Below are 72,089 nucleotides of genomic sequence, written 5' to 3' on the forward strand. Positions count from 1 at the left end.
ACATATCATAATGCACTTAAGGTCCATCCGTGTTGCTGCAAAAGGCAAGATTTCCTTCTTTCTCATGACTGAATAATATTTCATTGTCAAAGTTAATAGATTTTTTATTTATTTTAATTGGAGGCTAATTACTTGACAATATTGTAGTGGTTTTTGCCATACATTGACATGAATCAGCCATGGGTGGTACATGAGTTCCCCATCCTAAACCCTCCTCCCACCTCCCTTCCCATCCCATCCCTCAGGGTCATCCCAGTGCACCAGCCCTGAGCACTCTGTCTCATGCATCGAACCTGGACTAGTGATCTATTTCACATATGGTAATATACATGTTTCAAAGCTATTCTCTCAAATCATCCCACTCTCGCTTTCTCCCAGAGTCCAACAGTACATTCTTTACATCTGTGTCTCTTTTGCTGTCTCGCATATAGGGTCATCATTACCATCTTTCTAAATTCCATATATTTGCATTAATATATTGTATTGGTGTTTTTCTTTCTGGCTTACTTCACTCTATAATAGGCTCCAGTTTTATCCACCTCATAAGAACTGATTCAAATGTATTCTTTTTAATAGCTGAGTAATATTTCATTGTGTATATGTACCACAGCTTTCTTTTCCATTCATCTGCCAATGGACGTCTAGGTTGCTTCCATGTCCTGGCTATTATAAACAGTGCTGCGATGAACATTGGGGTACACGTGTCTCTTTCAATTCTGGTTTTCTCAGTGTGTATGCCCAGCGGTGGGATTGCTGGGTTGTATGGCAGTTCTATTTCCAGTTTTTAAAGGAATCTCCACACTGTTCTCCATAGTAGCTGTACTAGTTTGCATTCCCACCAACAGTGTAAGAGGGTTCCCTTTTCACCACACCCTCTCCAGCATTTATTGTTTGTAGATTTTTTTGACAGCAGCCATTCTGACTGGCGTGAAATGGTACCTCATAGTGGTTTTGATTTGCATTTCTCTGATAATGAGTGACGTTGAGCATCTTTTCACGTGTTTGTTAGCCATCTGTATGTCTTCTTTGGAGAAATGTCTATTTAGGTCTTTGGCCCATTTTTTGACTGAGTCATTTATTTTTCTGGAATTGAGCTGCAGGAACTGCTTGTATATTTTTGAGATTAATTCTTTGTCAGTTGCTTCATTTGCTATTATTTTCTCTCATTCTGAAGGCTGCCTTTTCACCTTGCTTATAGTTTCCTTTGTTGTGGAAAAGCTTTTAAGTTTAATTAGGTCCCATTTGTTTGTTTTTGCCTTTATTTCCATCACTCTGGGAGGTGGGTCATAGAGGATCCTGCTATGATTTATGTCAGAGAGTGTTTTGCCTATGTTTTCCTCTAGGAGTTTTATAGTTTCTGTTGTTACATTTAGATCTTTAATCCATTTTGAGTTTATTTTTGTTATGGTGTTAGAAAGTGTTCTAGTTTCATTTTTTTACAAGTGGTTGACCAGTTTTCCGAGCACCACTTGTCAAAGAGATTTGTCTTTTCTATATTGCATATTATTGCCTCCCATTGTCAAAATTAATAGATTGACAATACAGTTCTTCATGGAAACTGAGACTTATGCTAATGCTATAAGCATATAGACATGCCAGTTTTGGAAAAAGTTGTCAGAAATGGTAACAATCAATTCTTAAGAAATATGATTTAATTGCAGATCATCCCTCTTATGTTAGAATTCTTAATAAGTTACAGTATTTCTCAAAAACAAACATAAATGTATAAAGTGGATCCAAATATTAAATATTAATACAAGCAAATAATCTAAGTTTATTTGAGTTTTATGGAAGTTTTAAAGGGAGATAATTTAAGAGAATCATTTATCAGCCTTATTGAATAGTCAAAGCTTAAGTTTTTGCATTAATATTAAGCTAGCTTTCCGCTAGATCCTTAAGGGGACAAATGTCAAAGGAAAGAATAAATTTCTTATTAAATCTAACATTTATTAGAAAACATCTCTCTTAACAAGAATGGATTGCTATTTATAGAACAATTAGTGCCTATACGTGCATCTATAGTGTTCAACTGTTTGTTGTAAATTGGCAAGAATCTCAGTCCAGTGTCTTCAGTTATATTCATCTTAATAGTTCTAACACAGACTTTTAGGTTTTCTTGGTTGAAAACAAAGATTGCTGTACAAGGTTTTAAATGCCTTCCTATTGAGTTTTTAAATATAACCATGTTGGAGAAGTAAATCTGGGCCACAAATGACCTTATTATTATTCTATATGTAGATAAAGGTGGATTTCTGGAAAATTTATTCATATATTTTAAGCTCTGATATTACAATTTCTGAAGACTGGGTTTCACTTGTGAGGATACATTGAAAATACATTTAAAAAAAATCCTCTCCTAAAGTAGTCAGAGGAGTTGTTGTCAGTGTAATTGAAAGTATTCTTCACAGCACATGTCAATATTTTGGTTGGGAAATCTCCTTCATTAAGAACAGGTACAACAATGGCAGAGTTAGTAATAGAGAAATAAAATATAATTATTTTATATTATTTTATTTTAATTGGTCTGATGGGTCTTAAGTGGCAGAGTCAGATGATGGATACTATTGGTCTCCCTCAGTGAAGGATAGCAGTCATGTTTTCTGAATCCCATAAGACATCAGGGAACAAATGGGGATTCAATACTATAATTCACTCCAGCTAGATGATTAGAATCTTGCAGAGACTTTTTAAATAAGTAATGTTTCTATGTTTTCATTTCAATACTTTAAATGTCAAAACTTTAAAAGTTAATATTATGCTTGTGAGTAAATACTGAGCAGAAAGAACTAAAAATAATGTTTTATTGCTAAGGTTATCAGATGCCCAATATCATTAAATAACTCAGACTTGATCCCATAAAACTTCTCTGATTCACTGGTATTGTTGATATTTTGCAAAACTTATGATTTCCAACATAATTTTGGTTAAGTCAGCAAAGCTACTATAATGTTAAGTTAAAGACATGGAAATACCTTAGAAGGTAACTCTAAAAGGAGAGAGAGAAAGCAAGATTATTAAGAGTTCAAGAGTCCACTTACAGGTGAAATAGTTGGACTGGTAAAGAAGAAAAGAAAAGACTTAGAAATAAAACAGATGGAGAGAGATGGTATTTGTAGAAATGTGTTGAGAGATAGCTGCTGGTAATTTTAAAAATATTGACTGAAAAAGAGAAACTGCTCAAAGCAGATAAATTCCAAAAAAAATTAGAATATTAAAACAGCATGCCAACTCTCTTATTTCCAGGAAAGAGCTGGAGAGACAAGCCTAACAACTTCTGGAATGCCAGAAATTAAAAAAGGCAGAGAGTAAACGGACAAAATTTATTATCAGTTCTCTGAGAAGAGGGAAGACAGGGTTAATACAGAGTTTTTTTCCCAGCTAAGGGGCACCAGGCTAGTAACCCTGATTTTACTACCAAATAGATCTAGCGTAGGAGTGATAGAACAGGTTTCAACCCTAGAGACCTACTCTAGGAGTGGCATGATAGCTCTCCAGAGTTAAGGGAATAGTTGATGGGATGCAAATTATGATGGCTTTTTTTGCATGATATAAAAACTATACTGGGACCACTAAACGGGATTTAAATTGAGCTAATGCTGCTTAGAGTTGTTATTTTAATTTTTTTTATAAAGCACTATGAGGTATAAGTTAGAAATCTTCCCTTTGATGTAACAGGAAAAATATATAAAAACATGTAACAGTGAAAATGTTAAAAAATACATAAAACATATAGAATTTTCTAGCCTATGTGTCACATTTACAAAATTGCTGTTAATCATTAAAGTGCTGTGGCCAAGTTATCTAGTATAAGCCTTTTCTCCCTCCCATTTAGGAGCTTTGTTACTAATCAGGAATATTCAGGTACGCTGAATTTGGCTTTTGCAACTTTTTTCTCATGTTAATAAATGCATTCCCTGTAGCTCTTTTTATTCCTTTCTAAATAAGATGCTTGTTTACATTAATACTGACTAAATTACAGCTTGCTTCTTTTGCTTAACTCTGTCACCATACAATAAGAAGCTTGTCAATTCCGTTAATGTGTAAAGCATTGTCTTATTATTTTTTATCTGTAAAGATTTCTAGAATTTGAGTTGGAAGCATTAGTAACAAAATGGTAGGAAGAACTGAGAAAGATGCTCTTACATAATATGACAGTCTTTTAAAAAGTTATGATGTGAAATTCAAGTTGATTATTTGGCAAAAAAGAATACAAAAACAATGATAACAATTTTTACTGCATTCTGGAGAAGACATGAAACTATTCAATATCTTGTATTCTTAGGTATCAAATGACTATTTTGTAAAAGGCTCATTTAAGAAGATAAGTCTGAATTAGAACCAAGCTCTATTTTTTTTTATCATATCTGAAAGAGTTCAATTCTATAGTCAAAATCTATTTGTATAAGATTAGTGTATTAGTGGTTGTAGAGTAAAGTGAATATTTGGCTAATAGCGAATAAATTTAACTTTGTAACTGAAACTGTAAAGTTATTTAGACACTATATAGTCAATGACAAGTATGTGCAATGAAATAGTAACTATAACATTATTAATGGCCTACTATATCACTTTCTATTTGTGCTCCACAAGGCTTCCATAGCACCATGAACTGAGTCACTGAGCAAACAATTTTTTGATGATGAAAATTAATATGTGCCTATTTGGCTTTTTGCTTATTTTGTTTATGACGAAATGGATCATTGCATTAGATGTTTCTTCTTCTAGGAACACATTAATACATCCTCAGATATTTATATGATTGATTCTTTTGCATCATTTCAGTCTCAGTTTAAAAGTTGATATATATAAAAAATAGACAAGTGGGACCTAATCAAACTTATAAGCTTTTGCATAGCAAGGCAAATTATTAAAAACAAACAAACAAAAAACCTCAAAAAGACAACATAAAGAATAAGAGAAAATACTCGGAAATGATGCAACTGATCAGTGCTTAATTTCTAAAATATACACACAGGTCATACAACCCAATATCAAAGAAACAAACAACAATCAAAAAATGGGCAGAAGACCTAAAGAGACATTTCTCCAAAGAGGGCATACAAATGGCCAACACACACATGTAAAGATGCTCAAAATCGCCAGTTATCAGAGAAATGCAAATCAAAACTACAATGAGGTATTACCTCACACTGGTCAGAATAGTCATCATCAAACAGTCTCAAATAGTAAATGCAAGAGAGGGTGTGGAGAAAAAAGGAACTTCCTACACTGTTGGCAGAAATGTAAACTGGTGTCGTAGTATGGAAGAGTATGAAGGTTCCTTAAAAAACTAAAAATAGAGTTACCATATGATCCAACAATCCTACTCCTGGGTATATATACTGAAAAGATGAAATCTCTAATTTGAAAAGATACATGTACCCCAACATCCATAGCAGCCTTAATGACAGTAGCCAAGACATAGAAGCAACCTAAATGCCTGTCAACTGATGAATGGATAAAGAAGGTACACATACACACACACAAAATGGAATATTAGTCATAAAAAGATAATAAAATAATGACATTTTAGTAGAGTGGATGAACCTAGAGACGATCATACTAAGTGAAGCAAGTCAAAGACAAATATTATTTGATATCTGTAATATGTGAAATCTAAAAACTAATAAAAGAAAATAAAAAAATAATATGAATTTATGAAATAGAAACAGACATAGAAAATAAACTTATGGTTACCAAAGGGGAAAGGTGGAAGAGGTATAAATTAGGAGGGATTAACAGATATACACTCCTGCATGTGACACAGATGAACAACAAGGACTTACTGTGCAGCACAAGAAACTATATTCCATATCTTATAAAAACTTATAATGGAAGAGAATCTGGAAAAGAATGTATGAATACCTATCTCTATATATGAATCATACTATACGGCTGAACTTGACATAATACTGTGAATCAACTATAACTCAAAAAAAGTTTCTTTCTTTGACCACCAATGTAAATATTCTCCCAGTTACTATTTTATTTTCATTTTAGCACATGTATTAGTTTGCTGGGGTTGCCATAATAAACACAACAGATCAGGTGGCTTAAGTAACAGAAATTTATTTTCTTACAGTTCTGGAGGCCGCAAGTCCAAACATGGTTGGTTTTCTCCAGGGCCTCTGTCTTTGACTTGCAGATGGCCACCCTCTCGCTGCCTCCTCACATAGTCACCCTTCACGCACACGCAGGAGCATGCTGTTGCTCTGCACGTCCTCATCGCCTCTTCTTATGAGGATACCAGTCAGACTGGATTATGGTCCACTCTAAGGGCCTCATTTTAATGTAACTACCTCTTTAAAGGCTCAGTCTCCAAATACAATCACATTCTGAGGTACTGCAGTTAGCGATTCAACACGTGAATTTTGGGGGGATAGAATTCAGCTCATAAGATCACTTAAAATATATGAAATTATAATGTTTATATATATATATTTACTTGTTTATTATCTTTTTTCTCTTATTAGAATGTATTCACCATAACATACCTCAACTGTATTGCTAATTTTTATGTTCTCAGCACTTAGAACACAGTCTGGTACTTTCGGTATGTATTTGTAGAATGAAAAAACAGATAAATGAATGACTAAATGACTTAATTATCATCTTTCATATTTATACTACCATTACAATTTTAATAATTTGATTTAGGAGTCATGAAAAGGGAGCATTTAGTTTTTTTTAATCTTAAGAATTCTATGTAAATATTATGTTTCACACATACCCAAGACTCAATTTATAATTAAAAGATATCTTATGTTTACTGATTATATCTCAGAATCAGAAAGCAGTGAGATTCTATGCCCTACCTTCAAAACAGATAAGGTGGCAAAGATTTCAATCTGCTCAAAAGGAATGAGTATCTTGGGAAGGTTAAGGCAGAAAAAAAGCATTCTTTTTCTCTATGTATAGTGATTGCCACCTCTATGAGCTAAGAAAGTAAAATCATGACTGTGACGGACACCATGTTTTAGGTGAGTACGTTGGTCAGTCATCTAAGTGACTACATTTATTAGCTTCATTTGCTGCTACATGTATAGTCCTTTGATTTAGTTCTGGTAGAGATATATGGGCTTCCCTGGTGGCTTAGTGGTAAAGAATCTGCCTGCCAATGCCGGAGATATAGGTTAGATCCCTGGGTTGGGAAGATACCCTGGAGGAGGATATGGCAAACTACTTTAGTATTCTTGCCTGGGAAATCCCATGGACAAAGGAGCCTGGACATGTGAAAGTGAAAGTCACTCAGTCATGTCCGACTCTTTGTGACCCCATGGACTATACAGTCCATAGAATCCTCCAGTGCCGGGGTCCAGCCCCGGTGGATCCAGGGAATTCGAAGCGGGGATGGCGTCGGCGAGGAAATGATTAAAAACAGGTAAAAAAAGTGAGTATATATTTCTCCATAAAGATATACAAACTCCCAAGAGGTACATTAAAAAATGCTTATCATCACTGTCATCAGGACAAGGTAAACCAAAACCGTAATGAGATATCTCACATCTATGAGGATGGCTATCATCAAAAATCAAAAGATAGATGCTGGTAACAATGTGAAGAAAGGAAACCCTGCAACCATACTGGAAAACATAATGGAATGTTGCCCAAAATTTAAAAATGGAACTATCATACGACCCAGCAATACTATTTCTGGGTGGTGGTGGTTTAGTTGCTAAGTCGTATCTGACTCTTTACAACACTATGGACTGTGTAGACCACCAAGCTCCTCTGTCCATGGGATTCTCCAGGCAAGAACACTGGAGTGGGTTGCCATTTCCTTCTCCATATAAGGATATAAAGAGTAATAGAATAAGGATAGCTCAGTGAGGAAATTCAGTGGAGAAAAGAGGCTGAATAATTCAGCCAGAAGATCAGAGAAAGAACGACATGGTGAGACCAAGTTTCAGTGAACAAGGCCCACACTTTATTTTCCAAAGTAGTTTTTATACCTTAAGTTATGCATAGAGGATAATGGGGGAAGGGGTAGAGTCATGCAGTAAGCCAGGCTTTCTTCCTGCAAACTTATCATATGCAAAAATTTAGGTGATTTGCATCATCTTCTGGCCCAGAGGCCTGTTAACATTTTAAGAAACTTATTTTTCTCTAAAGGTGATTATTCTAAAGTCAGGCACCAGCCTCCAAAAAGCATTAGATAAAGTTGCATTCCTACAGAGCAAAGGTGTGGTGGGCTATAACAAGAAAAAGAATTAACTCAAGGGTCCCAGGTTACAAACATTAAAGCTACTACTTACACCAATTATATTAATCAATACACTGCCAGGGACACAGCAGGTAAGGGATATGGAAACTTAGCAGCAAACATTGGCCCAACAAGTGAAAATCCCTTCATCAACACAATTTCTAATTAATCTTTTAACTACTCAAAAGAATCTGTGTTTAGACAGTTTAGAACATCTCCTGCCTCTCACAGTTGGGAGGCTCTGAACAATCACATATGGCCAGAAAAACCTATTCAGGCAGGCTAGAGGATTTCCAAAGGAGTTTGTAGGTTGAAACACTGTCACATCCAGGAATTATTAACTGGAGCTGTAAGCTAACTCTTTTTTCAGAGAGGTAGTGGGGGACAGCCCCCCGTAAAGTCAGAGGTGTAGGTGAAAGCACAAAGCACAAAGTAGGCAGACTCTGGTTTTGGGGGTAGATGGGGGACTCCTGAGGCTCGATTCCGCCTTTGCGTATGCCGAGCCTCCTTCCTCATGACCTTTGTCATGAGTGGAGCTCCTCACGCTGGCTCCAGCAGTGATAGAATTCCAGCTGAGCTATTCCAGATCCTGAAAGATGATGCTGTGGAAAGTGCTGCACTCAATATGCAATATGCACTCAATATGCAATATGCCGGCTCCCGGCACTCCAGGCCAGACTACAGGAGTGGGTAGCCATTCCCTTCTCCAGGAGATCTTCCCAACCCAGGGATCGAACCCAGGTGTCCCCCATTGCAGGCAGATTCTTTACCAGCTGAGCCACAAGCCTGGACATGGGGCTCCTGGGAAATCCCATGGACTTGCCGGCTGCAGTCCACACAGTTGCAAAGCATCTGACACAATTTAGTGACTAAAAATAACAACAACAAACAAGTAATATGTATATATGTGAAAGTGTTCAGGGGTACATCAGGAGAGTCTCCTTAAAGACAAAAGCGGGTTGAGTCTTTTTTCCTTTCTTCCTTTTTTTTTTCTTGCCTGGAAGATAGATATGAAAGCTAGATTTTAACAGCGATCTTAGACTATGAGATTAATGACCACATCCTAGGAGTGGTGAAGTATTTGTGCTGGAAGGAAGGAGCTTGCTTCTTTTATGATTTTATGGAACTGCTAAAGCAGCACTGGACTCCTTTCAGTCAGTCAGTTCAGTGGCTTAGTTGTGTCCAACTCTTTGAGACCCCATGGACTACAGCACACCAGGCTTCCCTGTCCATCACCAACTGCCACAGCTTACTCAAACTCATGTCCAATGAATCAGTGATGCCATCCAACCATCTCATCCTCTGTCAATCCCTTCTCCTCCTGCCTTCAATCTTTCCCAGCATTAGGGTCTTTTCAAGTGAGTCAGTTCTTCACATCAAAGTACTGGAGTTTCAGCTTCAGCGTCAGTCCTTCCAATGAATACTCAGGACTGATTTCCTTTAGGATGGACCGGCTGGATTTCCTTGCAGTCCAAGAGACTCTCAAGAGTCTTCTCCAACATCACAGTTCAAAAGCATCAATTCTTCGGTGCTCAGCTTTCTTTATAGTCCAACTCTCACATCCATACCTGACTACTGTAAAATCCATAGCTTTAACTAGATGGACCTTTGTTGGCAAAGTAATGTCTCTGCTTTTTAATATACTGTCTAGGTTGGTCATAGCTTTTCTTCCAAAGAGCAAGTGTTCTTTAATTTACTGGCCTCAGTCACCATCTGCAGTGATTTTGGAGCCCCCCAAAATAAAGTCCGTCACTGTTTCCACTGTTTCCCCATCTATTTGCCATGAAGTGATGGGACCAGATGCCATGATCTTAGTTTCCTGAATGTTGTTTTAAGCCAACTTTTTCACTCTCCTCTTTAACGTTCATCAAGAGTCTCTTTAGGTGTTCTTTGCTCTCTGCCATAAGGGTGGTGTCATTTGGGTATCTGAGGTTACTGATATTTCTCCCAGCAATCTTGATTCCAGCTTGTGCTTCATCCAGCTGGGCGTTTTGCGTGATGTACTCTGCATATAAATTAAATAAGTAGGGTGACAGTGTACATCCTTGACATGCTGCTCTAATCTTAAATGAATGTGAGAGAAAAATTGTTTAAACTGCTTTTATTTAAGGGTTTTCTGTGACTTTAACATAATGATCATCATTTCTTTCTATAATATTCATTAAAGCCTATATAGTCTACAACTGGGAGGTGCCTATGATCCTTGCAATCTTTGCCTTGCCTGAAGGTTTTTTCTTAAAGTCACACCTTTAATGACTGACACTGAAGCATTGACTTCCCTAGAATTCCCACTTTACTATGCTGTACAAAACTGCTTATGTTTAGAGTTTAACTATTTTTTCCATCACTGAGGGCTGTCTTAGGCACTCCCACAGCGACATGAATTAACCCTTCAGTTCAGTTCAGTCGCTCAGTCGTGTCCGACTCTTTGCGACCCCATGAATTGCAGCACTCCAGGCCTCCCTGTCCATCACCAACTCCCAGAGTTCACTCAGACTCAAGTCCATTGAGTCAGTGATGCCATCCAGCCATCTCATCCTCTGTCGTCCCCTTCTCCTCCTGCCATCAGAGTCTTTTCCAATGAGTCAACTCTTCGCATGAGGTGGCCAAAGTACTGGAGTTTCAGCTTTAGCATCATTCCTTCCAGAGAAATCCCAGGGCTGATCTCCTTCAGAATGGACTGGTTGGAGCTCTTGCAGTCCAAGGGACTCTCAAGAGTCTTCTCCAGCACCACAGTTCAAAAGCATCAATTCTTTGGCACTCAGCCTTCTTCACAGTCCAACTCTCACATCCATACATGACCACTGGAAAAACCATAGCCTTGGCTAGACGGACCTTTGTTGGCAAAGTAATGTCTCTGCTTTTGAACATGCTATCTAGGTTGGTCATAACTTTCCTTCCAAGGAGTAAGTGTCTTTTATCACTAAGTCTTATAATTGGCATTTTACTTTTGTGCCTTTCTCACTATACTGTATACTCCTGGGCATAGGAGCCTGGCTTACTGTTGTATTCCTAGCATTTAGTGCAGATCCTGGCTACGAAGTAAATGCTCATTTAATCACTAAATGGGTTTTCTAATATTTTATCTATCTATTCATCTATTTTCCTCATATTCCAGGAAAGGAATGAAATGTATGAAAGGCAGGTTTTATTACAGTTCCAACAGACTGGGTTAAACTTTATTCATGATATTGTAGTCCTATTTAAACTTTTTATAGAATTTGTTGTGCATCAGCAGTGGTTCTCACAGTGAGCTCCTATACCAACAGCAGCAGCATTATAGCTCTAATGAGACTGTTTAAGAGGCTAGATATAAAGATAATGATAAACAATGTCACACAGTCAGGGAGAGGCAGTATGGCATAGCATTTAAAGAACACAAACTTTGCCTTGAGAACTAAGATCAAAATTCCAATTTTACTTATTTCAGAGAAGTAATAATTCTTTTCTATAGGGGTGTTATCAGAATTAAATGATTTAATAATGAAATCACAAATGTGTATTTTAAAGTGCCAAGTTCTTAATACAGCATATGGCACATAGAAAATGTCCAATAATTATTAGGCATATTGAACATAGTTTGCTATTAGGAGTTTAGCACAGAACTCAATGTCACCTTGCTTTCATCCTTCCATCTAGTACAGGATTCTTTCTTGATTTATTGTATCAATTCTTTATCAACAGTACATTTTGTGATGTACTGATTAAAGCAGTAAATTTGGCAACAACTTTGGCTTCCAATTTACTGATAAAAGTTAAAGACCAACTGTAGGGTTTCCCTTGTAAAATAGAACTATATTGACTTTGCCAAGCAGCCTTTTTCTTTTTATGCCTAACTTCTGCTTGCAGAAAACATAATTATACAGGAACTTTCTATTTCATTTCAGACCTTAAATTTTGAAGATGTGTTTATCTATTAACTGTAAATTTTATATTTTTTAAAAAAGATTTTTTTCTGGAAATTAGGAATTCATTTTCACCATGAAAATAGAAACTGTCCTCAATAAATTCAAGTCTGCAAGAGTTTTCCCTTTTAATCCCTCAAAGACCAAGAAAAATAGCTGTCAGTAAAATCTCATCTCAAACATTGTACTGAGTGAGAATATCAGTCATTTAGTAATCTCTTTAATATAATTCCCTTAGTGAGAGCAAAAATGGGAAATTAGAAGAAAACTTCTAAATTTGGCCTGACATGGGAATAAATATTTTTCATCCAATTTGTAATTGTTTTTTGCATTCACTGTTCTGTTCTGTAATCCTATATTTTAGGAATTCAGTCACTATGATGAAGCACCCAAAATTCATTTCTACAACTTTAAACTAAAATTAGTAAATAAATATAAAGTGGAATGACATAATTTTTCAGTTATGATCATAATTACAAGGGAATTAAATTTGTTAAAAAAATGTGGATTGAACTTTGTTCTAATTGGTTTACATTTAAAGATTCTTTGATCTGTGATAACAGTAATATATATTAACATGTTGCATTTTAAAGTGACACTGCCTTTCATTAATCAAGTGTCTGTATGGTTGATTAATTTGTACAAGATTTAAATTGCTATGAAAATTTATCATTCATAGCCATGATCTCCATTTACATATATGTTAATTATGGTAAATGTAATCTTTTTCTGAATCCTCTGGGCTGCATACTAAAAAGACAAAGTGATCAGAGTGACTACTTTTCCTATTACAAAGTGAACTCTTACTGTTCCTCAAAACTGTTGTACTTGTCAAAGCTAGGCTAAAAACATAATATTTTCTGCTGAAGGCAAGTTCAAATTCCATAGATGATGTTTCCTATTCAAGTGATTTCTTTATTAGGCAGCCACAGCATTACTATGTTTATTTACTATGGTATTTAGTACTGTCTCTTCATGCTGCCAAAATTTTCTTTTGCTTTGAAGCATTCTCTGGTATTAACTTTAATATTAATGAGCACAAAATAAGTTTATAATATATCTGTAAAGTAGAATAACTTGAAGTTAGTTGGAAAAGTCTTTGTAATAATTTAAAATTGTTAGAAATAGAAACCTAAAAAAAAAAAAAAGGAAGAAAAAGAAAGAAAAAAAAGAAACACAGCATTTTAAGACTACTTGGAAAGATTTTGTTCCAAAAAGTTAACATAGGAAAGTACTTCTGAAGTTTCTCTAAGAAATTAGATTGATCTTTGTTTTTTGCAGAAAAATATTTTGTACTTAAGAAAAATGAGTTGTTGATAGTTTTTATCATTTTATAGGCAAGGATCTAAATAGGATAAATGTAAATGTTGTCATCTATGAGACTAAATTCCTACTATACATTTTTTTATAGGAGTATTGTGTGAAACTGGAAACACAGTTTGGAAGTGTGGGTCTGGCCTTACACAGCCCACTATTGGTTTTTTCCTTAGGAATGTTTTTTGTATGTTTTATCCAAATCCAAGGCATGCTAACCAACAATTACCTTATTATTTTTATTTTTAAAGATATGCGTTCCATTTGTTCCCCAACTGTGACCTTCTCACTTAACAAATATTGGTCTGGAGAGAATTCTAATATATGTGAAAAATGATATGGTAACTAATGTTTTAGAGTGACTATGATAGGCCTTGCTAGGCAAATGTTGGAAAATTTAATTATTCCTATTAAATGTCTATAATTTTATGCTTAAATTGTTAGTATTTACATAATATATTCACTTCAAGAGAAGCCTCATTTCTTAGTCACAACTTAATAGAATTAAAATATCTATCTTGGAAACCTTTGCAAGCATAGCACCTCTGACTACCTGACGAGGCTATTTTTAAAGACACTTATTTGGCAATTTTCTTATACTCAGCCTAATCACAAGAGAAACAAACTAATATGGCACCTGTTCTGATAGATGGATGTTGTACCTTCATTCTCTGATCTCAGACCTTGTAAGACATATTTCAAAGAAGCATCACTTCCCTCACCACAGAAATGCATCCACCTCTAAACTGGAAATAGCAAAAGCATAGGGCAGAAGATGGGGAATATATTATCCAACTAAAATTACAGAGAAATTTTAAGTAGGCAGAATATAATTGCCCAATTTGGAAATTAGCCAGGACACAGGGTTTAACATCATCTTTACTCTTTTGAAAAGTGCCATGGGATTTTTAATAACTGCTGGTGGTCAAGACCTTGGTTTTACCCTCATCCATTAGACGACACCTCCAGCAGTGCAGTGCCCCCTCATACCATGCTGGGGCATCAGTTCAGTACTGACTCAGTGAAAATTGTGCCACCTACTGAATCATCCACAGCTCATCTTAGAGTGCCCCGGCTTTTAGGCTTTTCTCTGGAGAGCTGTTATGAAGGATGGGACCAGGCTCAATGATGCTTAATTTATGAGATTTCAAAGTTTTAAATGGTTAAGATCTCAGACCTGAGTTTTACTTTCAATCTAATGCGAAAGATTTTCCATGATTTTTCCATACTTATGGGCTATAATAATGGTCTGGATCATTAAAATATACATGATACATATCTCTCTTTGAAAATAAGGGAATAAAGATAATAACACATATAGCTACATAAATATGTATTTATGTACATTGACATGCAATAGAAAACAGATTCCCTCATTTGCAATATATTTTATTTTTTTAAAATGGAAATAGTACCACCCTTTCACTAAAAAAAAAAAAAAAAGTAAACTATATTCCTCAACAAGTTTATTTTCCTTTCTAGATTTTTTAAGAATATAGGAACAAATATTTTAAAAAGTAAAAGCAAACCTTGGAAGGAGTAGACTTCACTGGCCAAGTAAATAAAGTGAATTTTTGTTAAAGAAAACATTTATTCTAGCTTTCCAAATAAAACCTTGCCATCTACAAAAGAATCTCAATATATCTTAACTATTCCAAAAATAACTGAAAGAAAAATCAAGTTTTTCAGATAAAATTCAGATACATGCAAACATAAATGGTGAAGCATTGAATATTTCTAGCCTTTATGCTTGATTTTTACCATTTTTTTCCATCTGTGTTAATGTGTGTACAATGTATACAATTTGTTTTGGGGGGAAAAGGGTTCATGCTATTTTCATGGTCTTTGAAATGATTATCAAAAATTCTTTTCTGGCTGCTAAAAGTATCAGTATCCTGGAATTGAGAAACTGTTTCTGAAAGTGTTTTTTGAGATATTACTTTTGGAAATGACATTGAGTAAATCCTGGTGCTGTGTGAGAAAGAGAGCTGGAAATGGTTATAAGGAATAGACTGAAACAATATAGCGGAGACTGCAAAATAGATTCCAACATATCACTGTGTTTTCACTCACTCCTGTGTCAAAGATTCTCAAGTTAACACAGACAGACAGACACACACTCTACGTACACATCATTATACATAATCTTCTATTTTCCTTTTTTGCTCTCATCAGTTTCTAACATTCTTTATCATCTGTTTCTCCTTTTAAAAGCAATCTGGAATGAGGAATCCCTGTTAAATGGAAAATCTTTCTCAACTCAATCCGTTTCCCAGAATTCCCTTACACAGTTCAGCTGTGATTTGATCACTCCTTGCCAGTATATTAATAACTCAAATATTGGAGGGTTGGAGATCAGGGAAAGAAAAACTAGTTGAGACAACTTAAGTCTGATTTGGTGAATTGCTACTGCTGTGATAGAGTTAATATGCCTCCCTAAGTGCCTGGTTTGCTACCAGATGGAAAAATTAACTTTTTTTTTTCATTATAAACACAAAAATCATGGATGACAGATAGTCTTCCATTTTAAAAATGAAAATCCGAGACATAAAAACTCTCTGGCTAGGTCAAATAGCTCCCAGCCAATCCATGAAAAGGTTTGTGTAAACTATGGACAATGGCTTTGATACAATGTTTCATGTTGAGATGATCATAATTTCCTATAGAGTTTAGTTAAAAATACAAATTATCTTTTATTTCCTAATCAAACAAAACAGTGCATTAGATTTTGAATTTTTTCCATTTAAGTACTATTTTCCAGTATTTTTACACATTTTTATACATTTTTCATGTATAATATAGCTGTTTTGAAGTCCATTACACTTTTGTTTCTAATGCTATTTTCCTTTTCTCAAAATGTCATTCTCTAAACCATAGTTTCCTTACCTAATATTCTTTCTTCACTCTAGTTCCTAACTTCCAAGTACACTTCCAAAAGAAGATAATATTCATTAAATATAGTTTTTTAAAAAAGAATAAAGAAAAAATGTAATTTTAGAAACAATCAACTCAGCTGTAATCTGTGAATATTTCAGTTAACTAACACAAGAGTCTATTTCTATATGACTCATAATGATTATATATATGTGCACAAGAAAAAACATATTTATTTGTCTTTCTAATCTTTTATAAGTAAGGCTACCTGTAAGTATAAGAAATTCAAAAAATAACCATACTGGATGCTCAATTTGCTAATTTCCCCAATTATTGTTAACTGTAATGTATATGTCTCTCTAAAGTATCTTTTCTCCTATCAAACCATTAATTATTTTTCAATACTTCAAATAAATGATTGTAATATATGGTTGATTTTGATAGTCATTATCTCAGCCTCTTCCTCTAAGATTATGAAAATGAGCCTATGATAATGAAAAAGGGTATATAATTTCCTACACACAATGTGAACCAAATATTTTCCTCAGTAAAATTCTTACAATCCTAGAACCAGGTCATCAAAATTTTATAAAAAGTCTTAATCATAAATCTGATAGATTAAATACTATTTTAAAGCTAAATGTTGAGTATATATACATATTAATCATTCAAGTTGTATTAAGCACCATGAATAATTTGTTTTTGAAAGGAAAACATATGAAAAATATAAAATAGCAAATGAATAAGTTCCCATATATATTGGATTAAATGAAGATACCCCAAAAGACATGTCCACATCGAATTCCTAGAAACTGTAAATGCTATTATACTTGGAAAAAAGATATTTTACAAATGTAATTAAATTAAGGTTCTCGAAGACAACATCTAGATTAGCTAGTCAGTTCAGTCTCTCAGTCGTGTCTGACTCTGCGACCCCATGGACTGCAGTATGCCAGTCTTCCCTGTCCATCACCAACTTTCAGAGCTTGCTCAAACTCATGTGCATCAAGTTGGTGATGCCATCCAACAATCGCATCCTCTGTCGTCCCTTTCTCCTGTCTTCAGTCTTTCCCAGCATCAGGGTCTTTTCAAATGAGTCAACTCTTCACATGAGATCGCCAAAGTACTGGAGTTTCAGCTTCAGCATCAGTCCTTCCAATGAATATTCAGGACTGATTACCTTTAGGTTGACTGGTTGGATCTCCTTGCAGTCCAAGAGACTCTCAAGAGTCTTCTCCAACACCACATTTCAAAAGCATCAATTCTTTGGTGCTCAGCTTTCTTTATAGTTCAACTCTCACATCTGTACATGACTACTGGAAAAACCATAGCTATAAATAGATGGACCTTTGTTGGCAATGTCTCTGCTTTTTAATATGCTGTCTAGGTTGGTCACAGCTCTTCTTCCAAGAAGCAAACATCTTTTAATTTCATGGCTACAATCACCATCTGCAGTGATTTTGGAGCCCAAGAAAATAAAGTCTGTCACTGCTTCCACTGTTTCCCCATCTATTTACCATGAAGTGCTGGGACTGTTTGCCATGATCTTAGTTTTCTGAATGTTGAGTTTAAACAAGCTTTTTCACTCTCCTCTTTCACCTCCTCAAGAAGCCCTTTAGTTCCTCTTTGCTTTCTACCATTAAAGTGGTATCATATGCATTATTTGAGATTATTGATATTTCTCCCTGCAATGTTGATTCCAGCTTATGCTTCATTGAGTCCAGCATTTCACATATTTAACTTCAGATGAGTTAAATATGCAAGGTGACACTATACAGCCTTGATGTACTGCTTTCCCAATTTGGAATCAGTCTGTTGTTCCATGTCTGGTTCTGATTGTTGCTTCTTAACCTGCATACAACTTTCTCAGGAGGCAGGTCATGTGGTCTGGTATTCCCGTCTCTTTTAGAATTTTTCACAGTTTGTTGTGATCCACACAGTCAATTTTGCATAGTCAATGAAGCAGAAGTAGACGTTTTTTCTGGAATTCTCTTGCTTTTTCTATGATCCAGTGGATATTGGCAATTTGATCTCTGGTTCCTCTGTCTCTTCTAGATCCAGCTTTAACATCTAGAAGTTATCGGTTCATGTACTGTTGAAGACTAGATTGGAGAATTTTGAGCATTACTTTGCTTGCATGCGAGACGAGTACAATTGTACAGTAGTTTGAGCATTCTTTGGCATTGCCTTTCTTTAGGATTGCCTTTCTTTGGGATTACCTAGGTTGGTCCTAAATCCATAATATGTCCTTAAAAGAAACACTCAGAGGAGAAGAAACAGGGCAGAAGAGGAGAAGGCAAAAATAAATAAGCAAAGGTTAGAGAGGTATGGCTACCAATCAAGGAATGCCAAGGGTTGCTGCTGCTGCTAAGTCACTTCAGTCGTGTCTGACTCTGTGCGACCCCATAGATGGCAGCCCACCAGGCTCCCCTGTCCCTGAGATTCTCCAGGCAAGAACACTGGAGTGGGTTGCCATTTCCTTCTCCAATGAAAGTAACCACAAAAAGTTAGGTGGGAAGTATGGAATGGATTCTCTCCCAAAGCCTATAGAGAAGCATGGCTGACCTTGATTTCAGACTTCTGAACACTGAGAGGATAAATTTCTGTTGTTTTAAGTCACCTGGTTTGTGGCAATTTGTCAAAACAGTCTTAGGAAATGAATACTACATAATCTAGAGAGTACACAGAAATGATCTGAATTTATAGAGCATGACCATTCTCCTTTTTTCACTGAAAGGAAGTCAGTTCCTTATAATTACAAAGTTACAGAACTCACAGAAAGAACTGTTATATTGGGATTTCATTTATATTTAGATAAAACAATTTTTCACAATTGTATAACTACATTGAAATACACAATTGTGGTAACGATAGTGGCATAGAAAAAAAATTAGTAAATCTATCAAACAAATGAGTGACGGTATGAAGAGTTTATTTTATATATTTATTACAAAGTTATCAGAGTCTAGTGGATTAAGAGATCAAAATTTCCTATCAGAGGTAACATTCAACCATAAAAGCTAATAACTTGCTTCTACTGTCCTCACAGTAAGTTCAGCGGTGAACCACATAATAAAATTTTACAAACTTGAACCACGAGCATCCCAAAGGCCCTGAGGAGAAAAAGAGCTGACATGTTTCAACAACTGAGAGCAAATAACAAAACCCTCAAAACTCATGTGTTGAGAATGTCATGTGAGCAAAATGGGCACATACAAAGAAGTCTAAGTGTTCAGCAAGATCCAAAGCATGCAGGCCCAGGTTTTTGAAGAGATAACAGTGGCCTATGCTAAGTTAGGCAAGTAGGAAGCTATCTTGGGACTCAGTCCCTACTTTACTCATTTTTTGTCCTTAAACCCTAACAGTGTTCTTGGGACATAGTGAACATTGTTATACAGTCTTAATGAAAAAAATTAACTTTTCAAATAAGACTTCAATGTCTACTTGAAGATAATCTATTTTGATCAAAACATGTTACTGTTAGTTCCTTCTACCACATGGTAAGTTACTTAAGATCCTTTCACTATTATATCCTAGCAAGTAGTAGTAATGCTCAGGAAATAATGTTGAATGAAACATACAATTATTTTTCAGTGAAATAGTTCATGCCCTTTTGGTAGTGACTAGGAGATTAGGGCCAGATGAGTGTCTGAATTAACTTGGGTTATTTCATGTGCAACTGGTAATGTTAGTACTGGTCTTAGTGACATTGTTTGCATTGTATGTGAAATATCTTGTTGTTTATAAAGTGTCTTTTGGCTCTAAGTGTGCTTTTCCTTGGCCTGCTCTTCTTTCCAGACCTAACACCTCTACCAAGCCCAGGCTATCTGATGCTTCTTTCCATAGCCACTACACTAAATTTCTTATATAGTGTTAGTCACTCAGTCGTGTCCAACTCTTTGCAACCCCATGGACTGTAGTATTTAAGTATTCCTTTCAGCATCTGTTTGGTTGTGCATGTATGTTTGTACATCCATTCCTATTGTATTACATACCTTTTTATTTTTGCAATTTTTTGAACTAAAGGGACTATAATGTAAAAGGCTCCTCTGTCCACAGAATTCTCCAGGCAAGTATACTAGAATGGGTAGCCATTCCCTTCTCCATGGGATCTGCCCAACCCAGAGACTGAACCCAAGTCTCCTGCATTGCAGGTGGATTCTTTACCTTTTGAGCCACTAGGGAAGCCTCACACTTCTTATAATTGACAAACTAATTACAAATGCTCCTTCAAGCCTTTTTTTTTTTATACTAGTCAATAGTTTATTAGTCTACTTCTGGCAACCATACACACATCAACGAAATAAACTTGCATTTTAATGTAGCATTTTATTTATACTTTTCACTAATTAAAACTGTCTTTCAATTTGTTAAATTAAATGTTTATAATAATACCATTACACAGAGAAAATCAGAACTTCTAGAGCATGACCATAATTTCTCCTTTTCTTGGTGAAAGGAAATCCATTCCTTATAATTACAAAGTTATAGAATTCACAGAAAGAACTGTTATATTTGAAATTCAGTAATATTTACACAATATTTTTTTTTATTTGTATAGGTTGTTGAGGATCATTTCAGTTGCAAGCTGATTCAAGCTTTTACATTATAGTCCCTTTAGTGCAAAAAATTACAAAAATAAAAAGGTATGTATACAACAGGAAGGGATGAACAGACGTACATGCACAGCCAAACATGCTGAAAGAAATATTTAAAATACTCACAGAACTTTTTTCAACATTATGACATTAAACAATCCTTTGTCAACCCCCAGAAAATCCTATGCTTTTGGAGACAAAAATACTTATTAGAATTAAAAATTTTCATTCAAGAGTATGGTATTTATTTCTGTATATCTGAAGAGTTATATTCAAGCTTAAGCTTAAGCTTTAAGATAACAATAGTGTAAGCTCTAGGGTGGAACAAAAGAAGGGGGAAAATCCCAGAAGTTCTCAGAGGTAGTTAGGGGGGAAAAAAAGGAAAGATAGGAGAAATGAGGGAATCAAAGAAAAAAGAATGAAGCTTCAGGGATGGGTAAATCTCCTCTTTACTTAGCTTTTCAAAAGGTTTGTGATAACCAGCTTTTGTGTAAATGGATTTGATGGCTCTGGGCTGAAGGTGACTGACAGCTGAATCTAGGCCCCCAGAGAAGTGTCACTCTGGGGACTGCCATTGTTGCAGATTGTTTCTTCTGACTGACCCAGAAGAATCATTATCTCAAGGGGACTCTAAAAACAACCGTCCCCACCCCAAGCAGCCCAAGAGCTACAAGCAAGCAACTTAGCTTCTCTTGAGCAGTAATTACAAAAGCTAACAAGGGGTGTAACTGAGTTAAGTCTTTCTCCAATCCCCAATTAAAAAAAAGATTAAAGTAGTGAAGTAGACAAAGATTTTTCCCTAGCAAAAATGTCTGATGCGTTGTTGCTGGAAAAATAAATAGACTTCCAGGTCCTCCTCGGAAGCGCTTAACTGAAGAGGGTATTTGTAGGTAAACGTTTCAGTCTTTTTTATTAAAGTGAATGTGTTTACTTTGGGACTACTTCAGCTACTTTGTTGCCAGTGAGCTAAAATCTGGCCTTATTGCCTTAATATCATATAAAACAAATTTCTTCCAAACCTTGCTGTCACAATGGCAATAGGGTATCTCACTCATCCAGCTCCGACAGAATTCTGCCCCCAAACCCTGACTTTTCCGTGCCACCAGCAAGCTCCACAGGGCTGGACAATTTATGGTGGTGGCCTGCCAAGGCAGTAGTCATTTCTTCTTCCTTTAAACTACTAAAAAGGCTCCACATGCACGTACCATCAGGATAATAAAGTCGTTAGCATAAACAGAGTAGTTAATTGAAAATCCAAAAACTGATAAACCTGGCATTAGGCTATAACCACAATTAGGCCATCCTTAACAAATCACAAGCCTCAGGCAGAGAGCGGGACTTCCTGTCTGGGGAAGGAACCAATCAGAGAAAAGAATGGAAGCTACTAAGGGGTTTCTAAGGGCCTGGGCTTTTCTCGCGATGTTCCCGTTGGGCTGAAGACTTCTCTAAGGTAAAGAAACAGATATAACAGTCTTTTCCGAAACTAAAACTTATTCTTCCTTAGTGAAAATCAGCAAGTTTCAATTGTCTGTGACTTAAAATAATTTGGAAGTGTTTTGTTAAACAGCTTGATGGAGTTTGTTTTGCTGCCCCATTTGGTTCTTCATCCCTACTTTAACTGAAAGTGTTTGTAGTTAACTTTTCTTTACTCTTTTCTTTTTCTTGTTTGTATCCCCTTATTTCTGAATCCCCTTATTCTGTATCAAAATACTCTAGAAAGTAAGCTCCATGAGGCTAGAATTTAGCATAATGCTAACACAGTTAGAGGCAATGGCACCCCAGTCCAGTACTCTTGCCTGGAAAATCCCATGGACGGAGGAGCCTGGTAGGCTGCAGTCCTTGGGGTCACAAAGAGTCGGACACGACTGAGCGACTTCACTTGCACTTTTCACTTTCATGCACTGGAGAAGGAAATGGCAACCCACTCCCGTGTTCTTGCCTGGAGAATTCCAGGGACGGCGGAGCCTGGTGGGCTGCCCTCTATGGGGTCGCACAGAGTCGGACACGACTGAAACGACTTAGCAGAGATAAATATACATTTGCTAAATTTTGATTCCTGCTTTAAAATGAACTTTTCTTAATCATTTCTCATTTTTTCTAGTAACTTATTGCTTTAAAAATTAAGCTATTAGAGCCTTCAGATTTAAGAAATTAAAAGTCTACTGGAAAAAATTGTCATTTTATTTTTTCCCTTAAAAATAAATTGTTGTTAAGTTGTCTTGGGATATATTAGCTTTTGTGGGTTATTATATTTGATTGTTTGCAGAAATGTTTTTCTTTACAACTTGTAGTGGAACAAAGTGGAACAAGGTAGTGAAAGGTAGATTCTTAAACCTGGGACTAGGACCTTGATTCATTTGTATTCAAGTCTGGCAAATTACTTAACATCTCTGAACTTCAGTGGACTCACCAATAATCATTTTTTAGCAGGGTGGTGTGTGAGGGTTTAGTGAGATAACATGTAAAATTCCCTGGTTCATTGTAGATATTCAATAAACAATGCTTTGGGTAGGATAAAACATTTGTGATAGTAAAATAATCTCAAAGTAACCTAGAAGCTTAAGAACCTAACTGGAAAGCAAAAAAAAAAAAAAACAAAACACAAAAAAACAACTTTCAGATTCAGTAGTACCAGCGGTTGGGATATGGCTCCAGGAATATTACTTAACCTCTGTGTCTATTATTGCTGCTGCTGCTAAGTCGCTTCAGTTGTGTCGGACTCTGTGCGACCCCATAGACGGCAGCCCACCAGGCTCCCCCGTCCCTGGTATTCTCCAGGCAAGAACACTGGAGTGGGTTGCCATTTCCTTCTCCAATGCATGAAAGTGGAAAGTGAAAGTGAAGTTGCTCAGTCGTGTCCGACTCTTTGCGACCCCATGGACTGCAGCCTACCAGGCTCCTCCGACCATGGGATTTTCCAGGCAAGAGTACTGCAGTGGGGTGCCATCGCCTTCTCTGGTGTCTATTAGTATTTGTAAAATGATGTAATAAATTTCACCCACCTGGCAAAGGCCCTGTGTACTATTTAAAATAAGACAACAAGCCCCAGATGGAGTCACTTGTTCTAAGCCTTACCTCATCAAGCTGAGACTTACAGTTTTGACTCTCCCAGAAAGGAATCCTAAATCAGTCAATCAGGAATCACACTAGTTAGGTAATCTGCCTGATAGATCCTGTCATCCCTGAAGGAAAGTAACCTTGCAATAAACAACCTGGCTGTTTGGCCGAGTATAACTTCCTTGTTCTTGCTCCAATCTGCCTATAAAAGTTTTTCATTTTGTTCAGCTCCTCAGAGTTCTTTTCTGCATCCTAGACTGGATGCTGCCTGATGAGTATCAATTTTTGCTTCAAATAACTCTTAAAATTTTTAATGTGCCTGTTTATTTTTTAACAGTACAGTAGATACACCGTAGTGATTACAAATATTATGAAGTCAAATATTATTCTATTTTGTGTGATAAAATGCTGTTTTAAACAGTAGAATAAATTGATGTGCAAAAGATTGTGTTAATTAAACATAGGATTGTGTTAAATCATTAGATTCGTTTTCTCTGAACATTCTGTAGTCTTTATATTAGAGTTACTATTAACTAACACAGCTTGACAAATACTTCTTTTACTTGATTTGTATGTGGTGCTATTTTTAGTGAAAAATTATTCGAAATACACTGGTTAATAGAAATGGTATTCAGGAGCTTTTAATGTGGCTTTAGACAGATCAGACCTGCTTTTGAATGTTCCTCTGAAGTCTGAAATAATGACCATGTTGAATTCTCGGTCTAGCACAAAATATCTGGGCCAGGCAACCCCAAGAAGGTTGAGAATTCCAACTCAGTAGGAGACTGACCTATTCCTCAGAAAGTTCATACTTCTGCTGAAGTCCTGTTCCCCACAAAACACATGACTGAGCTGCAGATAAAAGTTGGGGTACCATTGTTGGAGGTTGAGGAATGAAGAAGAATTGGTAGAACAGGGAAAGCTGGTCTAGTAACAATGGCCGAATGAGGGGTAAAAACAATATAGCAATTAAATCATATGTTCTATAGATTTGCCTTATTAATTGTTAACTTGGTTTAGCTGTTGCCTCTATGACCTTAGAAAGCTGTTCGTTCTGTCGTGTTTGTTTACTTACCTGAAATAAGGGTGTAAGGCGAGTACTCTTCAATTAAAATATACCTTTTAAACACCTCATGTGTGTATAATATATGAATTAAAATTCTTCACACTATAATATATGAAGAATTTAAATTCTTAATACCTCTCTCTCAGCTTTTATGCTCACTAAAGGATTGGGAGACTGGATTAGGCAAAAAAAAAAAAAAAAGAGAGTGTAAGCAGAATCAGTGTCCTCTTGAAATATATCTGTTCTGAATGATTACTCCCTCCTCTTCCTCCTCTCATATTTATTTGCTGATTTACTATTTGGGGAGCAAGGTTAACAGAAATCTCCCTAGTGACTCTTATCTTCACTGAGGTGCTCGCCAAGGTAGAGTTTTAGAAGATAATTCTTGAGGAAAACTCAGAATGAGTACAGGGGTCTCTTCTCTCTCCATTTTTAGGGAAGAAGAGAGCTAAATATATAATACTTATAAAAATTGAGCTTAAGTTTATGAGCAGTTTAAAGTGCCAAGTAGAGCTAGAATGATATAGAAATAAGGTCTCTGGACATGGAATTGGAAGGCGTTGGTGTAAGGCTTGGCTGTATCTCTTAACTAGTGTGTGACCTTTCCCATCTTTGTATTTCCTATTTCTTTGTATTTATTGTGGGGTAACATCTATTTCTTGTACCTCACCAGATTGTTATTGAAATAAAATATTATGTGTAGAACAACGCACACACCATATATATGTGTGTGTGTCTAGGCTGTGTGTCTGGAAAATCTAACAGGTGGTTTTTGCAGTGTCTCAGTAGGAATTCAAGAAACTCTGGCGGAGTTTTTGGAGGCAGCCCCATAGGCAGCTCTATGTTTCTTCTTCCCTTGGACACAGCTCTACTTTTTATCTATAAGTAGATAAGCTGATGACACAACTTTCTTTTGTTGATTGTTAAAGGCTCTGCTGCTAGGAACAGAGTTTGGAATGTACATGTAACAAGTATGTTCACTCTTTAATCATAATAATAGCAACTGCAGTGTGTTTAACACTATGTAGAAAGCATTGCAATATCAAAGATACAGGCAAGGATGTTACTGTGAGGTAGGTCAGGTGACCATATTTAATGCCTTTCAAACTTTTGGTCTCCAGACTACTATATACAAAATTATTAATGACCCCAAGGAGTTTACCTAGAAAATCCCCTTAAATAGAAGAGTACCCATGCGTGCATATTCCATTAACCACCAGGGTGATGATGTCATCACATGTCATGTAGCCTCTGAAAAGTCCACTTGAACTCTCATGGGACAATGAAAGTGAAAAAAGCAATGTCTTAGTATTATTACGAAAACAAGTTTGACCTTGTAAGGCCCATGAAAGAGTCTTAGGGATCCCCAGGGGACCCAAGACCACACTTTGAGAACCACTGACACAGTATTTTGAAGGAAACACCAAGGTGCTGAATTATACATTAAGTCGGGTGTGTATTTTTTCCATCTCTGCTTGAGGCTCCATTGAAATTGGAATGATGATTGAGAGTCACTTTGAGGAGATTTTATGTTTTCGGTAGTATCATCACTCTTTACACCTGTGTTTTTAAATCTTTATAAAGTTATGTTAGGCTCTTTCACTGAAGCATAGCAGCCACTTTTCTCTCCAAAGAAGCAAAAATCAACCACCAATATCAGTTAAAATAGCATTTGGACCTCTCATTTAGCCATTGAAAAAACATCTTCATTTGATTGCTTATTTCTTTTATAGGTTTGTGTATTCCAAAAAGTCTTTTGTCACTCAATAAAGCGACCTTTCAGAAAGTTAGAGATACAGAGCAGCAGCAACACAGATACACACACTTTCTTTTAACAGAGTGGCTTTTATTTTAGGACATCCTTGAGAAAAGCAATGTAGTACTCATTTCTTTGAGCAATTCATTATAGTGCTTGCTTAATATTTCAATAATACATTTTAATTGGACACAATTTGTTCCTTTTGTCTAATTTTTTTTACAAAGTTATCTGCCCATTTATAAGCAAAGACAAAGGCATGTTGGTTCCCAAAAGTACTTTTTCTGCTTCACTTTGAGGACATCTGTAGCCTGAATAGTTTTTAGTCCCTCCCAATAGGTCTCCTCTCAGCTGCTCTGTGTTTTTACATCTCTCAAGAGGGGTTAATTCTTTACAGCTGTATCCTGCCTTCCAAGAATCTAACATGTGCAAATTATTAATCTTTTTCTATTGCTACGGTAACTCCCCAGGCCATAAACACCCCCTACCTAAAACTGGCCCTTTTCCAAGAAAAACTTTGGTATTCTTTCCCTGGAAAGATAATTTGGTCTCCTTTGGCTTACATTGTTATTTAGAACAATTGATAAAATACAGAAATTTACTTCCAAACAATTACTTGCAAATAGAAATTTAATCTTCATTTTTCAATCTGTCCACTGTTGTATACTTTGTGTCTGAATTTTGCATTTCATTTATTAGAGAAATCAGCCTGCTTATATTTTCAAGAGTATACTTTTCAAGTTTTTTTTTTTTTCTAAGTATTTTTCTAATTATATAAGGTAGGACTTTTTTATTAGGAGAAGGCAATGGCGACCCACTCCAGTATTCTTGCCTGGCAAATCCCATGGACGGAGGAGCCTGGTAGGCTGCAGTCCATGGGGTCGCAAAGAGTCAGACACAACTCAGCGACTTCCCTTTCACTTTTCCCTTTCATGCGTTGGAGAAGGCAATGGCAACTCACTCCAGTGTTCTTGCCTGGAGAATCCCAGGGACAGGGAGCCTGGTGGGCTGCCGTTTATGGGGTCCCACAGAGTCGGACACGACTGAAGCGACTTAGCAGCAGCAGCAGCAGCAGCAGTAGGAAAAAATAGTGTGTATCTTTTCCTTCAATGTAAGTAAATTACACTTTTTCAAGTATGACTTTCATGTACTTATACTTGCAATCTATATCATGCTTTTGTATATAAATATATTAATATTTATTTGTAAGGATGAAAACAAACTTAGAATATTATGGCAAGACAATTTATATTAATATACAAATGTTGACTATTCATAGTCCAGCTTCTCAATTTACATCTAAAATATACTTTATTCTAGATTTATATATCCTTTTGGACTTACTGAAAGATGGTCACTGCTTGGCCATTTCTCTCTGCCTCTATGACCTAAGTTTTGTTCATTTCTCAGCTAGTGGTTGAATACTCTTATGACACTTCTAACCTTCAAAATAGATCATTTATTTTAAAAGTTAAATATGTCTTTATAAAATATTAAGAAATTCTAGGAATTGCATTTTTCAGTGATTACATGCCTCTAGTGGTGTTCTGAGGCACAAGGCAGAGGGGCCAGTGATTTTTACCACCTGACAAGTGCAATAATCCCCTAGAACTGCAAGGCCTGAAGCATCTTATTGCTGTTATGAAACAGAATTTATAAATAAAAATAAGGAAAACAGCCAGAGCCATGCACTTCCTGGCTCCACTGACATTGATATGACAGCCAATCAGAAATTTCCATTTATGCCAAGATTGCCAAACCAATAATTTTAGCAATAAAGCCTGCTCCAAGAAGTATTAAAATGGTTTGCCTCTAATACATGTTTAAACACAAAGGAAGTTTAAAGGTAGGTTTGTTATAATTCAGACATACAATCATTTTAATATATACAGAAAACCTCCCTGTAGACCAATTAAAAGGAGCTTCCAAACAATGCTGACTCTTAATTCACATAATATTATAACTCAAGCAAGTTACATTTCAACATTTTTAGATAAGCTATATAAGAGTGGGAAAAAAGGATTAGGACAATAGTGAGATTTGAATTTCATTTTGTATTATTTCAACTGCATTTTAACAGTCTTTATGACCAAAAGAGGGAATAAGAATGCAGAAGGGACAAACTTGTATAGATTATTTTTTCATTACATGCATTATTCCAGTTTAAAAATGTTAGTCGCTTGTCGTGTTAACTAAGAATGCATTCACTAGTGTACATATCTAAAGCTGGAGTTAAACTGAGAATTTTGCAAGGGACAGATACAAAGAAGTGATTTTTTCCTTCTCTCTGTATATAAAAATAGAACTTTCAGAAATGTCATGGCTGACACATTTAGCTGCTGGACATTGAAAAACCTCTTTCTGACTCACAACCTGTGACTGGAACTCTGTCAGAGTAATCAAGAGATGTTATACTATAGAGCACAAGCAGTAGAAGAGGCTTTGCTATTTGGCCTTGTTTTTAAAGCAAAAGTGATTTAAATTTGGATCATAAATAAATGTTTCTTATACTCCTCATCTTTAAAATGCAGAAAAAAATTCATTGTGTAAGATCTTTGTACAGCTGTCTAATTCAGTGAGTATTTTTTAGGAGTATATGGACTACTGAAACAGCATAACATGATAAGAAAGAAACATGACTGAATAAATATGAAGAATTACTTTTCTGAAATCTTATTGCAATTAGTGATGACCATACCAAGGCTTCCCTGATAGCTCAGTTGGTAAAGAATCTGCCTGCAATGCAGGAGACCCCAGTTTGATTCCTGGATTGGGAAGGTCCACTGGAGAAAGGAAAAGCTACCCACTCCAGTATTCTTGGGCTTCCCTTGTGGCTCAGCTGGTAGAGAATCTGCCTGCAATGCGGGAAACCTGGGTTCAATGCTTGGGTTTGGGAACATCCCCTGGAGGAGGGAAAGGCTACCCACTTCAGTATTCTGGCCTGGAGAATTCCATGGACTGTATAGTTCATGGGGTTGCAAAGAGTCGCACATGACTGAGCAACTTTCACTTTCACTATAAAGGAATACAATGAACTTTAAAGGAACACAACCATATTTCAAAAATTGAAAGGCAGTTTTTGTATAATATTTGTCTTTCTTTGATCTCATATGTAATTAGAGTTCCTCTTTTTTCAAGAGAGATCAAGGGACCTATGGCACACAGTATAACATATATTGCCCCCAGTACTCTATGAAATTCAGAAAAGCTGAGTATTCACATTTTATTATGTCTAATGAAAATTTTCACCAGTTCATACTTTAATAAAACCTTGTCATAATGTCAATTTTGTGAAAACAGAATATGACTAAATAGGCATTCACATGAACATCCATGAAATGATTGAAATAAGACTAGATGAGTTCTTAGTAAGTATTCACAAAATTCTTCCTGATATTTTAAAATTGCCAAATATTTACTTTCAGAAATAGTAACATCTAAATTTTTCAAGGTGAATGAATGACCTTAAGATATTTTCGGCTCAATGATATAGTTGATTATGTGATACTATTATAATTTAGGGGAAGGTATTCCAATTTTCAGTTGTTAATTGACTTCAGTTCAGTCGCTCAGTCGTGTCTGACTCTCTGCGATCCCATGGACTGCAGCACGGCAGGCTTCCCTGTCCATCACCAACTCCCGGAGATTGCTCAGACTCATGTCCACTGAGATGGTGATGCCATCCAACCATCTCATCTTTCTGTTGTCCCCTTCTCTTCCTGCCTTCAATCTTCCCCAACATTAGGGTCTTTTCCAATGAGTCTGTTCTTCGCATCAGGTGGTCAAAGAATTGGAGCTTCAGCTTCAGCATCAGTCCTTCCAAAGAATATTCAGGACTGATTTCTTTTAGGATTGACTGGTTTTATCTTTATGCAGTCTAAAGGACTCTCAAAGAGTCTTCTCCAGCACCACAGTTCAAAAGAATCAATTTTTTGAAGTTCAGCTTTCTTTATAGTCCAACTGTCACATCCATACATGACTACTGTATAAACTATAGATTTGACTATACGGACCTTTGTCAGCAGAGTAATGTTCTGGCAGCCTCTTAGCCTGGTCAGTTAGATATGCCTTTTGCTCTTCTTGATATGCTTTTGTTTTTGTGCTTTTGCATTTGTTTTATTTCGGAGAAGGCAATGGCACCCCACTCCAGTACTCTTCCCTGGAAAATCCCATGGACGGAGGAGCCTGGTGGGCTGCAGTCCATGGGGTCGTGAGGAGTCAGACACGACTGAGTGACTTCACTTTCACTTTTCTCTTTCATGCATTGGAGAAGGAAATGGCAACCCACTCCAGTACTCTTGCCTGGAGAATCCCACGGACAGAGGAGCCTGGTGGGCTGCTGTCTATGGGGTTGCACAGAGTTGGACACGACTGAAGTAACTTAGCATTAGCATTTGCTCTTCTTGATGTGCTTTTGTTTTTGTGCTTTTGCATTTGTTTTATTTATTTTAAAAAATTTGTGGAAAACTTGGTGACAAGGTAATTGATTTAGGGTCCAAGTTTTACATATTTATACTTCTTGGACAGGGCGTCTTTAATAAAACTGCAGAACTTGGTCATATTCTTGCAAATCGAACAAGGTATGTTCATTCTCCCCATGTCTGGTGATGTGTGGCTCTAGAGTTAGATTCAAATTCTGCCTCTGACAGTTACTAGTTGTGTGCCCTCGGGCAAGTTACTTAATCTTTATGAACCTACATTTTCTCATCCTTACAATAGGGAAGATACCTAGCAGCTCATGAGGTTTAACAAATCAAGTAATAATTTGAGACTAGCACCTTGTCTGGCTTCAAAAGGGCATTTGTTAAAACAAAGGATTATTTTCTTCCTTGATTCCATTTCTAAAATTATTTTTGCATTTTTTTGTCCAAGCTGTGACATTTTCCCTATGTCCACATTTCCCAGGGAAATCGTGTTTTGCTCTGATGGTCTAAGTCTACTATCCAAATGAGTAATACTCCATCCTTCTGTTTTCCTTGAATGTATCTGTTCCCTAGAGTGCAACCATTCTCTTATCCACTCTCTCTGGTTTTATCTAAGTAGAAACTTAACCATTCTAGGAAATTACAGGCTAAAGTATTTTTATTAATAAGAAGAGTCACAAAATCTTAGAGCTTGAAGGGACCTAATGAATTAGAGATCACAATCTCAAATGCCTACAAGGCTAAGCAGATATAGTAAATAAGTAAAATGTTCTGGGTGAGTGCAGATGACTGTTCAAGGCTAAAGAGTAGAGGTAGGTGGGTGGAATGGTGAAAGGGATCAATTATTATGGTGACATGTGGTATCTAGACTTATTGTGGCGTTCACTTTGTAGTATATACAAAGATTGAATTATAATGTTGAACAGAAGAAACTGATTAGTGTTCTGTAACAACTTTACCTTGATAAAAATAATAAATTAATAAATAATAATAAATTAAAAGAAAATATAAATAATTTTTATAAGATTTATAAGAAGATAAAAAATAATAAAAGAAAAAAAAAAAAGAACCTGAAGAGAAGAACTGAAACCAGCTAAAGGGAGCTTACATCTGTAGAGGGCAGTCACTTTACAGCTCAAGCAAAGTGTTGCCATATGGTGATTTCAACACTGTCTTGGGAAAGATTTTTGAGTTAAAAGAAGAAAAAAGTTTTATGTGAAAACTTTTAGTTGAAAATCCTGTTGTTGTATAAAAACACCAATATGAACCAAATATATCTACTGGCCAGATCCGCATAACAGGTTGCCATTTTGGAACCTCTGTTAGATCATCTGATACTGATAATCTTGTGTTCAGATGAAGACATTGAAACACAGTCAAATTAACTTTCCCAAAGTTAGATGTGGCAAAACAAGTGTAACTCAGATCTCTAGCCCCATGGTGTAAGGGTACCTGCCACATTTGGCCATTTTGCTTCTTCATTCCTTTCAACATATATGTGATGTTTTGGAAATATATTCTTTTCTTTAGCTTACAGGTATGATATATGATGATATTCTTTCCTTACACTAAAGAATCATCTAGTTCATTCTTAAGTGAAGTGTGTCTATAGTGGATTTGATCAAGAAACTGTTACCTTAACATTCAAAAGCAGTTTGTGTATCTTCTCCAAATATATGAATTTATCTTCCCATGAACCTTTGTCATGCTCTAGAATTATCTGAAATTATTTGTCTTGCTGCTGCTGCTGCTAAGTTGCTTTAGTCTTGTCTGACTCTGTGTGACCCCATAGACGGCAGCCCACCAGGCTCCACCGTCCCTGGGATTCTCCAGGCAAGAACACTGGAGTGGGTTGCCATTTTCTTCTCCAATGCATGAAAGTGAAAAGTGAAAATGAAGTCGCTCAGTCATGTCTGACTCTTCATGACCCCATGGACTGCAGCCTACCAGGCTTCTCCGCCAATGGGAATTTCCAGGCAAGAGTACTGGAGTGGGGTGCCATTGCCTTCTCCAATTTGCCTTGAGTTTATTGTTGTTATTATGACATTTTAATATACTAGGACAATTTAATATTTCACCAGACTCAAATACATAATTTAACTCTTTGGGATTAACTCAATGTTTCAGATTAGGTTATGTATCTGTATATTTCACTAGGTCAAGTTTAGACTTCTAGAAATCAGAGATTAGTAAGTGAGAGTATCTTGCTATGGAGAATATCAGCATGTTTTTCTGTAATATAAAAATGAAAGAAAAACCCTTTGTTGATTTGTGCATGGAGGTTTTTATATTGAGGGTGTCCTTAACCTTTAAAATCTAAAAGCTGATTGGCAGTTTGTAGACAAACTTGAGATAATTTTGGCATTTTACCTTAGAGTAAATCATAACTCAAGTTTAAAATTCTTTAGGCAAATTTCTTATATTATTATTCATAGCTTGGTGCCAGGTGTTAAGAAAAATTCTAAATTCCCTTGAGACTTCTTATTTGATTATTTGAATGTTAATGTGGCGTGCCCAAATTTTCAATACTAAATTCAAAGCCATCCTGGCCATGTGCTAATTGAATAGAACTGTCCATTCTAATTGTGGATAATAGGGATTAGGATGCCAAAAATATAGTGCCTTGATTAGATCACATGGCATCATTTTAGGGCTGTGAAAAATTCTTCTCTCTGGTTTTGCCCTTCCTTTGAGTTGCCCAGTCTTCTACGTGACCCCAACTTGCTTCAGGATTTTTAACTGTGCTGCTAACTAAGGCGGATGCATTTTCTGACCTTACTGGTGAGAACAGAAGTTTCTCAAGTGCTGTAGGAACTAATTAATATGCATGTTATTCCAGTAAAGAATCATTATTTCATGTGTATCTTTGTGAGAGAGTATGGCTGTCATGATGGTTACTTACTCGGGCCAAACCCATTGCTAAAACAGAGATTCTTTAATGATGATATTTTAATTCTATAAAGCTCTTAACATAAATTTGTAAATGTGTATGTGGCTGGATGGCATCACCGACTCGATGGCCATGAGTTTGAGTGAACTCTTCGAGTTGGTGATGGACAGGGAGGCCTGGTATGCTGTGATTCATGGGGTCACAAAGAGTTGGACATGACTGAGTGACTGAACTGAACTGATGTGTGCATATATGAAGTTTTTAATACCACTCTTAAATTGCCTTTCTCTGATGATAAGTAGCATATAAAAAATAAGCTCAGAAATTACAAAACATCCTTAAGATTTGGGAAATTTAAAAATTTACATGGGGTTAAGGAGATAATTAGGGAAAACAATTGTAGTGATTTTGTTTAATGTAATGCCACACTTATTAGGTGATTGTAAAAAGCAAAACACCACACTGTAACAGGCATAAGAAAAACCATGATAAATAAATTATTATCTTTCTGAAATTTCCTTTCTTGGCCTTATTCACCTAGGGTGGAAGGTTAGTTGCTTATGACACAGGCTAAACCATAACGTGATATGCATAAGAGAGAAAACCCAGTATCAGAAGAGATTACTCATGGCTAGTAGGTGGTTATCTAGGTAAAGTATCCAGTGTCAGGGTGCAGTGGGGAATGAATACAAGGTTAGATAATAAGTTCAAGAATAGGACTAGCCCTTAGACTTTAATATGTAGCAGAATTTGAAACAGGAAAACTAGAATTGAGCAACAGAAAAAAGACTGAGTTTCTAGACTGAGGATATAGAATGTAAATGTGACCCAGAGATAAGTCAAACACCTGGTTCCTTTACCTGAAAACTAGCTCAACTTGACCCTTTACCAACACACAAGGGGGAAGCTGTATTGATCTGAGGAGTTTGAACACCTCTGTCTAGTCATTGGATGACTACTACACAGATATACATGGGGTGACCCACTGGACTTCAGGTTTAAAAATTAAGATTAGTATAAAATATACTGAACAAAGACATTGGTAGCCACACACTATGAGGGAAACAGCTCCCACAGATTAATTCCTGACTAGATACTAAAATAAACATACAAAAATGAAAAAAAAAAATTCAGAACAATAGTTCTCAGGGGAAATATATCATCCAGGGTTGCTACAATATGTAATCTAACATATCTACCTTTTAATAAACGTAAATAAATAAAGAACCATGCAGAGAAAAGTGTGACCCACATTGAGGGACAATAACAACAAAAAGTCAATAGACTGTCTCTGAGGACCTAGATCTTTAACAAAGATTTCAAAGCAACAATTGTAAATATTTCAAATAATTAAAGGAAATCATGTTTAAGTAATTGAAGGATAATATGAGAAAGATTCATAATATAGGAAATCTTAATACAGAAATAGAAAAAAACATAAACAAGTTCTAAAGTTGAAAAGTACAGTAATGGAAGGGGAAAATCGACTAGATAAAATCAATAGCAGATATAAGATGGCAGAAGAAAGAACCAGAGAACTTGAAGATAGATCAGTAGATGATGGATAGATCAGTATAAATAATCCAGTTAAAATATAGAAAAAGGTTAAAGAAAAATGATTAGCACCTTAGAGATCTGTAGGATAACATCAAATATGCCAACATATGCATAACTGAGTCCCACCTCCCATAAGAGAGGAAAAAGAAATATGGGAAACCTATCTGAAGAATAATGGTCAAATATCTTCTCAAATTTGTTGTTTAACCACATACAGGATCAAGAATCCCAGTGGATTCCAAATGAGATAAAGACAAAGAGAATCATGACCTGTCAAGTACTGAAACCCAATGCCAAAGAGAAAATCTTGAAAGCCGGTAAGAGAACATGGTCAGATAATGGCTGATTTCTCATCTAAACAACTGGAAGCAAAAAGGTGGTGTAGTGACAGGTCTAAGGTGTTGAAAGGAAAAATGAGTTTGTTGCCAGTAGGCCTGCCTTAGAGATTTACTGTTGTTACTCAGTCACCAGGTTGTGTCCAGCTGTTTGTAGTCCCATGGACTGTAGCCCGCCAGGCTCCTCTGTCCATGGGATTCTCTGGCAAGAATACTGGAGTGCGTTGCCATTTCCTCATCCAGGAGACCTTTCCAACCCAGGGATCAAACTCATGTCTCCTACATTGGCTGGTGAATTCTTTAAGGAATTTCTTCAGGTGAAGAGAATTATAAAACCAGAGAGTAACTTGTATCTACATGAAAAAATAAATAGTGCTGGAAAGTATACATGTAAATGTTTTAAAAAAAAGCAATATATTTTTTCTCTTCTTGTTTTATCTAAAAATATATGGTTTTTGAAACAATACTTATAACACTCTGTTGGTTTGTAACATATCTACATGTGATAAAAATAGCACATAAAAAGGTAGGCAGAAATGGAACCATACAGGAACATGTTGCTATATTTTACTAGAATTAAGCCAATGTTAAAATAGATTTTGATAAATTAAGATGCATGTTGCAATTCCTAGAGCAACACTGAGAAAATATCATTAAAAATTTAGTAGAGGAATTAAAATCATAATAGTATATTTAACACAAGGAAGCAGAAAAGAATGAAGTCATTGCATTATTAAAAAACTAATAGTGAAGTGACAAATATAAATCCTACTATATCAGTAATTAAATAGTAACAGGTTAAACATTCCAATCAGAGTACGAGATTGTCAGACTAAATAATAATGCAAGAATCAACTATATGCTGTATAAGAGACTCAAGTTACAGAGATATAAATATGTTGATAGTAAGATATGGGAAAAGATATATTATACAAACAGTAATCATAACAGATGGAGTAGCTATATTAACATCAAACAAAAATAGAATTTAAGTGAAGAAATATGAGAAGGACATTTCATGGTAATAAGAGGGCCAATATCAGAAACATACAAATAACCATTATAACTATAAACACACCTATCAACAGAAGCCCAAAATACATTAAGCCAAATCTGACAAAATTGAAGAAAAAATAAAACAATTAACAAATTATGGTTGGAAATTTCAACCTGGTGTTTAATTCCCCAGCTACTCTAAAAAACTGTAGAACAACTAGACAGGTTATCAGCAAGGATATAGAAAACTTTGAACTCAGCAAGGATATAGAAGTCATGAACACTTCTATATACTTAACTGACCTGATAAATTTTGAACATATCTTTAAATATAGCAGAATACATATTTCCAAGGGCACACAGGACTTTTTTTCCAGGATAGACCATATACTCGACCACAAAAATCTTTTTCAGTATATTTTAAAAGATAGACTTCATTCAAAGTATGTTATATGACCATAATGGAATTAAATTTAAGAAGTCATCAAGAAAAATAATTTTTAGGAAAATTCCAAGTATTTGCAAAGTAAGTGACACAGTTCTAAATAACCTATAGGCCAAAGAAGAAATCAGAAGAAAATTTAGAAAACATGTTGAATAAAAATAGAAACAGCATATCACAGTGTAGGAAACAGGTAAAACAGTGCCTAGAGAAAAATTATAGTTTTAAATGTCTATATTGTTAACAAAGGCCTCAAATCAATAACCTAAACTTCCACCTTAGGAAACAGAAAAGGAGGGTAAAATGAACAGAAGGTAATTATTAGGAAAAATATAATAAAGATCAGAGTGAAAATCAATAATATTTTTTTATTATCTATTATTTTATAGAGAAAATGAGTGAAATTAAAAGTTGATTCTTTGGGTAGTTAAGACTTCAGGCTGCCCCTGCAGGGGGCACAGGTTCAATCCCTGGCAGGAAAATGAAATCTGTTATGCAGTGTGGTGTGGTCCAAAAAAAACAAGTTGGTTATTTGAAAAGTTCAGCAAAGTTGATATACCTTTAGGTAGACTGACAACAAAGGTCCATCTAGTCAAAGCTATGGTTTTTCCAGTGGTCATGTATGGATGTGAGAGTTGGACTATAAAGAAAGCTGAGCACCGAAGAACTGATGCTTTTGAACTGTGGTGTTGGAGAAGACTCTTGAGAGTCCCTTGGACAGCAAGGAGATCCAACCAGTCCATCCTAAAGGAAATCAGTCCCGAATGTTCATTGGAAGGACTGATGCTGAAGCTGAAACTCCGATACTTTGGTCATCTGATACGAAGAACTGACTCATTTGAAAAGACCCTGATGCTGGGAAAGATTGAAGGCAGGATGAGAAGGGGATGACAGAGGATGAGATGGTTGGATGGCATCACTGAATCGATAGACATGAGTTTAGGTAAGCTCTGGGAGTTGATCGACAGAGAGCCTGGCGTGTTGCAGTCCATGGGGTCCCAAAGAGTTGGACACAACTGAGCAACTGAACTGGGACTGACAAAGCAAAAAAAAGACTCTAACTAAATCAGAAAATAAAGAGGGACTATATTCACCAACCCAAGCATTAGACAAATTGAACAGATTTGTCATTTTTAGAAGCTGACAAGCTGATTCTGAAATTTATGTGGAAATTCAGAGGACCTAGGATAGCCAAACAATTTTGAGAAAGACAAGTTGGAAGCCTTGTATGTTATCTAATTTCTGCTGCTGCTGCTAAGTCACTTCAGTTGTGTCCAAATCTGTGTGATCCCAGAGATGGTAGCCCACCAGGCTCCTCTGTCCCTTGGGTTCTCCAGGCAAGAATACTGGAGTGGGTTGCCATGTTCTTCTCCAATGCATGCATGCTAAGTTGCTTCAGTAGTGTCTGACTCTGTGCAACCCTATGGACAGCAGCCCACCAGGCTCCTCTGTCCACGGGATTCTCTGGGCAAGAATATTGGAGTGGGTTGCCATTTCCTTTTCCATCTAATTTCTAACTTTATTCTAAATTATAGTATCGAGGAAATATCATCTTGCTATGAGATCAATGAGACAATGAAACAGAATTGAAAGGTCAGAGATAAAGCTTTTTGTTTATGGTCAATTGATTGTCTATAGTGTTGACAATACAATTTAATAGGAAAATTAAGTTTTATTCAAGACATGGTTCTAGGGAAATTTAATAGCCATATGTAAAATGAACTTGGACCATTACCTCACCCTGTATGTATGATATGCTTGTGTATAGGAGTTCAAAGGGAAAAGCAGTTCTAACATTGCAGAAAGATGCAAGGCTGTGGAATAAAACATACTGACATGATTAGGAGCCTAGTATCTGTAAATGGAGGTATGCAGTGTTAAGAGAAGACTTGGCATGATAAACTAGGTCTGACATTATCCTAAATTCCATTGGGAAGAACTAACCAAATAATCTCTAGTTCTGATCTCTCCTTCACTCTAAGGAGACTAAAAAGTTGAAGGGTGGGCTAGGGAGGGGATGCAAGGGAGGTTCATGAGGGAGGGGACATGGGTGTACCTGTGGCTGATTCTTGTTGATATATGACAGAAAACCACAAAATTCTGTAAAGCAAATATCCTTCAATTAAAAAAAGAAAAAGAAAAAAAAAAAAACAGTCTATTTGCAAGACATGCCCACTTGGGATGTCCCCACACATCTTAAATTAAGCATGGTCCAATTTGTTCCTAACTTCTTTCCTTGTTCTCTTTCTCAGTTGGTGACCATGCCTTTTATCCAAGTTGTTCATACAGAAACAGCTATGCTTAATGCTTCTGTGTTTGCTTCTCTATATCAAATCACTCAGCAAGTTTTATTACATTATATATACTTCTATATTTTTCTCTAATCTTTCTCTCTTTTTTTTTTTTTTAAAGTGTACCCCCACTGTCTTGATTCAGACGCTCATCTTTTCCCTGGACTACTGAAATGATCTTTAAGTTACTGTTTTTAGTCTTGCCTCATTTGTTATATTTACAACATTGCTTTCAGTGATTCATCTGAAATTCAGACCTGATTGTGTCATTCCTTGCTTACATTCTTTCAGCTGCTGAATGGTAATAGTTCAAGAGATTCATGCAGACTTTCCATTTCTGACCCAGGCCTACCAACATTTATCCCTTAGTACTTTTTCAGGCAGTATTACCCGTCCATACTGTTTTCTTACCCTATTTTTCCTTTATGCCGTTCTCAGTTTTCCTACACCCACTGAATTTATCTCCACTCATAAGGCTCCCCTTGTGGCTCAGCTAATAAAGAACCCACCTACCAATTCAGGAGATGCAAGAGATGCAGGTTAGATCCCTGGGTCAGGAAGATCCCCAGGAGAAGGAAATGGCAACCCACTCCAGTATTCTTGCCTGGAAAATTCCATGAACAGAGGAGCCTGGCAGGCTTCAGTCCATGGGATTGCAAAGAGTCTGATACAACTGAGCATGCGCATGCACACTTGCACACCCATCCACACACAAACTGTGTCTCCAAGAAGCTCTTTGTGAACTCTTACCTCCTTTGTGCCTGATTAGATGGTCTGGTTATCAAGAGTGAAAGAAAATCATCCCTTATTCCATGCTCCATTGTAATGAAGTTTATGTGTGTCTGTCCTTCTAGGTTGTGAATCCCCTGAAAATAGAGCTCACACACAAAATGTGTTTATTGAATGGAATGGATGATGAGTGAAAGCAGATAATTGCTGGTGATGGAGAGGACGGACCGGAGAAGGAGACAGCCTGAGGAAGTGGCACCTGGTGAAGTTTGGTGAGTCTCCATTTAAAACATTTCAGCAGACAAAACATGTTTTGTGAAACTTTAAAAATGATTAGTTTTTAGTACTTTTGAACTTGACAAGAGAAGACTTAGTGGGCAATGCAAAGCAAGTTTAATAGCATGCCATAGCAAACATGATGGGCGTGAATCTGAAGCATGTCACTGTGCTTTGTTCTGAGCTCGGGATGTCAAATTATTGCCATGTCAAGTGCTAAATATCATTGATTAGTGGCTACTAAGAGTGCTGTGTTTAGGACTTTAAAACCAGGCCCAAGTTCTGTAGAGAAGATTGCTACAGTAAATAATTAATGTCTGTTGTGGCTACAGGACAGTAGTGTGACTTAATGAGGTTAAAGGATTTCCCAAACCTGTCAATGACCTTTGTCTTATTCAACACTATAAGAATGACTACAAGACACAAATGGTATGCTTATCACAATTGTAGATATTGCAAAACTAGGAAGAATACAAATATTTTGGGCAGCAGTCACATCAAAATGAATTTATGGCTGGCAACATTGCTCTAATAAATTAAATGTAGCTGGAATTAATGTAGAATCCTACACTTGCATCAAAAAACCTACTGTACAATTTCTGGATGTTGAAATAAAAAGTACTTAAGAAATTAATTTAACAACAGGCATGAAGTGAAAGTGAAAGTTGCTCAGTCGTGTCTGACTCTTTGCCAATTCTCTAGGCCAGAATACTGGAGTGGGTAGCCTTTCCTTTCTCCAGGGGATCTTCCCAACCCAGGCATCTAATCCAGGTCTCCCACATTGCAGGCAGATTCTTTACCAGCTGAACCACAAGGGAAGCTCAACAACAGGCATGATAGGAGTAAATAGCATAATAAGACCAGACCACAATATCTTGACTATATTCTGGTTCATTCTGTGATGACCCGACTTGACAGGGCATTTATCCTTAAATTTTGGCATTCCCTTTAAAAGGAACTTTAAGAGGAAACATAAAACCATATTAAATTGGAAAAGTTGAATGAACCTGAGGAAAAAATGGAGCATTATCATGTGGAACATAGATTTGACTTTTCCTAGATCTGAATTCTAGAGCAACACTGGCCACATGGCAAGCAAAGGAAAAGGAGACTCGGGTTTAGTCCCAAGGATTGGAGGAGTCTGAAAATAGAATTGGCCACCTTGAACATTTCAGGGCATCATTGGAGGTGCTCATGACAAACTAGAGAGACAGTTTCCAGGAATCCACTATATTAATATTAATAGTTTCTGTCCAGACCTAATGCCGAGGTGTATAACATCAAATGATTGCATTTTTCATGAATACAACTATAGGTTTTCTTGCAATGAGATGCTGGAGATTTAGTGCTGGTCCTGGCCTCGCCACTGAAAAACAGTAATAAGAGTAATCTTTATAAATACAAATTATATTATACCATTTATCTGTTCATAGCTCTCCAGTGCTTCTCATTGCATCAGAGAAAAATCTGAATCCTTTCTTACCTTCAAGGCTCTATAGCTTCTAATCTTCTTTCTCTCTCTCTTCTTCTTCTTCTCCCTGCTTCATCTCCTGTTTGTCTCATGTGAATTACCGGCAGACTTCTAGGCTATTCCTCAAATATCCTATACATACTCAGACCAGAACTTTTGTTCTACCTGAGTATTGGTTAAAATTTTTCATTATTTGATAGCATTTTAGGATACAGTTTTTACTTGAAATTTTAGATGTGTGGCCTCCTTTGAAATATTAGGAAATTTGACGCTGATGGACTCACATTTCCAGATAACAGCATCAGCCAAAGCTGCATGGTAGCTGTTTCCTTTAAATGGGACCTGCGCTTTCCAGTTAGTTCAAACCAGGCTGAGTCACTATTTATTACTGGCTTTGCCTCTGTAAGCATTTGAGTTTGAGATCCCTGTGCTATTATACGTGATGCTGGTGCACTAACAGTGCTTCTTGAATTTTAGTGTGTGTAAGAATCATCTGGAGAACTCAGAGTTAAAATCACTGAGCCAACCTAGATAATTTTGATTAAGAAGGTCTGGGCTGGTGGCCCCAGATCTCTCAGAGGGTGCTGATGCTCTGCTCTGAGGACCAAACTGGCAGTGGTTTATGTTTTCATTCATAGTGGTTTTTCCCACAGAAATATTCACTTTTAAAATTAATAATCAGAAACTGGTAGTTTAAAAAATACGTATTGTTGGGAAATTCCCTGATGTTCCAGTGGTTAGGGCTCTGAACTCTCACTCCTGAGGACCTGAGTTGGACCCCTGGTTGGGGAACTTAAATGCCACGAGCTGTGTGGCATGGCAAAAAAAAAAAAAAGAAAAACATATTGTTGTCATCGTGCTTTCTAGTATATAAATGGTAACAGTTAAGCTGCTCAGTCCCTTATATATTAGGCCATGAGATTTTTGTTCTTCACCTTCCCCAGGGTACTTCAGCTATCTTCTGATTTTACCCTGAATTATGAATTGGTCCTCTGGAATAAGCTAGGTAATCATTAGCATTTCAATAGCAGTTTCTATCCAAGTTATTTTGAAAATACCATCTGGTAGCAAATATTAACAACTTCATAGTAACAGAGAAACCATGACTGGGAGGTGATAATCACCATCAAATGAATACTTATGGAGCACAGGAGGCCCATCTCTCTGACAAAGCAAGGGCATTTACTGTCACTATAAACAAGAAACAGAGCTGATGACAGAACTGAAGTATGAGGGGGCTGGGTGACTTGACCAAGATCACATAGGTGTCAGATACCTGATTGCTTATCCAACAGTCCTGTTCTGCTTTCCACTGAAAACTATAAATCATTTAATTAACAGAATAATGGATGAAAGAAAATTAGAGATAGAACTCCACTGCTTCTAATCTGCAGAAGTGGAATCGTTTCTTCAGTTGTAGGTTTCATACCACTTGCCTGGCCCTCAGCAGGGAAGCTACCAAGCTTACTGTGCTGCTCCGGGATCCTCACAGGCTGGTGTGGAACATCTAGCAGAGATGCTGGGGAGGTGAGTGTCTTCAGGAGCTGTGTCCTGCAGTGTTGGTAGCTGCCTACAGGAGAGACCTTGAAAAACCTAAGGATCACTTCATATTTTAGTGGGTTGTTTAGGGTCATCTCTGATATCTCATTCCCAAGTTTCAAGAGTCAGAGAATTCACATGGCATTCAGGAACAGTGGTTGCTGACCCAGGCTGCAATCTGAGGAACTGTTTGGAGACCTGTGGTGGGACTGGGAATGGCTCCATAAATAAGACTACTTTTTCTGAGAGGACTTCTCTCCCATGAAATGGTGACACAGGCCTAATTCTATCAAGATCTAGAGGCAAAACTCAATAAATTGATTCTCAGGGGCTGATACTTCTTAGAAACTATTACTTAGGAAAATAGAGCAGTCACTGACTTTTACTCAATCTGTGCTAGTTGTGAGAAAGAATCCTGACCTTTGATACCAGAGGAATACGAAGTATACATTCTTTACTGGAAGTCAAGGCAAGTAGCAGTCTCTCGTCTCGGTGTTCCTTCTGTCAGTGTTTCTCTAGAGTCTGATACCTCTTTTTCTGGAATCGTCTGTCCAAGAGTCAATAAACAGTTACCTGCTGAGTGCCTTCTGTGTGTCAGACACTGATCTAGGCACAGAAAATTCAGCAGAGAACAATATTCATGCCCCTGTTTTAAAGGAACATATTAATATATTCTAACAGAGGAGATAATAAACACATCAATGAATAATGAAGCCAAGTCTGTTTGCTGAAAGTGCCTCCAATCAGATAAAATGGTGTAAAGTGATGGAGAATGACAGAAGTGAAGGGGTGCTTTCCCTGAGGTAGCAGAGAAGGTCTCTTTAAGGAGGGCAGTTCCTTTGAGTAGGGGAATAGCAAGTAAAAAGGCACTGAGAGAAGAACACTTTTGGACTTCTCAAGAGAGCAGAAGGACTTGGAAAGTATAGGGAGATAGGATTGGAGAAGTGAGTGGGACCAAGATCATCATGACCTCATAGACAGTGTCATGTTTTTGTTGTATTGTAAACATGATGGGAATTCATGAGAGGTATCTAAGCATAAGACTAATATAATTTATAATTTAGAAAGTGCTGTGGAGGAAGTGAATTGTAGGGTACAAGGTATGGGGACCCATTAAGAATTAATTCAGGCTATTGATGATATTGGCTTGGAATTTAGTTTTAGCAGCTGCATTGGTAAGAAATGGTAGGTGACAATAGGACATATTGATGGATTGGATACAGGATGGTAGGAAAAGAGAGACATCAAAATGGCAGGTACTTAGCTGGAGACCTTGTATGGAATCAGGAGTTCTTTATTGGCCATACTGTGTTGAGATGCCTAGTGCATGTCCAAATGGAGATAGTGCGGAGGTAGTGAATACTATAATTCTGGAACTCAGAACAGGCTGAAGTGAAGTATAAATGTGACTCATCAGCATGCAGGTTGTATTTAAAGGGATATATCTGTTATATGTCCCACTGGATTAAAGAACCCTGATAGAATGACCCTTCCAGACTCAAGGCACCTTGCTAAGGTTAATGCAGAAATGACTTTGGATACAAGAGTTAAGATGAGGGAGCAGATATCAGGAACTGGGTCTTACAACTCCAGGAAACTATCAAAATCCTTTTTAGGTAGCAGGCCTTTGAACTGCCGATGGACATCTAGACAGGCTGAAGTTTTGAGTGTTCTTTGGTAAGGGGGGTTACATGCTTGGATATATAGGAAGAGTTAAACTTGGAGATAGTGAAGGACAGGGAAGCCTGGCATCCATGGGGTTGCAAAGAGTCAGACACAACTTAGCGACTGAACAACAATGACAGACATGTTTGACTTAGTTGTTGAGGGTAAATATCTGCTAGTATTTAACTTCTAAACTTCCATGGGCTTAGAAATAAAGATGGTGTAATATTATACCCTGGGCTTCCCTGATGGCTCAGACAGTAAAGAATCTACTTGCAATGCAGGAGATCTGGGTCAGGAAGATATCCTGGAGAAGGAAATGGCAACCCACTCCAGTATTCTTACCTCGAGAATTCCACGAACAGAGGAGTTTGGTGAGCTACAGTCCACGGGGTCTCAAAGAGCTGGACACAACTGAGTGACTAATAATTTATTACACCTTGGTGCAGTGGTAAACACTGGGCAGAGGAGACAGACCTAGATTCTTGTTCTCCCATTTACTAGCAGGCACATAATTTGGCCAGTTTCCTCATCTGTAAAATGGGGCTCCTTTATTTGTGTTAGGAAGGTTAAAGTATATAGTCTGGCACCTAAAAGTCTCCCAATATCTACTTTGATCTCATTTTAAAAAATGAGATGTGGACATTAGAGCTTGGATCAATTTTTAGAAAGAACAGGTTTTGTTTTAGAGACAATGTTAGTTATTAATCTACTGCTTCTATTAATAACTAACATCATAATACATAATTTTTTTCATCATGTAATTTTGAGCTGATTCTGTGACATCTGTCAACTGCTACTCAGCTAAGGATTGCAAAGCATTACTATTTGGCAGCCTGAATCAGACCCAAAGAAGTGAACACAGCCCTTCAAAAAGTCAAGAGAAGCCAGAGAAGACATGTGATAGAGTTAGTCACATGTCCTTGGCGTAGTGTCTTAGCTTCATAAAAAGTTCTGCCTCTCTTCCCTTCTATTTCAAGAATTTGAGTTCATGGACAACAGCTATTCATGATAAAATACTAGCAAGATCTTCAGCCTTTCACATGGGCCCCACACCATGAATGCTTCAGGTCCTTTGCTGGCATCTGTTCTTATGAAAAGACCTAGAAACACTGATGTGGGCTCTTTCCTTGCTCAGAGTCTGTCTTAGTTGAGCCTTTGCTGCATTCCTGGTGCAGCTCAGAACCAAATGAATAATTAAACTCTTAGGCTGAGTAAGTGATTTTCAGCATGTGAAATTCTCCTATGAACTATGAAAGGATTTAGTTGAAATGGGTACTGCATGCAAATCTATTATTTTGTGGATCCTAGAGGTTCCTACAAACCCTGCAAGTCTTCCTTTTTGAGTGAGCAGTATATTCTAGTACATCGAGGATCACCTTAATAGCCCGAGTAGTGTGACTTCCAGAAGGGTCTCAGGAGCCCACTCAGCCTCAAAACCCCTAAGCTCCTGAGGGGTTCCTTAGGCAGAAGGATGTATCTGTATGTCTAGATACACAGTGCCCGTTGACTGCTAGGTAAGCTGTTGTATAAAGGGAAAGGGGGATGACAGTTGCTACATGGCCTGATTTTTTTCTTTTTTGAAGGCTACTAGAAAGAACCCTGCTTGCAAGTATCATTCCAACTGCATTGTGTGAAATTTCCTATTAAAATTTATTTGTTCTTTTTTTTTTTTTTTAAATCATTACTCTTTTAGAAATCCCCAGTTAAAATTTAGATTTTCCTCTAGTAGCTAACACATTAACTTGCGATCAGTCATTAACATCTTAGAGGAGACCGATACAGGTGGGAAGAAGATAAAAACTAAAATTTATTTTATGAGGCAGAGAATCTAGACTGTGCTCTCTAAGAAAAGCCTAGTTTCCACATATGAGAGAGCAAGTGTAAAGATGCTGACGTGCTAGGTTGCTTCAGTCCTATCTGACTCTTTGTGACCCCTGGACTGTAGCCCACCAGGCTCCTCTGTCCATGGGGTTCTCTAGGCAAGAATACTGGAGTGGGTTGGCATGCCTTCCTCTAGGGGATATTCCTGACGTATGGATCAAACTCCCGTCTCCTAAGTCTCCTGCATTGGTAGGCAGGTTCTTTACCACTAGTGCCACCCGGGAAGCTCAAAGGATGCTGAGATGGTGCCAAATACCAGTTTTCCTGCTTTATGTTTCGGTCTTTGGACAGCTGTGGTGCAGAATAACAGTAGCATCCTGACTGAGCCAGTGTAGATAAACAGAATAGAGTGGCTTAGCTTGTGTCGGAGGACTTCAAACCCTGTGAAGAGAATAGAAAATCATCCAATAAAGTTTGTATGTGATCACTGTCCTTCTGCCTCCCTATAGTTGAGAGGTAAACAATGATAGTTTAAGACCTTCAAAGGGGGCCATAGAAGAAGACTCATGGGTAGGAGTAGCTGCTTCATTTGGGGGGCACTCGACTTGAAGTAAGGAGAATATTAAGTAGTTACTCTGAGTTCATATGTGCTCAGTCGCTTAACTGTGTCTGACTCTTTGTGACCCCATGGATAGTAGCTGCCAGGCTCCTCTGGCCATGGAATTTCCCAGATAAGAATACTGGAGCAGGTTGCCATTTCCTCCTCCAGTGGATCTTCCTGATCCAGGAATAGAACCCATTCTCTTGTGTCTACTGCATTGGCAGGCAGATTCTTTACCTCTGAGCCACCTGGGAAGCTGAATAGCAATAGCTGATCTCTGTATTCAATCATTAAATATTTATTGAACACCAAATACAATATTCCCATGTTGTTGGGAATACATTGGTGAACAAAAAGGGGAAAAAACCCCTCAAAAATCGTTGTCCTTATTCAACTTACATTTTACTGATGGAGAAATAAATAATAGGTAAGTTAATGAATGTTATGAAAAAAGAATTACAGCAGAATAGAAGAGATAATGAGTCATCTGGTAAAAGTGAATATGAAGTTTAAATACCGTAGTTCTCACTGAGATAGTGACATTTGAGCTGAGATTTGTAGATTATCTGAGAGGGTATCTGAGCAAAGAGGGTTTAGAGGGACAGTAATACAAAGTTCTTGATTTGGGTGCCTGTTTTGTATATATGAAGAGCTATGATGAGACCAGGAATGTAAGATTGAAAGGGAGAGACAGTAGAGGAAATCGGAGAGGTAACGGCAGAGGGAAGAAGTGCAGAGGTAGAAACTCTGTAGAAAGCCGAGGGCCATTACCCTTTTAAAGATAAATGATTATAGCCCATTGATTACATTCCCAATATTATCTGAGCTCCTCTCTGTGGAGAGTCTAACCTCTGGGGATTGTTCCAGGTATCTATTTTGGTACAACAGACCACTTCAAAAGTTAGTGTCGAAAAGAATAGTAATCATTTGTTGTGCCTTTGAATCTAAAATTTTGGCAAGGCTCAGCAGGGACAACTAGGGAAGCTTGAAAGAGGTTAGGGACCTGCTTCTAAGATGGTTTGTTAACATGGCTGCCAAGCTGATTCTGGCTTTTGGTTCCTCTGCCTGTTGACCTCTCCATGAGACACCTGGGCTTCCCCACAGCATGTTGGGTGGGTGTCAAGAACAAGTGTCCCAAGAAAATTGGAAAATGAAACCTGCTGGTGACATTTACACCAGGCTCCATGGATCAAATATTTATAGAGTCCAAGAGGAGGGAATGTAGACTACGTTTATCAATAAGTGGCATCTCAAAGAATCTGGGGAGCAAGTTTCCATAGGAGTTGAAGCAAATATAAAATTTAGGAAGTATGAGTCATGAATTTGGTGGCTTGGATGATGACATAGAATTTAATAGAGATACCTGAGGCCTAGAACTGCAGTGATACGGAGTTTGTCCTGATGCACAAAGAGGATCGATTCATGCACTGTTTTGAAGCTACCAGACACATCCATTTGTTCAGTGATCATGTAAAGAAATGCATGTGATTTTTTCCTGTTAATTGAAAAAGGTCCTGACCATTCGATGCATTCAAGAAAAAATTTTCAAGTTTTAGGTTTTTGGTTGAAGCGATTAAACAGACCCACTTCTGGGGAAAGGGAATGTAAAACCCCACAGTTGTAAGGGGACCTTACACATATATGCCTTGTATTCACAGCAGCAAAATTGTGCCATAACAATACGGCTGATTGCTCACTCAGAATGACCAGAGGCTGTAGAATGATTAAATAGATAAGCTTCTGTTTTTAAAATGCTTTAAAATGCTTCCAATTTATGGAATTGGTCAAATTTGCTTAATCTACACATGGACAAAAACACAGACAATTAAGCTTTGATAGTCATAGTTCTGATATTGGGGCGGCTTATAAAAATTGTAGGATATCTTCAGGAATAGAACTGATTGTGAGTAATACTGAAGTCTGTTTGATCTTTAGTTCATATTACCAGGAGAAAGGAAAGAAAAGGGAGGGAATTACCTTTCCCTGAGTGCCAGGCACTGGATTGAGTGCTTTTGATCTGTGATCTCATTTATCCTTCAAACAACTCTCTGTGGCAGTTATTATCAACCCTCTTTTTACAACTGAAGAAAGTGAGGCTCAGATCCTAAGTAACTTGCCCCAAGTGACACAAAGTAGTTTTCACAGATAGGATTTGAACTCATGGCTGTTTGATTACAAAGCCCTTGTACTTTCCAGTGTATTAAACTGCCTCTGGAATCAGAAGGCTGTCCACAGAAAAAACTTGAGAACTTGGTTGGTGTTCACCTTGGTATTAAAGGAAGAGTTGTGGGATTGTAGAGTGTTAAAAATGTTGCCCATTTTTAAACTTATCATTGAATTGATAAGTGTAGCCCGTTGAAGCTAATATATAATTTTACATTGCATGCCTTTTAGGATCATAAACAGTACTTCTACAAGAAAGCATACAAACATGAGTCGACAAACTGTCATTTTCACATTATCTTTGGGAGAAGCATAAAATCATGCTTTGAATGGACTTGCTTTACCTGAAACAGGCTTGATCATCAGGTTTGTTGGAATCTCCACTGCAAAAATAGGCCAGTGGGGAGGAAAAGGAAGCTGGGAGAGAAAACGACGAAGATCAAGGGCTGGGTGAAATGATCTGATTTTAGTGGCAGCTCCAGAGAAAGGAAACAACAGTCTAGTATTACAATTTCCAGAGAAACCTGGTGAACCTGAGATAGTGTAGGCTCAACTCATTCATTATCCAGTTGGAAAGAAATTAAGGTAATGGCCATGCAGCCAGTTTGGGAGAAGCATTGTGTTTGGGCATTGTCAGTCATCAGGAGAGGGAACCAAGCCATTGGATGGAGGCAAGGGACAGAGTCCAGCCTTTCCTACTCTGACAAAAGATAGGAAGGCAACCAAAGACTCGAGTATGTGGGCTGACGTTAAGGCCTGAACTTTAATTCTGGAAGATAATTGGAGCTCTGAATAGTAAACTTAAGGCCGATGCCTAGGCACACAGACTAGGGAACGTGACGGCCTTAGAGAAAAGCTGTATATAATATGACAAATACATGAGTGCTTAGTATGTAATGCAGGCTCATCACATACCATAAAATTAATTCCAGCTTCTAATGGCTGATGAATCTGAGCTCACGTAATATTCTGCCTCCCTTGCTCTGGATTAATTTAAGAATTTAAGACTTAAGGTTATAGTACAGATTGGGCTGGAAAAGGTAGCAACTGAATAGACAGAGTAGTAAATATTAACTTTCATCTAATCATTGCTTCATTCTTCATTCACTAAGCAATATTTATTCCAGGCTTTTAAAGTGTACAGTGAATTCCATTATTATATAATATTTAAAAAGTAATTGCTATTATTCAGTCACTAAGTCACGTCTAACTCTTCATGATCCCATGAACGGCAGCACGCCAGGCTTTCCTGTCCTTCACTATCTTCTAGAGTTGGCTCAAATTCATGTGCATTGAGTCAGTGATGCCATCCATCTCATCTTCTGTCGCCCCCTTCTCCTCCTGCCTTCAATCTTTCCCAGCATCATAGTCTTTTCCAATGAGTTGGCTCTTCACATCAGGTGGCCAAAGTATTGGAACTTCAACTTCAGTCCTTCCAATAAATATTCAGGGTTGATTTCTTTTAGGATTGACTGGTTTGCTCTCCTTGCTGTCCAAGGGACTTTCAAGAGTCTTCATAATCCAGCATCACAATTCAAAAGCATCAATTCTTTGGCATTCAACCTTCTTTATGGTCCAATTCTCACATATGTACATGACTGCTGGAAAAACCATCGTTTTGACTATATGGACCTTTGTCAGCAAAGTGATGTCTGTGCTTTTTAATATGCTGTTTAGGTTGGTCATAGCTTTTCTTCCAAGGAGCTAGCATCTTTCAATTCCATGGCTGCATTGACCATCTGCAGTGATTTTGGACCCCAAGAAAATAAAGTTGTCCATGTTTCCACTTTTTCCCCATCTTTTTGCCATGAAATGATGGGACAAGATGCCATGATCTTAGTGTTTTGAATATTTAGTTTTAAGCGAGCTTTTTCACTCTCCTCTTTGACCCTCATCAAGAGGCTCTTTAAAAAATTAGACTAGTAAATATTACAATATTGCTTATGTAAACCATACATATGAGCTTCTCAGGTGGCACTAGCGGTAAAGAATCCCCCTGACAATGCAGGAGACGCAAGAGAAGTGGGTTTGATTCTTGGGTCTGGAAAAATCCCTGGAGTAGGAAATGGTGCCCAACTCTAGTATTCTTGCCTGGAAAATTCCACGGGCAGAGGAGTTCAGCAGGCTATATATGGGGCTGCAAAGAGTCAGACACAACCGAACAAGCACACACCCAAGCCATACATAATTACTTTATTTGATTTAATACTTATTTCTAATCATTCAGCAAGAATATAGTCAGTAAGTGCCTATTATGCACTAATTCTTGTACTTAACTAAGAAATCTTATCCTTTCTGATAGCTTTTTCCATCAGTAATTCCTTATCTGTCCTGTATATTCAGTTTCCCTTAAAATTCTCTTTTCTTCCCTCAGCATGAAAATATGTTCAATTGTCTGTGAAACAAAAGAATCCTCTTTTAATCCTTATCAAACATTAAAATAATGCCCAGTATGTGCTGGACACAGTTCTAAATCTTTTATATAAGTAACACATAACAGCCTTATGGAGTAGGTATTATTTCTGTGTTTTATGGATAGAGACCCTGAGGCAGAGAAAAGTCAAATGAATTGTTAAAGATTACACAGATAGTGAGAAGTTGAGCAAGAATTTAAACCCAAGCTATCTGGCTATACTCTGTGCTTTTCCTGCTAAGTCAAACTCCTCTGCTGGACTCCTCTTTACCTTTTACCCGACTCTTCTCACTTTTCCTGAAGGAGCTGTCTGCGCTATCAGATTTCACTTTCTACCTGTATTCCACTCACTTTCTGTACCTCTCCAGACTGGTTTGGGCCTGCTGCCTCCTAGGTTCTTGGCTGCTTGCTCAGTGAATAACTTCTGTATCCTAAGTTGCCTCCTCACCTACTATCTGTCGGGAATCCCTGAGAATGGGAGCTCGGCACTACTGGCATGGCCTGGATCATAGGAAAGAGTCCCAGTTGTTCCAGTGCCAAGATCTAAGCTGACTAGCTCCACAATGCTCTGGTTTCTTCTACAACTTAAGACTCAGATGCAGAGCCGAGCGGCAGTGACTGCCCTGAAGGGCTGTGTAGCAGGAGACGGAGCGTGGGATAGGAGAAGATCCAGAAGATGAATTTCTCTTTTTTTCCCCCCTTCCATTAGATTATCCCACACTATGGGTGGTTCCATATGGCTTATCCAGACACCAAGCAGCTGGCCAGCTGGATTTCTCAAAAATCTGTAGACTGTTTATAATGCACTCTGTATTTGCTTTCTTTCTTGCCTGCTTCGTATCCTTTTTTTCCCTCAGTCTTGCTGCCTTGGGATTGTACCTCCCAATGATGCAATTAAGTTTGGGCTCTAATTTCTATCAATCTCCAGGACACTAGACTTCTTCTACTGCAGAGGCTTATATCCTCACTTCTCCAGTGAAACTGTCTTCACTGAGGTTACCAGTGATCTCATTACTAAATTGCATGAGCATTTTGCAGTTCTTATTTTATCTGAACTCTGCACTGCATTTACCCATTTTGACCATTTCTTCCCAGTACTTCATGATAATTTGATCCCCTGGTTCTCTTTTCACCTAGTCAGTGTTGCCTTTTGTATTATTTGTGCACCGTTTCCTTGTTAGAGTTATTCAGGATTCTTCCTTTGGCTCTTATTTTTTTACCCTTCATTAGTTAGTACATCTACTCTCATGGTTTCAACTACCTGTAGTTTATTAGGTCTAAATCCATTTGTTTAGCACAAATCTTCCTCCTGAACTCCAGACCCTGACTTTCTATCCCCATCTGAATATCCTATAAACATATGCCTCTTGTCATGTGCAAAACTAAACTCATACCCTCAAGCCTATGTCTGTGTTGGCTATCTTTCCTTTATATTTCAAGATCTACTTTCCTCCCATAAGCACCTGCTTTGTGCTCTGGAAGGTGGACCTACTTGGACAGCCACAATTGCTTTCTTGCTCTCCAGCTTCTGGTTGAGCTGCCACTTGACAAGCACAAGTAGGGCATGAGAGAGAAGGAGACAAAAATCTGGCTACTTACGGCTTCAGCATCCTCCCTGAGGGATCAACACGAGCTGGCTGCATCCGTTGATATAGGGTCACAGTTCTTGTCAGGCAGCCCTCTGCACAGTTCCTTTAATTTCTCTTTATTAATACATTATAGGTTCTATCACATTACATTGTAGTTATTACCTTCTCTGTCTCTCCCATAAAAAAATAAAATTTTGCCCTATGACCAAATTGACAGTTCTTTTGGATAACTAAGACTAGTATGTGGAAACAATTAATTATTAGGAATTAATAAAATAATAGATTTGTCAACAGTTCAAGAAATTGACCTTGTAGTATATGGAATTTTCTATGCTATCAGAGGTCAGCAGGATTTTATAAACTCAAAAATAGTATTACTGGGACGACCCAGAGGGATGGTATGGGGAGGGAGGAGGGAGGAGGGTTTAGGATGGGGAGCACATGTATACCTGTGATGGATTCATTTTGATATTTGGCAAAACTTAAGTTTAAAAACAAAATAAAATTAAAAAAAAATAGTATTATGTTTTTGAGTCTTTAACCTCCATTTAGCAGCTTGTAAATAAATCCCACACAATCAAAACTCAAAACAAAACTCCTAAAAAGAAATAGCAATAGCAGCAAAAAACAAAAACACAACATCATCAACCTTTTCTTTTTCCAGTGCCTGCACTGTTACTTAAAAATAAGTGAAATTGACATTCTTGGTATTCATTCTAAGCAAAGAGATGACTGGCTATTTCCAAGGTTGACTTAAATGTCATTCAGAGTTCTCTCTGCAGGTATTGAACTAACCTGACCTATGGCTTTGGTTTTAAAAGATTATGGAAATTGGGGATGTTAGGGTATGTATTTGTGTGTGTGTATGGGGTTGGGGGCGGGGGAGTGGGTAAAAAGGGAGAAGCCACAGACTCTGTTCTAGAACCATCAAGATTAGAAGTAAAAATTCCACTAAGGCAGAGAGTTTTTGTGTTACAGTATGTTGCAAACCACCTTACCATTTAAAAGCCAATTAACATTAGCCCTGCAGTATAGCTTAACTTCTGCACATACTGTTTTCTACAAAGTACCAAAGAATTTTTCCTGTCCATATAGTAGGAGTGAGCTGGTTTTAGGAAACAATCACTCCTCTTCAGAATTGTCACTGATATACTCATTATGATAAGTGAGTATGACACACACATATTATCTTTCTATTTTAATTGTACAATTCTGTGCCTCTGCACTTACCAGTGTTGCCTACTAAGGCCTGATGTTTGTGATAGCTCATCAATGAAGTGAAATATTTAAACATGTTGAAAATAAATGAAGTGATACTTATTAATCTTTGGTGCAGCATGGAATACAATGTGAAGAAACATCAGTGAAGGATAATAGCTGACTTTTTAAATAGAATATTTGTATTAATATCTCTGAACTGTCAGCCATGTTCTTCCGACTGTTTGCTTTAAAGTTCTTCCAAGTTTTTTAATTGTGGACTCCTTAAGCCTGTATCTGGTTCACTTGAATGGTTTCTACATGCCAATGATATATTCTGACCATATTACCTGCCACATACATACTACCTTTATCCTGGATAATTCACAAATGTAATTTCCAAAAGCCCCAAGTCCCTCATTTAGATCTTATGTCATACTGACAGAGGCCATTTGTATGAGTACCAGCCTTATGAACTTTATGATCATCAGGATTAAAGACAGGAACTGAGATGGAGTAATTATTAGCAGTTGGGCATAGTGAATCAGTGTAGAGTTGTGAACATGCTTTTCAAGTTATTTTAAATGAGTAAAAAATAGAGTGAATATATAATTAGAAAGTAAGAGTTACTCATTTATTTATTGAACTAATGCATGGAGTGTACCTCTTATGACAGATGTAAGTCCTGTATTGGGAAGCGATAATGAAAAATTTCAACAATTGGAGAATTTAGTGTGGGATAGATCAAACTGGTGCTGGAAATGATCAAAATCTGAAGACTTACAGCACTTGGGCATTTGTGAATGATCAAAAAGAAATCTCTAATTGATGGTATGAGTCAGTCATCTTAACATACGGTGAGAGATAGCCAGTTGGTATAGTGATTTCGTGTGTGTGTGTGAGATAGAGGATAAAGGAGGAACTGGTACAGTGAAATAGTTGAAGTGGATTGAGTTCAAGTAGGAATGACTGTGCAGAGAAGGCAATGGCGCCCCACTCCAGTACTCTTGCCTGGGAAATCCCGTGGATGGAGGATCCTGGTAGGCTGCAGTCCATGGGGCCCCTAAGAGTCAGACACAACTGAGCGACTTCACTTTCACTTTTCACTTTCATGCATTGGAGAAGGAAATGGCAACCCACTCCAGTGTTCTTGCCTGGAGAATCCCAGGGACGGGGAAGCCTGGTGGGCTGCCATCTATGGGGTCGCACAGAGTAGGACACGACTGATGCAACTTAGCAGCAGCAGCAGGAATGACTGTGAGTTCTACTGCAGAGCCCAATATAGAGCCTCTCTGGACCCATTAATTTTATGAGACAGCCTTAAGTTGGTGGAAGATAGATTAAAGCCAGAAGTCTAACTTGTTTAATTGCAAATGAAAATATGGAGTTTGTTTTTATTCATTCGAGGAGCAAACCATTTGAAAAAGTATTTTTTTCAATGCCTATTATTTAGATTTCTGAATTTTGTTTCTTATATTTTTCTTTATACTTGCTAGTGATTTTCCTCAAACTAATCATGATTTGGTCAAATATGATGACACACATTGCTAATTTTTACCACAGAGGATGACACTGACAAGTGATTGAGAACAGAAATCTTGCAGAAGGGGTCACAACAGATCTTGAGACCTGGACTGCCTTCAGAAATTTTCACTCATAACTACAGAGCCTTTCTGCAGATATACTCACTCTGTGTTCTTTTTTCCATGTTGACTTCAAAGTTTGGTGTGGTAAGATTCATATTATAAAGGCCTAGGTATCCAGGCTGTCCTCCTAGATGTTATTTTCCAGGTAACTCTTAGAGTGTTTCTTTTACCTTTTCTGCTCAGCCTCACGAGTATACAACAGCTCTTTGTAGTGTCTTGTTGTGTCTGTTTTCTACACATATCCATCTTGATAGAACTGTGTTGTGATAAGTGGTACTTCAGTCTGGTAGACCGACTACATTCCAGTGATTCAATCTTGCCCTTCACTGTGAAGAATGTAACACCTCTCCTTCAAACACATTGCAGATTCAAGAGCACCAAGGTTGGGATACCAGAATTCCAACTGTAGAGCATCATTTTGGCATGTGTATGTCATGTGTATGTGTGTGTGTTTTTGTGGGTAAGAGAGAGAAAGAGAAAGAGCCAGAGACCGAAAACTAGAGAGGGCAGTGTCCCTAATATCTTTTGTAAGACAGAATAGAAATAATTTTAAAAATATACTCAGAATATATTCGATGACTAATGACATACTTTCTCATCAAATTGCAGATCCATATTTCACTTGCAGGAATAGACACACTATTTCCTTTTGGCATAGACAAAGGCTCTTTCAGGTAGGACATTATTTTACCTTGCAATCATACAACGTCAAGCAGGAGTCATTGTTTTAAAGGAACTGAACCTTCTGCCACTTCAACAACCCTTAAGTGCTGGCCGTTAACTCATTTTTCTTTTCCTTTGATATGACTGTGACAAGAAGCAAATTCATAGAAGTGGAATTATCTGTGATGGTGGGTCATTGGATAGCTGACCCTGGAAAAATTAATGCAATAAGTGAGTGGTAGTAGTCACTACAATCAGACCTGTGCCAGAGTTGCAATTAGGAACATAGATTTTTGTCTGAAACTAACTTGTATATTCCAGATACAGAGGTTGTTTTAAAGATTATTTGTTAGATTTGTTGTTGTTGTCACTGTTTGTTGTTTGTTTATACTGAAATTTATGGTTTCAGAACTTTCAAGAATGAAATTCTAGTTTAGGCAACCAAGAGACAAGGACTGTGTGTGTGTGTGTGTGTACACATGTGTGCTTGCATGCATGTTTTCATGTGTGTGTGTCTTTAATGCAATAATGATTTCAGTAAGGCTCAAAGTGGAGGGATTCCTTTCTAGGGACAAGTACTTGGCTACCTCAGCATTTATTTTGCATGGTGTTGGAATGCTTGGTGTAATTTCTCCAAGATAGTGTATTTATTTTTCTAATGCTATTCTTATGAAAGAGAGTGAGTTTCTACTTTCAGACCCTTTGCCTCCTCCACTTTGGATTTTTTGCCTAAACCCGTTTTGTTCATACTCTGCAACCTCCCTGCTCCCACCGATGTAAAAATATGCTGTGTACCCCTTTCTTCAGCTTCTGTATACTTATGTTTGCTCTACTTAAGACTGAAATTCTTCACTTTACTTTCTCAACTGACTTTGTGTTTCTTTTCCTTAAATGCTAGTGGGTCTCGAATATTCTGAACCACAAGAATGAACCTATAAGAATTTAGTCAGTCAGTGGGCCAATTCAGTCAAATATTTGTTCGATTTGCTTATTATCTCCACCTAATTGATGAGTTGGCTAAATCTACTTGATTGATAATTTTGCTGAAGATCTTATGTATATATAATATCTTATGTCTTATACCATGTATATGTGTGTGTGTGTGTGTATACATAAATATGTATATCTAATATATGTTTGTATTTATTGGTTTTCACTTACACATTCAGCCTGTCATTCAATCCACATTCACTAGTGCATCAAAAACACAAAACTAGTTAAGACATGATCTTGCTATTGAACAACTTAAACTCTTAACGGCAAGTTGGTTTTCCTGACAAGCTCCTATTGGCTAATAATAGTAGTTATAATAGCTAATATTTCCTGACCATTATTTATGTGCCTGGCATTGTACTAAGTGTTTTATATGCATTATCTCATTTGATATTTATGGCATGCTCATAAGACATGAATTACTTGGCTTTATTTTAAGATCATGGAGCTGAGGTCCAGAGAAATTGAGTAATCCATACTAAGTCAAGTAGCTACTGAGCGGTAGGGCCAGGAGTTGAACTAAGGCAGCCTAAGCCCTGGCAGCTAACCCTTAGTCACTATATCCACATTCCTTAGGAGGACAGGCCAGGGTGGCATGTGTGTAATTCTTTGCCATAGCACCTGGCCATTTAGAGCCTTTCACATGCATGTTGATCCTGACAAAAGAGAAATAGGTGCATAGGGTACTGAGTGTCAGGGATAAATAGGCTACTTGAGATTAAATATTTTCTAAATGACATTTCTAGTATGCAGATAATTAATAATATATTCTTTCAAATTTTACATACTTCTAATTTTTTTACTTTATTATTTTACAGATGTGAAGTTTCTATCCACTATGAAACACAAATATTTAATCCTGACATATACAGAAACCAAGCAAGAATAAAACTTTAATTTCTAAGAGTATGAAATGGTTTGTAGAAATATTTCCTAACTGTATTTTAACACTTGAGATTTCATTCCCACAGTTTTCCTTTTCCCTTAGGAATTTTATCTTCAAATTCATATAATGTTATTGTAACGTTCCAATGGCATCTGATGTTTTTGTTCCCTACAATATGTATGTGAATATGTGAAAATATACATATAGTAAAAAGTATCATTAAAGGATAATGAGCCATATTTCAAATTTGCCTTTCTCTTGTTTATCTTAAATGAGGTTTTTTTGTTTTGTTTTCTTTAAAGAAAGGACAGAATCTGAGTCCAGATTATTCATAGCAATCTGAAGGCAACATTTTGCCTTTGGTGATTGCCTGGTTTTCTTTTTTTTATTATTATTATTTAAAATTTTTTTTATTACTATTTTTTTTAATTTTTTAATTTTATTTTTAAACTTTACAATATTGTATTAGTTTTGCCAAATATCAAAATGAATCCACCACAGGTATACCCGCGTTCCCCATCATGAACTCTCCTCCCTCCCTATACCATCCCTCTGGGTCGTCCCAGTGCACCCGCCCCAAGCATCCAGTATCGTGCATCGAACCTGGACTGGCGACTCGTTTCATACATGATATTATACATGTTTCAATGCCATTCTCCAAAATCTTCCCACCCTCTCCCTCTCCAACAGAGTCCATAAGACTGTTCTATACATCAGTGTCTCTTTTGCTGTCTCGTACACAGGGTTATTGTTACCATCTTTCTAAATTCCATATGTATGCGTTAGTATACTGTATTGGTGTTTTTCTTTCTGGTTTACTTCACTCTGTATAATAGGCTCCAGTTTTATCCATCTCATTAGAACTGATTTAAATGTATTCTTTTTAATGGCTGAGTAATACTCCATTGTGTATATGTACCACAGCTTTCTTATCCATTCATCTGCTGATGGGCATCTAGGTTGCTTCCATGTCCTGGCTATTATAAACAGTGCTGCGATGAACATTGGGGTACACGTGTCTCTTTCCCTTCTGGTTTCCTCAGTGTGTATGCCCAGCGGTGGGATTGCTGGATCATAAGGCAGTTCTATTTCGTTTTTTAAGGAATCTCCACACTGTTCTCCATAGTGGTTGTACTAGTTTGCATTCCCACCAACAGTGTAAGAGGGTTCCCTTTTCTCCACACCCTCTCCAGCATTTATTGCTTGTAGACTTTTGGATCGCAGCCATTCTGACTGGTGTGAAATGGTACCTCATAGTGGTTTTGATTTGCATTTCTCTGATAATGAGTGATGTTGAGCATCTTTTCATGTGTTTGTTAGCCATCTGTATGTCTTCTTTGGAGAAATGTCTATTTAGTTCTTTGGCCCATTTTTTTGATTGGGTCATTTATTTTTCTGGAGTTGAGCTGTAGGAGTTGCTTGTATATTTTTGAGATTAGTTGTTTGTCAGTTGCTTCATTTGCTATTATTTTCTCTCATTCTGAAGGCTGCCTTTTCACCTTGCTAATAGTTTCCTTTGATGTGCAGAAGCTTTTAAGTTTAATTAGGTCCCATTTGTTTATTTTTGCTTTTATTTCCAGTATTCTGGGAGGTGGGTCATGGAGGATCCTGCTGTGATGTATGTCGGAGAGTGTTTTGCCTATGTTCTCCTCTAGGAGTTTTGTAGTTTCTTTTGTTACATTTAGATCTTTAATCCATTTTGAGTTTATTTTTGTGTATGGTGTTAGAAAGTGTTCTAGTTTCATTCTTTTACAAGTGGTTGACCAGATTTCCCAGCACCACTTGTTAAAGAGATTGTCTTTAATCTATTGTATATTCTTGCCTCCTTTGTCAAAGATAAGGTGTCCATATGTGTGTGGATTTATCTCTGGGCTTTCTATTTTGTTCCATTGATCTATATTTCTGTCTTTGTGCCAGTACCATACTGTCTTGATAACTGTGGCTTTGTAGTAGAGCCTGAAGTCAGGTAGGTTGATTCCTTCAGTTCCATTCTTCTTTGTCGAGATAGCTTTGGCTATTCGAGGTTTTTTGTATTTCCATACAAATTGTGAAAAATTGAAAGCATTTCCTCTAAAGTCAGGAACAAGACAAGGGTGCCCCCTTTCTCCATTACTATTCAACATAGTTTTGGAAGTTTTGGCCACAGCAATCAGAGCAGAAAAAGAAATAAAAGGAATCCAAATTGGAAAAGAAGAAGTAAAACTCTCACTATTTGCAGATGACATGATCCTCTACTTAGAAAACCCTAAAGACTCCACCAGAAAATTTCTAGAACTAATCAATGATTATAGTAAAGTTGCAGGATATAAAATCAACACACAGAAATCCCTTGCATTCCTATACACTAATAATGAGAAAACAGAAAGAGAAATTAAGGAAACAATTCCATTCACCATTGCAACGGAAAGAATAAAATACTTAGGAATATATCTACCTAAAGAAACTAAAGACCTATATATAGAAAACTATAAAACACTGGTGAAAGAAATCAAAGAGGACACTAATAGATGGAGAAATATACCATGTTCATGGATTGGAAGAATCAATATAGTGAAAATGAGTATACTACCCAAAGCAGTTTATAGATTCAATGCAACCCCTATCAAGCTACCAACAGTATTCTTCACAGAGCTAGAACAAATAATTTCACAATTTGTATGGGAATACAAAAAACCTCGAATAGCCAAAGCTATCTTGAGAAAGAAGAATGGTTTTCTTTAAGATAGTGCACATACATACTCTTGGCTTCCCAGGTGCTGCTAGTGGTAAAGAACCCACCTGCCAATGCAGGAGAGGGAAGAGGCATGAATTCGATCCCTGGGTCCAGAAAACCCCCTGGAGATGGGCATGGCAATCCATTGCAGTATTCTTGCCTAGAGAATTCCATGGACAGAGGAACCTGGCAGGCTATGGTCGAGTTCTTCAGTTCAGTCACTCAGTTGTGTCCGACTCTTTGCAACCCCATGGACTACAGCATGCCAGGCCTCCCTGTCCAACACCAACTCCCGGAGTTTAATCAAACTCATGTCCATTGAGTCAGTAATGCCATCCAACCATCTCATCCTCTGTTATCCCCTTCTCCTCCCACCTTCAATCTTTTCCAGCATCAGGGTCTCTTCAAATGAGTCAGCTCTTTGCAACAGGTGGCCAAAGTATTGGAGTTTCAGCATCAGCATCAGTCCTTCCAATGAATATTCAGGGTTGATTTCCTTTAGGATGGATTGGTTGGATCTCTTTGCTGTCCAAGGGACTCTCAAGAGTCTTCTCCAGCACCACAGTTCAAAAGCATCAATTCTTCAGTGCTCAGCTTTCTTTATAGTCCAACTCTCACATCCATAAATGACTACTGGAAAAACCATAGTTTTGATAAGATGGACCTTTGTTGGCAATGTCTCTGCTTTTTAATAAGCTGTTTAGGTTGGTCATAACTTTTCTTCCAAGAAGCAACTGTCTTTTAATTTCATGTCCGTAGTCACCATCTGCAGTGATTTTTGGAGCCCCCCAAAATAAGGCTTGTTACTGTTTCCACTGTTTCCCCATCTATTTGCCATGAAGTGATGGGGAAAGATGCCATAATCTTAGTTTTCTGAATGTTGAGTTTTAAACCAACTTTTTCACTCCCCTCTTTCACTTTCACCAAGAGGCTCTTTAGTTCTTTTGCACTTTCAGCCAAAAGTGTGGTGTCATCTGCATATCTGAGGTTATTGATATTTCTTCTGGCAATCTTGATTCCAGCTTGTGCTTTATCCAGCTCAGCATTTCTCATGATGTACTCTGCATATAAGTTAAAGTAGCAGGGTGACAATATACAACCTCAGTGTACTCCTTTCCCGATTTGAAACCAGTCTGTTGTTCCATGTCCAATTCTAACTGTTGCTTCTTGACCCTCATACAGATTTCTCAGGAGGCAGGTCAGTTGGTCTGGTATTCCCATCTTTTTCAGAATTTTCCACAGTTTATTGTGATCCACACAGTCAAAGGCTTTGACATAATCAATAAAGCAGAAGTAGATGTTTTTCTGGAACTCTCTTGCTTTTTCAGTGATCCAGCAGATGTTGGCAATTTGATCTCTGGTTTCTCTGCCTTTTTAAAATCCAGCTTGAACAGGCTATGGTCCATAGAATCACAAAGAGTTGGACATGACTGCAGTGACATAACAGGCACACACACACACATACTCTTAAGTTGCTATTTTAATTGAAATGCATGTTGCTTGAAAAGTTGAGAATATTTTGAGATTTTTTTTGGTTTTTAAGATAAGGTGTCTGTGAATTTGACCTCTTAAATTTGCAAAATTCTAAAATGAACTTACAGTTGTATATTTCTATAGCTTTATCATAGTGGAAAGAAGCTAGGATTTGTTAATATTTTGCTTTTTGAGTTTTTTATCTGTTTCATTTTCCTTCAGCCTTATGAGAGTCCTAATTAGACCATTAAATGATTTTAATACCCTTTTTAATAATACAGAAAAGCACTCCAACTGTGATATCTATTTTTTTAAAATTAGATTTTTCACTAAGATTTGAATTGAACTCACATTCTGCAATGAATCAATAAACATTTTAGTGAATATACTGTATGCCCAGCAAGTCATAGATTGAAAAAGAGTTTAAAAAGTAATGCCCAAATTCTCAGAGAACTAGGGCATCATTGTGGTTGTGGGGATGAGATTTATAAACTGAGAATGATTAGGAAGCAATCTGTCTCTGAAATCTTTGGGTTAGTAACCCAATCTCCTAAGGCTTCAGTTTTCTCACTGATGGTATAAGTGAGATATAGGATAATAATTTTACCTTACTGACATGCCATGAAGATTTAATGAGATAATATGTAAAACATTTCTTCTGAGTTAACCAGACGCATAGTTTCCTCTCTTTTACTCCATAAGGTGGAATACTGTCTCATGTGTTGTCCTCTTAATAGTCTTGGCGCCTAACACAAATTTTGTTTAGGCCAGGCACTAAACATGTGTTTAGTGAATAATGCATTTTCCTGGAGGATGCAGTGCAGACCACGGTAGCTTTAGGATTTTTTTTTTTTAAAGCCTGAAACAGAGCAAGATTTGTGGTTAAATTTAACTTTTAGTTGGCACTAGAGGAAATGTAGTGTTTTTATAGGAGAAGATGAAAAGGAAAGAAATTCCAGGATGAAGGTATATCATAAACAAAGGTACAAAAATGAGAGGAAAATAAGTATAGATTAATAAAATGCCTTGCATTCATATACAAGAAAATATTTATTGATAAAATAGCAAATTTTAAAATTAGCCCTAATTTTTTAAATTGTATGAGCCAAGAGAAATTTCTAAAGCTTAGAGCTTCAGGTTTCCTGCTGGCCTGTAACTGCAGATAAGAAACTTAATATATTTTAGAATAGCATTTTTGTCTTTAAAAGAGAAATGAGAAAAGTTATCCAAACTGATATTCTTTATTTTTCTATTTGAAAAATTATTTGCTACTTACAGTGATTGTTGTTCAGAAGTGGAAAATTGATTGGCAAACCCTTTTTCAGTTTCCTCCTTTTGCATCACATTAACTCCTTGCATAATTTTAGTTCTAAGTTGAATATCTATGCCTCTGACCAAGTTCAAAGTGATGGATGTTGTTCAGTCACTCAGTTGTGTCTGGCTCTTTGTGATCCCATGGACTGCAGCATGTGAGGCTTCCCTGTCCTTCGCTGTCTTCTGGAATTTGCTCAGATTCCTGTCTGTCGAGTTGGTGATGCCATCCAACCATCTTATCATCTTCTTTTGTCCCCTTCTCCTCCTGCCCTCAGTCTTTCCCAGCATCAGGGTCTTTTCCAGCATCAGGGTCTTTTCCAGTGAGTCAGCTCTTTGCATCAGGTGGCCAAATTACTGGAGCTTCACCTTCAGCATCAGTCCTTTCAATGAATATTCAGGTTTGATTTCCTTTAGGATTGACTTGTTTGATCTCCCTGTTGTCCAAGGGACTCTCAACAGTCTTCTCCAGCACCATAATTTTAAAAGTATCGATTCTTCAGTGCTCAGCCTTCTTTATGGTCCAAGTCTCACATCCATGCATGACTACTGGAAAAGCCATAGTTTTGACTATATGGACCTTTGTCAGCAAAGTGATGTCTCTGCTTTTTAATATGCTGTCTAGGTTTGTCATAGTTTTTCTTCCATGGAGTGAGTGTCTTTTAGCCTTTTAGATTTGTAAACTGAAATGGAGGACCACAGCCTTGATTTTATTAATACCATATAGATTCCACTTTCCTTTTACATGCAAATCTACAATTATATAGTTAAAATCTCTTTGTTTCTGATTACTTTATAAATTAGCAATTGACAACACATGATTTTGGAGCAAGAGAATAGGAATAGCCATCTAAAATATGTTGAGGACCAATGAATGGATTAATGGTCAAAGTAAAATCAGTAATGAGCTTGAAGTAGGACCAGAGATTGCTCTTCTTAGGCCCTGATTGAGAAAGCTTTTGGTTTTTAGCTTTAGGTGACTTTATGGTCACTTGCTTTCTGATCCTGCTTTGTGTGAGTCTGACACAAACATTTTGCATGTCAAAAGTTGACTGACACTTTCTCTATATACATTTTAGTGTCAAGGCTAAACCCATCAATGAACAGAAAGTCTTTCTCAAATAACAGTGTGTTTGTTTACTGCTTTCTGCTGTCTACTTGGAGAATGTTAGATTATCAAAAAGATATTAGAAACCTAACTTTAGTCATAGGAATAAAATAAAACCATGATTTATTATTTTATAAGGTTCAATCAATATGATGTTGGTAGTGACAATTGAATAAATTGTTAGAGAACTAAAGTATCAAACTTGCCATGATCTATTAATGATGACTGTTGATGGACATTCATTAGTCTTATCTGCATATAAAATTTTATGCAAGGTGTGAAATCATTGTTATCAGAAATCTAATGTGTCTTGCATAAATTTTCTTTTAATTCTTAGTAGAATCCATTGTAAGATATTCAGGAATGTCTTTTTGACAAATACAAAAGGCGTAGAAAGATCACATCATATTGCTTCATCATTATAATACCATATTCTTTATGCATGTCATAGCTTTCAAAGCATTTTTACTACATTATCTCATGGAGGAGAAGAAAGATCACTGGACAAGAAATTGAGAACAATGATTTAATCTCGGTTCTGCTATTAAGTTGACTGACCTGGAGTAAGTCTCTTAAGTTTTCTGGGCCTTTATTTTCTCATTAATGAAATGGAAGAGTTTGACTAGATCATACCTCAGGTTTTTCATATTGCAAAATAGTTGACTTTTAAAAATCACTCCTAAGGTAACCTTTTGCAACAAGGTGAAGTAGATATTTTTGTCCTACTTTGAAAACAAGAAACCTGAGGTTTGGAGTTTGCCGAATAGTCAGAAAATTTTGGAGGCTGGCTTCAATACTAGAAATCTGAGTATTTTACTACTATAGAGGGTCTTTAATAAAATTTGTGTACTTAAATGTGATTTGGCTCATCTGCTAAGTTATTACTCTGAATACTTTAATATTTACACCTTAAATGCCATCAACAGTTTTCAACAAAATAATTGGAAAGCTATTAATATATGTGTACTTATGTAACCTTTTAGTTGCCTCTATAATTTACAAGGAGTAGTCATATATGGAGAAGATTTTGGACTTTGTCATGGAAAACTAGTCATGTTGAGGCATTGATAGCTAAAGCATAATTATAAGTCAACGGGAGTAAAGTTGAAAACTTACTCTTTGCCCCGAAGAAGTATTACTCTCTTTTACTCTACCCCATCAAGCGAAGTGAGAGGAAACAAATATATTAGTATTGATAATTGGGTGCATACATGCTAAGTCATTTCAGTTGTGTCCAGCTCTTTGCAAACCTATGGACTATAGCCTGCCAGGTTCCTTTGTCCGTGAGATTCTTCAGACAAGAATACTGGAGTGGGTTGCCATGCTCTCCTCCAGGGGATCTTCCTGACTCAGGGATCTAACTCATGGCTAATTTGTCTCCTGCATTGGCAGGCAGGTTCCTTACCACTAGCGCCCCCTGGGAAGTCTTAACTGAAAATTAGTTAGGCTAAATTAATCTAGGAATGATGAAATTTATTTGTTTCCCAGTGTACATATGCCTAACACCTAACACCTCTGAGGCTTCCCAGGTGGCTCAATAAAAAAGAATCTGCCAAGCAGGAGATACAGGTTTGATCCATGAGTTGGGAAGATCCCCTGAAGAAGGAAATGGCAACCAACTTCAGTATTCTTGCTTGGGAAATCCCACGGACAGAAGAGCTTGGTGGGCTATAGTCCATGGGGTTGCAAAGAGTCGGACATGGCTTAGCAACTAAACAACACCTCTGAAGATAGTGGGAGATCTTGATTTTTATCTTCCCTGAGGTTTGTTTTGATCCTGTTCTTAACCTTTGAAAATGTTCTTTAACAATTAACTTCTCACAATCCCTTTTATTAGTAATTAACATTATAATGTGAGCTTTATGAGGACAGAGATTTTGTCTTTTGTTGTTATTCTTATATTCCCAGTGCCTAAACCGTGTCCGGCATGTAGTAGGTGCTCAATAAGTATTTGTTGAATAAATACATAAAAATCACCTCCAAATTAGCTCTTATTATGAAAAGAAAAAAGAGACCGCTAGTGTCTTTTACAACCTAGAGAACTGCAAAAACATTTGTAAGTAGAAGTAATTTAAATCTGAGAGGTTTCTTTTCTTTGTTTTAACTGAGTTTTTTCCTCCCTAACAAGTTGATGTGCAATATTTGAAGCTGAACTTTTTGTTGTTATTTCAACATATCACTTGAAAGTTAAAGTATTTAAAATAAGAAACACATTTAATTTAGGTAATCATAATTTTGTTCTCTAGAAAGTTTGTGTCTCTTCCTTCATTATTTATATGGCTTTCCCATTATTACACTGTTTGCAGAGAAGGCAAATTTAGAAATGACATTTTTTTCCTATCTTTTATAACTTCTCAGGTGTACTAATTAATCTTTTTTCTCTCTTCCTTCACCCCAACTCCCACTTGTACTTCCTTTTTTTCTGATTGTGTGCTTTCCCCTCCATACAATCAAAATGAAATTGACGTGAATGATGAAAAATATAACTAAAGGGGTGAGGGAAGGTCAGGTACCTGGGGACTTGAACCCAGGTCACCATCTTTACACTGCAGTCTGCGTTTCTGGATTTACACAGGTGAAGTGTTGACCTAGAAGTACAGTGTATGGAACAAACTACTACAGCTTTAAGCTGTAGAGGTTTATCAAAAAAGAACAGGAACAAAGGCAAGCAGATGGCTAAAGATGAAGGTCACATCAGATTGAGAAGTTTGTCAAAATGTGATGACATAGGTAATCTGTAAACTGTTATTGCGCTTAGCTGGAGGTGCTGAAAAACATTTTGAAATTACAAAAAACACTGGAGTCGCCAGCATAGAGGCAGGAATGATAGCCTGGAGTGGTTCTGGTCTATGGATGAATGCCAGATGTGGAAAGCGACATATCTGGAATTAATGATATTAAACATGCTTTTCTTTTATGCTCAATAATAACTCTATTATGATTGATACAAACCGCAGACACTTTATCTAGTACAAATGGAATCGTCTGTCATTGACTATATTAAATCATCAATTTCTGCATGATGAGGATCGTTTAGGGTAACTAATCATCTGTCTCGTTCTGAAGTCTTTAAGGCTGATCAGATAACGTTTGAATACTGCCTGAGCAACCATGACAATCTAACCCTTCCATGTAAGGATTGAGAGGGGCCCATTATGCCGTCAAAGCCTGTGGAAATATCACAGCTCTTTCTCTACATAATACCCTGCTGTAAATAAATCACTCTCCACTGCAAACTTTATTGATCACAGGCACTTCCATGCTTGTGTCTAGTGAAGTCTCTACAGAATAAAATGCTGCTTTATATTTTGTCTTGTCAAAATATTAAACGGCTCTGTCAAGCGGAGTCAGGCTAGCAGTGATGGTGTAATTCTGCTGTAGCCCTTCTCATTCCCTCCTTCTATCTCAGCTGCCAAGCTTACAAAGCAGGATTTTTTTTTTTTATAAACTTTCCAATTATAGTCGTGTAAGATTATGAAGCCTTAAGATAAAGTGTCCTAATTTAGAGTGGTGTGGTACTGAACGGCTAGGAGAGCAGCTGTTAGATAAAACAGCATTTCTCACAAGGAAAAAGATAACCTGGCTTATTTATATACACAACTTTAATAGGTAGTTGAGATTAGGCTAAAAAAAATTCTCTTTAATTTCACTTTCCAAAATGGAGGCATCTAAATTAATTTGCACCAAAGCACTTATTGCTTATACTTAAAAATGATGTGCTATGATTTAAACCAGCTTGAGGGGTTAACATGGAAGTCCATCATTAATACAACACGTTTTCCAAAAGACATGGATAGGTTATCCAGCCCCTAAGCGGTATTACATACTGCAGTATGTTTGTGGCAACACCCAGGAACAACAAACTGATTAAAAGTGTAATTTACTGCCTGCTAATGTTGAATTTCCTGGGCAGCATATGGTTTTAATGCAATGTAAAGTAGTTTCATCCTTTATCCTTTTTAAAGAGGTAGGATTTTAGTCTCAATAGAGAAAAAGAAAGAGACTGAAGTCACTTAGAGAAGAGTAAAAGATTTAGTGTACTGGGCCATTAGTGCCGCTTGGAGGACACCGAGTTTGATCTTTATTCCCTTTTGGAAGATCATTAACTCTTTTAGACGTTTAGCAAATAACCTCTTCAAGGCTTGGAGGAGTTTATATACCACCATAAGAGAACATTTTGCTCCTGTCTTGCCTGTTTCCAAGCCAGATATTTATTGAAGCTTCTGTGTGGCCATTTTTAAAAAGAAGTTAAGCTGTAAAATGAATTGATAATCTGAGACAGTAAATTTGTTTTGGAGCCATAAAAATTGGGTGCCACCAAAAATGAGTGCGAGTCTAACCATGGACCTCTGTGTACACCTCTGTTCCTGCCTAGAAGAGATTCTCATGAAGAGAGAAGAGAGCTTAGCTTTTAAGCACAGGGTTAAACCCACTGGCATATTTCAAAAACGCAAGTAAACAGGTTTTTTGATGGTAATAAATTTGAACCATCAACAACCTTAGCTTAATTCAAGTTCTAATTCATCTCTGTCCCCTAACCGGTATTTTTTCAAGTACTATACAACAGGCAGTAAACATCAAAGATATTGGTATCCATCAGTACTTTTTTTTTTTTTAACAATAGGAAGCCCATTAAATCCTACTGAATTCTGTAGTTGTCTTCTAAGTAACTATTGCTGCCTAATTCTTGGGAGTAAAATGAAACGTGCAAGTATTTGTAAATGTATTATTGAAAGTTGTTTGAAGTTGGAGCCACTTTTCCCATATTCAGCAGACATCTACCAAATCTCTCCTCTTACTAGATACTCCTTGCCTCACTAGAAACAACTTCTGACCTTGAGAGGCTCAGGGTTTATTGAGAGAGAGACACTTGTAAACAAGCAACAACAATACAGGATGAGAAAACGATGATGTGGGTGCCGATGCTGTTAGTGTCCATTTTGTATTTAACCCTAAGATGCATGGTAGTTGTCCATAGCGGGTTAAATAGATGTCTGTAGTTTTTGCCTACTCATTTTCTTATAACAGCTGCTTGATTTTTTTTTTTTTTCTCTTTACTTATCTCAGACTAGAAGGAATGGATCTCACTTCTACTGTGCCTGCCCAGGGCTGGGGACATAATGCAGGCAGTGTACAGTCTTCTGGCTGCAGTTACTCATTCAGGGATTGACAAAAGTCACACAGTCAAGAAGGGGCAGAGCTGGGTTTTTAATCACCCGTAAAGACCTTGAGCACATGCTCCTAGCCACTATACTTTACTCCTTTCTGTCTATCCAACGTAGAAGACGAACTGGGCGAAATATTGAAGGTAAAAAGACTCTAGCCAGTTGGCAGATTCATTGCTGGGACTCTTACTAAACCATTGTTTTTTGCTGATTTGCTAAGCTGATATGCCTGGGGCTATAAAAGGGCCACCTTTATGAAGAAAGAATCTACCAGAGAATGAAGCCAAATACAGAAGAAAGGGGAGCTTAGAGGTGAAGAAGCGAAGTAAGAGTGGAGAAATTGAAATGAGCTGGCTGGTATTTGATTCCCTGACTCCATTCTAACATCTATCCCTGAATTTTTTAGTTAGGAGAGCCAACAACAGTCAGCTGCTTGTGCTGAAGCTACTTTGAGTTGGGTTTCTCTACTAATTAATAATGTGATTAAAAAGATGAATATATATCTACTTTTAAGGTTCAATTGAGAAAAAAGTAAAGAAATACCTTTAAAAGATTTCAGAAGACCCTTTGATGGTGGTGGCAGAGACTGATAGGGAGGATACTTTCATGGGGAAGTTATTATTTATGATCTTCAAAATAGGACTTTAATTTTGTGCTGACTTTAGTATTGGATCAGAGACTTTTATGTAATGAAGCTCTAACTGATAAATGTTTGCTGTAATTTCTGTTAGAAGACTTAAAAAATCTATTATCTAAATATTTGCCTTCCTTCTATTTCGTGAATAGTTTCTCCTAGTTTCAGAGTTCCCCTGGTTTGCACAGCAGACACTTTAGTATATGAAGGTATCTTTTAATATCCTGGGAGGTAGCTCATTTTAGTCACCAGAAAACCAGTTATCATACCATACCTGAAAGTGTTAATGCAGTCTCCTCAAGTACCTCGCATACTCCTGGGG

General features: G+C 37.1%; 1 long non-coding RNA gene across 3 annotated transcripts; it reads left to right on the plus strand.

The window, feature by feature from the left end:
- The first annotated feature begins 22,297 nt into the window (after positions 1-22,297).
- On the plus strand, positions 22,298-59,593 carry LOC107131350 (uncharacterized). Of its 3 annotated transcripts, none has more exons than XR_009491562.1 (4): positions 22,298-22,344; positions 40,563-40,709; positions 57,431-57,495; positions 59,296-59,593. It is a non-coding gene; the product is annotated as an uncharacterized lncRNA (long non-coding RNA). The 3 variants fall into 3 exon arrangements; XR_009491561.1 differs by lacking the exon at positions 22,298-22,344 and adding an exon at positions 35,810-35,961; XR_003030424.2 differs by lacking the exon at positions 22,298-22,344 and adding an exon at positions 37,824-38,360.
- The last annotated feature ends 12,496 nt before the right edge of the window (positions 59,594-72,089 follow it).

Source organism: Bos taurus, chromosome 2 (genome assembly GCF_002263795.3).
Source record: "Bos taurus isolate L1 Dominette 01449 registration number 42190680 breed Hereford chromosome 2, ARS-UCD2.0, whole genome shotgun sequence".
NCBI lineage: Eukaryota > Metazoa > Chordata > Mammalia > Artiodactyla > Bovidae > Bos > Bos taurus.